Here is a 54,758-nt window from a genome sequence, read left to right as displayed (position 1 = left end):
CATTGCTAAGCTTTATTTAGTGTAATTTGTCCATAAGTTCCGTTTACTTCTTGTTGCATAATATGTTGCAGAAATAATTACAAAACTGTGTTATTTTAATGTGAAGAGAATTTTACATGTTAACATAATCTGTTCGCGTCAACATTTCAAGTTTAGAGTGGAAGCTATTTTGAGGTTCAATAAAAACGGATTTATATTGTGATTTTAATTTAGCACATCTACCTTCTAATTGTAGACAGAAAATTTACCATACCACCCCTATGAAATTAGTGTATGTACGATTGTGTTACTTCGTCTCTTAGGTAGTAGATAAATACAATAATTCAGTACTCAATTGCAGTATTATGGGAGAGTCGAGTAGTATCGGACATCGGGTAATATCGGACAGTGAGTTTCTTTCATCTACCACACGATGATAGTACCTGATTGACATGGTCGCATAGAGAAACGTAACCATGTCATTCAGGTACTACCATATGGTGGTAGATGAAAGAAACGCACTGTCCGATACTACCCGATGTCCGACACTACCCGTCTCTCCCCTAAAATACAGACAAATAGAATGTCACGGGTGTCATACTTGACATTATGTTTAATTATAATGTATAATTGCGAATATAGGAATATAAGTTAAATGTAGTAAACATAACCTATAATATCCATATGACATAACATACATATGTAGTGACAGGGCATTGGAGACCACTAAAATTAGACAGAAAGGGGCAACTGGTACAGTAAACATAACCTATAATTTCAACATATCTAAATATTCGTGCGGTGCAACTGAAAATTATTGAATCGTGCATAAATGAATGCACAAGAATTTCGCAATATTTAATCGAAATAAAGGCAGGTATTACACATACGAACAACGTAATTTTCACACAAAAAATAATATTACACCTTAACTAGCAAGGAATTATGTCTGAAGTGTTCCCTAATCATTGTTTTAAATTTTGTTAATGCAATTATACTACATTTTAGAGAAATATATATTACTCTTTAAGCATTCCAATTAATTTATATGGTTGAAACGCCGCCTTTCGTGATCTGGTTAAGTGAGTCACATGGCCTGCATTACGGCCTGTATTAGATCACGATGGCAATGACACAGTCTATTGTTCCTAGTACTCACAGCGCTCCAAGCGGCTAGCAACTATCTCGAGAAATGCTACTCGTTGGCAAAAAATCATAGTAGACTGTGGTTAGGGCCTACTTTCATTCTATATGTTATGATGTAATAGCACAGTCTAATATATACAGTCGCGCAACTTCAACACTTTTTTTGCCAACATTCACGACACTAGCGCTCAAGCGGCAGGCAAGGCACTGGTCATAGGGTTGATACAGCCAGCACGTGCTTTAAAGGGATGCGAGATGTTATAATAACGTTTTAATCATGCGTCGGAATAAAGGCAATGTGTGCAATGACGAAAATTGCAGTAACAACAAGTTTAAATCTCCGAATTTGTCGTTCTTCAGATTCCCTAAAGACCAAGAGAAAATCATAACTCAGTCATAACCTATAATCCACGCTGTAGGTAGCCTACGTATTGTGTTCTATGAAACATTTATTAGTTATCAGTTACCTATTTGTACGTCAGGAAGGAGAGTTTAAATAAAAACAAAGTAAATACCTGTTACAGTATATTATTGTTTTGCAGAGATCATATGTGTAAATGTGTAACAATTCCGATTTTGGACAATGTATCTACAGTTTTTAATGCAAGTAATTCCATAATTTTTGTATTCGTGTTTTTTTCTTTATATTTTTCAAAAGTTGAATTTTATATAGCATTCAAGTAGATATCATGGTGTTAATTTTGCAAGAATTCATGGAGTATAATAATCCTTTTGCAAAATATTCACTTCTTGAATAAATCCAGACTGTGTCGATAAATTTCTGATGTGTTGGTGTAGATTCATGTGGCAGACGTATTAAGTTCTCAAGAAATAAAAGAGCCTTTTTAAATTTAATATAAGAAAGCAATCTTTTCTGTAATAATTTGCATGACTGTTATTGGTGTTGATTTTACATGCCCAGTGATTATTTGAGCCGTTCAGTACAGAAGTGGTGTAAGTCAAAATCAGGTAATGAGGTTTAAAGTAAAAATTCTGTAAAATGCAGCGCAAAGTAGCAATTAATATATCCTTCGTGCTATTCACTGACTATTAATAGTTTAAATACATTCAATATTAACTGCCACTTTGCGGTGTATTTTACAGAATGTTTACTTTAACCCCTCATTACCCATTTTTGACTCACACCACTTCTGCTCTGAAAATAAAATTAGGCCTACATTTTCTGAGTTAATTGAAGTTACAATTTTTTCAACAAAATTGTGTGTTCATTTATTTCTCACCTACGTCATATTAATAGTAAGTGCATGTAAATTACGTATTATATAGGTAGGATAAGTTAAAATTAGGCATTATGTGTGAAAACTGGAAATGTAATGTAAAATGCGGTAAACTTTGCATAAAAATTTAAACCATAATATCAGCACTATTAGCGACTCAAAATAATAATAAAAAAAATTGAAAAATAATGAACTTCATAAATCAATGTCTGTCAAATTAAGGTTTAAATCTTCCCCTTTTTTATTTTTAAGTTTACCTCAGCGGCCAAGTTTACCCCAATTTGCGGTATGGAAGATAGTTAATTTCTCAGGAAATGGGGAGAGGAGTTCACCACGCGATGTACCCTACGAGATATACCCTACAATTTTGACTGTTCTCACAGGAAATATAGAGTTCCAATGGTTTATAAATATATTTAGGAATGAATTGAATTAACCGTCCACGTACAAACAATTATATTATTTCAAACCATGATACGTGATCAGGGCCTGATTCAGTTGTAAGGAGCAGAAAGAATCACGTTTATTCCCAGCTTCTGAAAGTTGTAGATTAACTGCGTGTGAAATTCTTCCAGGATTCTAAAGTAGAATTAGTAAGAACCATATAAACTTATTGTATAGCATAAAAATATAAAATAAATTACGCAAAACCCGTTTTCTGATGTGTTATCATATGTAGTGTGCACACTTTTAACTTGCCTGCCGCTAGAGGGCTACTGTCGCGCCAGCTGTCAAATGTTGGCATATTTTATACGTATGAGTTGCGTGACTGTATCTATTAGACTGTGGTAATAGATAGTTTTGCAACGTGTAGAGACTGGGAAATCAATTTAATAAAATCAAGCGAATCATACTCGTTCATTTTATAGGCAATCTTGAGGATCGCATTTAAAAGAACTTAGGAATATTAATATTTTCTGCAGTATATTTGCTAGGCTTCTTGTCATACGTACATGACAATTTTGCTTAGGTTATTCCTTCTAGGAATAGCTCAAGTGTTTTGAATTTAGCGTACATAAGGTCTTTATTTTAGATTAAGTTACTAGCACATATGTGACGAAATACTAGGTTTTTCCACTTCAGTTTAACTGATTTATGCAAACGAAATTTTGACAGCTGGCGATTGCAATTTAACTTATCGCCACGCCCACTTTGTTTTTGGCGCTTAAGTTAATGGCGGACGGTCGTTCAATTTTCTTCAAACATGGCGGCGCAATGGCCACTCTATATCTCTCTCTTTCTAACTCGTTGATCTATGCGAAATCCTAGATCATATATGAAATATGAAATGCGCACAAACTGTGCAGGAGTGTGTTAGTGGATTCCACTTTAGTTCTTGCTGTATTCGATTATTGGTTTGTCAAGCTTCTTGCACTGGGTGATGTGGTATCGATCGCAGGTTAGGTCGCACAGTTCACATATATACACTCTGGATTGGGATCATATATGTAACAGATATTTCGGGCTTATAGGCTTTGAGGTTAACAACTTTTGTCAGGTTTACTACGCTGCCATCTAGTTATTACATAAGGAGTCACGTCGTAATTCCCATTTGAATTGCATTAGCGACTGTGCTGCCATCTCGTGTTCGTTTACGGCGGGTGGCGATCCTGGCGGTTGTTCTCTTCAAAGTGCTGCCGATTTTAACGTAGCGAGGAGTTATCTGTTACATATATGATCTAGGGCGAAATTTATTGCACAATGCCACATGACCAAGGCAACGTAAGGGGATTTACTCATTTCACATTACCAGTATCAGCAGAAAAGCAGTAGCGCAGTGCAGTCTGCAAGCAGATAATAATCAGTTGCTGTTTTTCCTTCACTTCAAGCGTTAGTATTTTTGTGAATGCCGAAGTCGTTTATTACAATAATCTTAAATTAGGAACTAGCGTCTGTTGTAAAAGTGATATATAGTTTTTTAAATTATATTGCTTTCCTGACATTTTTTGTAGCATAATTATATTGTAGGTAGGCTAATTATTTCATTCTTTGTCCGGTAGTGGAATAATTTCAGAGAACTGTGTTTGTTGTAAAAGTGATATACAGTAACATTTTTAAATTGTAATAGTGAATAACTTTTTATACAATTATTTTGTTTCCTAATCATACTGAAAATGAAAATATTTATTATTTCCTTCTGTAATTACTGCAGATGGGAAAGTGGGAAAAGTATACTAAAACGTTTAATGGGCAATGGTTAAATGATAGTTCATTCTCAAACTGGCTTCAGGATGTGGAAGACGACAGCAATAAAGGAGATTGTAAAGTTTATAAAGTTCAAATTAGGGCTAATAAGGGAGACTTGAAAAGCATTCCGATCATATTATGATCTAGGGTTAAACATACATAATCCGCGAAATATAAATCTGCCATTTATATTTGGTTACTTTTTCTGAATGTTGGCTGCTTTTTCAGCGAACTTTCGCTACTTTTAGTTATACCAATCTGGCACCACTGAGATCAACCATCACCGTAGCCAAGAAGGCAGCCAGCACCATAGACTTACTAAATAACCGCTAGACCGCTCACTGGCGCTAGTGTTATGCTCCCAAACGAGCCCCTTCCACGCTGTAACGGAGAACTGAGAAATATGTTCCCAAATTGAAGCAGCAGAAAGCCGCCATTTGTTTGTTAGAAAACGCGCGGGATTTCGAAACCGCTATTTGAATACGTGTTATATTGCGTATCCGAAAGCTAAATGTTCTTGTTTAACCCTTTGTTGCCGGACATAAGAAAAAATTAAAATAAATCCGTTTTCTTTAGTGAATGTCGTTAGAATATGAATTCAAAACATACAGTAATTTTTTCAGAAATTTGTCATTTTTTTTAATTCTTTCATTTTAAAAAAGGTCGTATTTCTACGTACAGAACTGTCAGTATCCTTGATGGATTTTATTTATCAGGTTGCACGTAATTTCTGGCGGTTTATTATTCTTCCAGGTCTTCCAGTATGCAAAAGTGTTACAAACTCTTTGGGTGGGCGTTATAGGCTTTGACGTTAACAACTTTTGTCAGGTTTACTACGCTGCCATCTAGTTGTTACATAAGGAGTCACGTCATAATTCCCATTTGAATTGCATTAGCGACTGTACTGCCATCTCGTCTTCGTTTACGGCGGACGGGTGGCGATTCTGGCGGTTGTTCTCTTCAAAGTGCAAACGATTTTAACATATTGATGACCTATCTGTTGCATAATGATTTAGGACCGTACCCACCAAAGACGTCATATAGGTACCCACCACGGCACTCAGCTTGCTAGAAAGCTAGGAAACAGGCAAGAAAACAAGCACTGTTTGAACCGGGCTTTACACATAAGAAATTTAATAATTATTGTTTTTTTGAAAGATGGGACATGACAGTTAAGCGGCCGAGCTTGGAACTACAGTGCCATGTTGCCAATGTTGCCAATATGGACTACCACGCTGCCAGCTGATGGAAGCTAGCAATTGTTGTTAAGATAGCTGACGTTAAAACATTCATTGACAATTGACGCGAAGGTAAGAAAACATACAAAAATCGACAGAGAATCAAAGACGAAACGTTCCAATGTTAAACTGTGTGCAAAGTAAATATCGCCAAGAGAGTTATTTAAGCACTCGCCACGTGGGAACTGTAAGTTTGGCAACTCAACCGTTGTTACCAACAACAGGCCTACCACGCTATGTGACATTCAGATTGTTTTTCCGATCGCAATGCTCCTGTCATGTCCCATCTTTCAAAAAAAAAAAACAAGTATACTACTACTACTACTACCCTAGCTACTATTACTACTACTTTATAAATATCAACTCTGTAACATAAGTCGATACAAAATATTAACTTATCTTTCAACAATGGATTTCAAGTTCAAATTCAAATTTATTCATTCATAATTTACATTTGAAATATTACATTTAAATAGATACCCGAAATGAGCATATACTATGAACAAATGAGCATTTTTCTCCTGAGTTTTGAATATTTTTGAACATATTATCCTTTTTTTTCCCTTTTATACCATATTTGAACACAGTGTGCAATTAATGCGAACGCAAACACTTAAAAATCAAATTCTCAGGAAATCATCTTCCAGTGCAAGGACATGCTGCAAGGACGTAATAGGATTGTACTGTATTCTATTCTATTGCACGTCAGTATGCATGGTGTGTGAATATTTTTTATATTCAATTGAGTATGTATAATCATATTTGCTAATTTTTATGTTGCGTTTTTTCAAGTAGGAATTGCAAAATGTAGAGGCAAGACCGAAGACGGTCTTGATAGAGGGTTTCTCTGAATTTTAGTGTGATTTTTAATATGATATAGGGGGATTTCTTGTTCCATCGTTGGCGACGCTGCAAACAGTAAACACCCGTTTCAATAGGAGGGTATAGTATCAGCGAACAGCGATCCTATTATTTTGTATTCTTTTATGTAGACCTAAAGGTAATTTCTTAATTTAAAAGTAGACTCAAATGAACAGTAGCGTTTTGTGACTATAATAGAATGTGCCAATATCACTGACAAATCTATTTTTGTCTGGTCATAAAGCTAATGATCGAACCGACTCAGTCGATTCGTTACCATGACAGCTAAGCTATGTATTATGAGTATAATGTATATCTTTAATCGAGTAATACTCATGCTTCAGGTGAACCATGACTACAAAGACGCCAGTGTCGATGCTGCAGGAGATGTGCATTCGTAAGAGCACTCTACCCCATTACGAGCTGATTCACGATGGAGGAGGATCACACGAAGCTCTTTTCAAATACAAAGTGTGTGTTGGAGAAGTGATAGGTTAGATGGTCATAAAAGTTTATGATGTTCATAGTGATAAGCTAGATAAGACCTTACCAGTATGGTACTCCAGAAACAAGTGATTTTAGTTTGCAGCCACGAATACTTGAAAAATAAAAGTAATTTGATACTTATATATTCTAATGTACTGTTGGAGCTTCCCTTCCACAACTTGTTACAAATATAACCGTCGAGGGCCGGTCTTCGATATCTCCCCGCACCACACAGGAATTGACGTCTGATAAGCGTTTAGTTAATCGTTTATTAATGTCATGAACAACAGTTTGTTGCAATAGACATAAAATGTACCAAATTACAAGAGATGTAAAATAATATTCGACATAAAATATAAAAACAGATGAATCAGGGTTGGTAAAAAACAGTTTTATTTAAAAAAATAAAAAGAGAGTATTTTTTTTTTGTTTTAAACTTTTTATACTGTTTTAAACAGTGCCATGAAATAGTGCATTTTTTAAATGTGTTGCCGACTTTGTCGTTAACTAATGCTGAGTTTTTGGCAATTAAGCCATTAACTCTCTTGCTCTCCTACATTTCTCACACACAGTGGGTTTAGAGGAAAAGGCTGGACATCACTGAAGATGATTCTGATCCATTTCTTTCTGAAAACTGCACAGTGGACAAAGTGGTGAAGAAAAAATTCCAATTTTGTTCAAGTGTTTTGACAAATAGTCATAATTATCCTGTGAGTAATCAAAACGATGCAACTACACTTTACTTTGGAGGAATTATGATTATTTTGTACACTGAGACTCTCCCATCTTCTATGGTTTTATATTTTGAGTTGATTAATCTTTCAACTGTTGAAGATGATAAAGTTAACATTTTTTTAATATGAAACATGTTTTATCCATAGGGTTACCAGATGGATATTGTAAAAATTAGCGAAATTTCAGAAAAATTCGGGAAACCAATATTTTACATTTTAAATTTATCGCGTTGTTTATTAAATTAAATAAGGTTATTTATTCTTAAAATTAATATCCTACTAACTAAAAAAAAAAATACATTTTATGAAACTTAATGGTGAATTTCATAAAACATAATATTTTCAAATTTACCTCAGTTTGATTGCATATATTTCTCTAAAGATCTATCATCTATTAACAGTGAGAAATCATTTTTTTACAACATTATAAAAAGTTATAATTCTGATTTCTAAAACAGTGGGGCATCTGTTCCTACTGTTTGACCATTCGTTGTGAGCGTAAGAGATTATTCCATGTGGGCACAAGCCAATTGTGCACATCTTTGCACCTCTTTAAATAAACATTTTTTTTTAAATCATCATCAGAATTTCGCTTCTCTAAATAGGCTATTTAGACAGCATACTTAAAACACCTATTACTTTGGATTTACCATTTACTACTTAAGAGTCCACGTCTGTGGAGTAACGGTTAGCGCATCTGGCCGCGAAACCAGGTGGCCTGGGTTCGATTCCCGGTTGGGACAAGTTACCTGGTTGAGGTTTTTTCCTGGGTTTTCCCTCAACCCAATATGAGCAAATGCTGGGTAACTTTCGGTGCTGGACCCCAGATTCATTTCACCCACATTATCACCTTCATCTCATTCAGACTCTAAATAATCTAAGATGTTGATAAAGCATCGTAACATAACCTAATAAAATAAAATATTACTTAGGCTGCACAACAGAAACACGAAGAGACATTTCCAATCAAACTGAATATCCGGATTTCTACTTTCTTATGATGCCACTGTTGAGTATCGATTAGTGAGCAAGTGATCATGATTGAATGATTACTTGTACCACAAAGAAGGCTGTCAAACTTGCATGTCTTCACTGTGCACTCGACAATGAAATCATTTCATGAAGTAGAAGTGGTGTTTGGTGGTATAATAACTCTGTGGTACAACAGAAAAAATTGGTACCCTGTGGTGTACTTTCATCATTTTATTTCATAGCTCTGTTTCTCATTATTAAATTTTAAGCTAAGTTTGTAGAAAAATAAAAAATATTTTATAATTTAAACATCTTAAAATCATTTTTCAGTGAATTAAATTTTAAGCTAAGTTTGTAGAAAAATAAAAAATATTTTATAATTTAAACATCTTAAAATCATTTTTCAGTGAATTTCTTATAAATATAACAAAACCTGCTTCAGATGGTAGACCTACATGCAGATATCAGCATTCAGATTGTTTGCACTGTAGCCTATATCCTACAAAAATTCCTTAGTGATAATGGGATATTTAAGTGATGTGAGGCCGAGGAATATGAAAAGATTTCAATGACTTAAGTGTGTAATGTGGAGAGATATTGAAGTTTCACCATCATTTTCAACATATGCTTTGATAAAAGGTAAAATGAAGATAACTTACATAGCCTAATGTTTTCTTATTACCTCCTACTGGCACATTATTTGTATAGGACTGTAGGCCTAAATCACTGCCGATTTGTTTTCCTCCCATGCGAGAGAGCATTCGGATCTACGCGTGCTACGACTGCTTATAATGCCTGTATGTTATTTATTTTTTTAGTAGGTTATTTTACGACGCTTTATCAACATCTTAGGTTATTTAGCGTCTGAATGAGATGAAGGTGATGATGCCGGTGAAATGAGTCCGGAGTCCAGCACAAAAAGTTACCCAACATTTGCTCATATTGGGTTGAGGGAAAACCCCGGAAAAAACCTTAATCAGGTAACTTGCCTCGACTGGGAATCGAACCCGGGCCTCCTAGTTTCGCGGCCAGACACGCTAGCCATTACTCCACAGGTCTGGACTCGGTATGTTATATATATATTTTTTTTTTTATCCAATGCCACCAGGTTGTCTTTTCGACATTTCTGGTCTTCTCTCCTGGCTGTGGCTTAATTGTAACCCACTTCTGAGGTTGGGGCGCCTGGAAGGCAGAGTTACATTACCCCGATGATGTGATAGGATGATTATGATAATGTGGTGCCAGGAGAGGTCTGAAATCTAAACTTAACGTAAATTCCAGACCATGGACGAACACAGGAATAATCCCCTTTAAGGAAAAATTCCTGTGCTCTAACTGGGAATCGAACCCGGGACCTCATGAACTATAGCCAGAAGCTCTGACCACTAGACCATGAGGCTGGTCCGGTATGTTATATATGCCGTGTTCTGTGTTTAGTAATAAGCTGTAATATAATATAACCTGCCTACAGTATTACTTCATACATCAAGAAATGGCGGGTTTTCTGTAGCAGGCAACACTTAAGTTTTTTTTTTTTTTTTTAAGAAGAAAGTGGAAAAATGATAACATTTTCAGTAGGAAGGTTGTTTGGAATGTGAAGAATTCATATAGGACGTCACTTAACTTGAAAGCAAACTAGAAAATAGCTAAAAATTGGAAAGAATTGATCGGTATAGGTAATCTAAAAGTGATATTTAACACGTCAAATAAGAGGTATGACACCTCAAAATGAAAGCGATACGCACATTTCACTTCACTTAAGGTTTGTTCCAGCAAGCAATTCAGAACATGTTGCGAACTAATAGGCCTACTGAATTTCTTTCGACACATGCGCCAGTTTTGTATAGTGTTAGAACTAGTTCAGGATTTTATGTTGTTTGAACATTTCTTGAACTGTTCTTTCAAGGCCTTTGGAGTTTCTTCTCATATTAAAATTATATTCATCTTTCGAACTTAATTCGTCATAAAATATATCACTATTACATTCCAAATCACTCATGATCGACTTTTTTTTATTTTAACCTGCCTAGTCTCGAAGAATTTTAACCATAACCCTCTGCGCATATGTCAGCAGTTCAGAATTCCCAGTTCTGCTCTTAATTGAGAACCAATTTCACTCGTTTCAAACGAGTTCTGAAGCATGTTGGAACAGGGAACTGGGAGTTCATCATCTGTTCAGAATCAATTCTAATCTTGTTGGAACCAACGTTGGGCTACTGCGCATGAACAGGCAGTTCAGAATTGATTGCTGACTGTGTCAGAACGAACCTTTAGTATATGCAAGGCATATAAAAAGCGTAAACTAACCTAACCTGACATAGATTCATATATGCAAGGCATACCAAAATCCTAAACTAACCTAATCTAACCTGTCACAGAACTTAGAACAGTAGAACTTAGAAAAATACAGCTTGGAAGTTTCAATGTTGTATCCTATAGAAAACCGAAATGGCTTTAAAAAGTAAATTAAATGTCAACACTGAGCCAGGCTCGAAACTAAGCTAAGTGAAGCTAATCTAAAACAGTCCTTGGCTTTACTCCCGTCTGAAAAATCCATACTGAGGACTTTTATTGTTTTAAAAGTTCAGAGTCCTTGGCTGAGTTTGAACTTGTGAAAGAACACTCTAGTTGCGTAGCAGCTTATTATTTGTAACAATCAATAATGTGACTTGCAGCTGTTGGCAGTGGGCGCTCCAAAAAAGAAGCAAAGCATGATGCTGCCAAGATCATCCTGAAGAGACTGCAGGAGGAGGGTGGCTCCTCACCAGACATCTCTGCTGCTGAAGTGATGGATGTGTCTTCGCCTTACAAAGGGAAGCTGCAGGAGAATGCAGTAGGGGCACTACAGGAACTGTGTTTGACCAATGATATCCAAGTGCCCGAGTACAAAGTGGTGGGTGATGAGGGTCCACCACACGAGAAGCAGTTCACTCTCTTGTGTCAGGTCTCCAAGCTCGAGGAGACTGGTAAACATGCCTGTTGTACTGTATTGTATTTATTTACAGGCCATGGTATTCATACTTCGCTTCACAGCTACAACATGGAACGTATAAAAAAAGATCTTAATATGGTCTTAATTATAGTCACAGTCTAGTTGAAATATATACAGAAGAGTTTTACAATATAGACTTACTAGTACAACACAAAGGTTTAGTATTGATACTTACAAGACAGAAATATTCATGATACATTGTTGAATGTCATAAATACACTTAACAGAACTTAGTGAAATTAGATACTTATTTAATTTGTTCCTAAATAATCTTATGTTTTGAGTTTGATATTTTTATATCCATAAGGAGACTATTAACAATTTTTACTGCCATATAACGCACTCCTTTGTGATAGCACTATAGACTTGCTGATGGAATATGAAAGTTATTTTGGAGTGGGATATGTGAGAAGTAGTTTCTTAAGTATTGACTGCATTTAATTAGGATATTGTAGTAGGATATGGAAGAAGTAGTTTCCTAAGTGTTGACTGCATTTAATTAGGATATTGGAGTATGATATGTGAGAAGTAGTTTGTTAAGAGTTGACTGCATTTAATTAGGATATTGGAATAGGATATGTGAGAAGAAGTTTCTTAAGTATTGACTGCATTTAATTACGATATTGGAGTAGGATATGGGAGAAGTAGTTCCTTAAGTATTGACTGCATTTAATTAGGATATTGGAGTACGATATGTGAGAAGTAGTTTCTTAAGTATTGACTGCATTTAATTAGGATATTGGAGTAGGATACGTGAGAAGTAGTTTCTTAAGTATTGACTGCATTTAATTAGGATATTGGAGTAGGATATGTGAGAAGTAGTTTCTTAAGTATTGACTGCATTTAATTAGGATATTGGAGTAGGATATGTGAGAAGTAGTTTCTTAAGTATTGACTGCATTTAATTAGGATATTGGAGTAAGATACGTGAGAAATAGTTTCTTAAGTATTGACTGCATTTAATTAGGATAGTGGAGTAGGATATGTGAGAAGTAGTTTCTTAAGTATTGACTGCATTTAATTAGGATATTGGAGTAGGATATGTGAGAAGTAGTTTCTTGAGTATTGACTGCATTTAATTAGGACATTGGCTTAGGATATGTGAGAAGTAGTTTTTTAAGTGTTTACTGCATTTAATTAGGATATTGGAGTAGGATATGTGAGAAGTAGTTTTTTAAGTGTTGACTGCATTTAATATAGGATATTGGAGTAGGATGTGTGAGAAGTAGTTTTTTAAGTGTTGACTGCATTTAATATAGGATATTGGAGTAGGATGTGTGAGAAGTAGTTTCAAAAGTAGTGACTGCGTCTAATATGGAATATTGGAGCAGAATATGTGAAAAGTTGATAAGTAGTTCTGAAAATATTGACTTCATTGAAATATAATATTGCAGCATGATATCTTGAGAAGTTTGTAGTAATGCATATAACTTAGGGGTGTTTTTTCAAGCTGCAGACACATGTCAGTATCCTTGGTGTCTTATTTAACAGCAATTAAAATGAAAGTTCTTTTACTTGTTGCAGCTGTGGCCCGAACCAAAAAGCAAGCCAAGCAGTTGGCAGCCCACAAGATGTTGAATCGTCTTAAAACATCAATGGGGCATGTGCTCAACATGAGCACAGCTGAGAAGTCTGAGTCTTCAGACAAGGTGCGTTTCTAATACAATCAGCCTGAGAGTTTGTCCTTCTTGCTTTCTTTTAATTTTTTAAAACCTGACGACTAATTTTTTCATGAACAGGAAACTGTTTGTCACACAACCTGAAACTTTGAATGAGGTTTTTGTTCATTTTCATCTTTGTAAATTGTAATTATCAATTAGATAAGATTAATTTTATAGGGAAACAATAGCAATGGTATATTGTGTGTTTTTTTTGTTACCAGACACAAGTTATGTTTTCCTTCTGACACTATGTTAAGAGGAGAGGATGGTATTTTTTGGTGAAAAATGAGCAAATTAAAAAAAAAAAAAATTCTTTAAAATACTCTGTGATATGTGTGGAATGCATAGCATAACATTTTGTGCGTATTTGTGCTCTTATCGGATGTTGAGTCGCCATTTTTAAACGTGCGTTATGGATTTTTAAATCACTCTCCCACTTTTATTGTTGCTCCCAGTAAATTATATTTTCAAAAAAAATTTTTTTTCTTTAAAATACCCTTTGATATGTGTGGAATGCATTGCATAACATTTTGTGGGTATTTGTGCCATTATCGGATGTTGAGACGTCATTTTTAAACTTCCTGCGCTATGGATTTTTAAATCACACACTCGCTTTTATCGCTTTCCAGTAACTTAATTTCTTTGCTACTTTGCCAGACAAAAATGGATATAATTTCTGAACTATTAAAGATACATGCATGAAATTTAGAACACACATTCTTTAGACTATTAGGAAACGTTTCTCTGTAACAGAATTTTGTTAATTGATTTCATTTAAAAAATATGTCCGTTTGTTTGCAAAAAAGGAAATCAGAAAATTGTTATTAAATTTTAATTGTCTATTTTACAAACGTAGGGACTAATATCAAAATTCTGTTACAGACCGTTTGTAGAACATGCCTTTGCAAATACATTGCAAAAAGCTATTTGAATCTATCTTTAAAAACGGTTTAGATATATCAGTTTTAGTACAATCTTGCATTGGGTATATTTTTTCAAATTTGGGCCCTCAAATTTTTTTTTTTTTTTCAAAATATTTTTATTTGGTTGAGTAGGATAGCCACAGCAATGAGCTCTCTACATACAAAAAATTAATATTTTACACCAAATAGGAAAAAAGTTTTAAAAAATACCATCCTCTCCCCTTAAGAAAACTTCCAAACAATTTATACACCATTCGAAAGAACATCCTGAAAAATGATGAAATCTGTAATATTGCATCCTGCAATGTACATATGAACCAACTAGAGAGAGTTAGAGTGTCTCTGCTGTCTATGGGAGTCTATTACGTTTGACCTGGCGGACACAAGGATTGAACAAATTGGTTCTTCTGTGAATGATAATGATAGTTAACAAAACAATATTCGGAACACGAAAGTTTCTTGCAAAGAGGTTGTGACACTCACTTTCTTCCATATGAAATTACAAATGTACGAATTGCCCTTCTAATACAATAAATTTGTTGAAGGGGAATAAGCAGGAACTGTCAATATTATTGGTGAGTACGTGTTTGATTTTATGTTTGTTTAGAGAACTTCATACACATTAATTGTAATGTGTTTAAAATTCCTCCTCCCCCCTCCGATCACTCACCCGCATGCTCACAGTATGACAGCAGATGGCTATGTAAAATTGACAGTTTTAATATGTCCCAGAATATTTCCAAATTGATGTATAAATTGTTTAGACCTTTGCTTAACATAGAGTTGCTCGCTTCCTATGCCGCTTCATATGTATTCAATCCTCGTGCCCAACAGGTCAAACGTGATAGACTCCCATTGGATGGTGGAGAACCCCACCCCCGCCTCTTTAACTCTCTCTAGTTTGTTCATATATGCATCGCAAGATGCAATAATAGACATTTCACCATTTTCAGGATGCTCTTTCGAATGGTGTATAAATTGTTTGGAAGTTTTCTTAACATCGGGTGATGTTTCCTTGTTAGTTGAATGGCTTGTACAATGGTTGGCTACTTCGTTTGACTTCCAGCCCAGATCACATATAACCAGATTGATCAACCTTAGGGACTTTGAAGGCAACAACTTTTACCAATTTTACTATGCTGCCATCTAGTGACTGCAGAAGAAACATGTTATAACTCCCATTTGAATTGTGTGGAGCAACTGTACTTCCATCTAGCTGTCATTATCAATCAACAGTGGCGATCCTGGTGGTTATTCTTTTCCATATGTTTCTGTTTTCAGTCTGTTATATACGTGATCAGGGCTTCCAGCAAAAACCATACTCATATTGATCAGGATTTCTGATTCCATCGTATCTAATAATGAAATAGACTGACTTGACTTTGCTTTTACTTATCCTAACATTTCTCGATTATTTGAAGGTCATATTGAGGTTTGATTTCAGAGAAGTTGGAATTTATATTAACACAATATTTTGTTATTAATTTCTTAGTTAGGTAATTTCACTCATTATATTCAGGTTAGCTACTATTACTTATTTTATTTGTTATGCTTTATTACTTATACTTTTCTTACTTACTACACTGGTTCTACTCAGGAGAAATCCGGAAGAATGCTTAGAAAAACATGGAAGATGGGAGATCTCAATACAATTAGATGAAATAGAGGAAATTATTTTCTTCTTTCTTCCACCACATACTCAGGAGCTTTGGGATTCTCGGGTAATGTGTTGAGAGGTACGAATATCCAGCGAGTCCCTTGCTGTTACAGAAATATGACAGTGATCCAGATGCGGAGGTGGTAGTGAACAAGTTCAAGGAGTTGGGGACTCTTGGAAGCAGCACACGCAGAATTCCTTTTGGTCAGAAAATCTCGGAGTACCACCTCACGCTGAAGAGTCTCGATGGAGAATTACTCAAGAAACTCAAGGTATTGTGTAATACAAAACATGCATTAAAATACGCAGAACTTAAAAACTGTAGGTTACATCTGAGCTCCTTTATATTGTAACTTTTATACAACAATAATGTACTCTTGATTTCAACTAATGTTCACAAAGCACCATGTGCAGAACGAAACTGTCAGTTCTCAGTTCACAGTTCGTTCGCCTTGGCTAGTTCTTCTAGCTCACTCACTTAAGTTTACTGTACGTCGAACCCAAGCCTTCCAGATACAGTTAACTACACATCGAACCCAAGCCTCTGGATACGTCGCACTCGCCTGGATAATGCCACAGTTACAGTCTCACTCAAGTTCACTGCACATCGAACCCTGGTCTTCTGGCTACGGTCCACGGCATGTCGAACTCCGGCCTTCCCAGTCGTGGTCTTCCTCACATTGAACCCCGGTCTCGAAGGCTGGCATCCTTGCTCGCTCGAAGACTCACGTGTAGACTGACTGACTTCCGAAGACCAACTCGAACTCAGGTCCACTTCACTCGCTGCCCAAGACTGACTGAAGCCTGGTTCACTCTCTCGCTACTGAGTCACTGACTTCCGTCAGCAACTCATGGTGTTATTTATTTACCACAAACGTCTGGAATGTACTACGTCGCGAAGCCTCTGGAACCCACAACAATTGGTTTCCAGATGTTTTCCCTGCTCTCTTTGCCGCACTGTCTTGTAGCCTTGTTTCCCCTCTCTCTGTGGTGCACCCCAGCGCCCACCGAAGCTCGAGCCTCGCCTTCCGCGCCTTCCTTTCCGCTGGACGTGCGCGTGCACTCCCGAGGCAACCAGCCACGACTAGAATGTTCCAGACGGTGCCACAATATCAAACATGACCTTGACGACATAACTAGTTGATCCTATGGTATTTATTCATGCATTATTCTGGGAGATAATACCCGAAGCAACATGTATTATCACAACCAACTTCTTCATGTGTTATGCACTTTGTTGATTCTTGAGTTTGGTAATGACATTGGCTATCACTAATTGCAACAATTTTGTGATGGTCAGAGATAGAATACATGGAAATGCATATTTTTCGTTTGTCAGGGCAATGTTGACATTATTTAATTTTGAATGATGAATTACAGTGCTTAGAACCAAAAATATCACCATCACTTTTTATGTTATTGGTTTTTTTTTATCATACAGTCATTTCATTTAAATTACTAAACTTTAATGCAGATATTTCGTTAGCTATTTGATTAGAAACATGTGAAAACGCCATTTTTATTCTAATTTTTTTTAGTTTAATTTCTGCTACTCTTTTGGCTGTTACACCATTAAGAAAATAAAACTTTGTTCTGAAAAGACTCTTTTTTTTTTTTTCTGATTAATATTAATTCTATGTAGCAGTGATTTGCAACCTTTTTCAACCTGTGGCACACTAGACACACTCACATAATCTAAACCAGTGGTTTCCAACCAGGGGGAATTTTGGAGGTTTTAGGCAGGAATATGTTTATTAAATGTTGGCTTGTGCCGTGTTTGCTGCATATTGACTCTTGTGAACTCACTTTTTTTTTTACTACACCTTTTAATTTAATTTTTTCAATCGACAACCTTTACTATTTTCATTTTCTCGTGTCACACCAGCGGATCATTTGCGACACACCAGTTGAAAATGGCTGCTTTATAGGTTAGATTTGTGAGATCTTATGTGCTCTTAAATCTAATGAATACAACTTGTTAATATCAGTACTAGTATAGAAGATATTTATGGTGATAATTTGAAGTGCCTCACTGTGTGTATTGTATATATTATCACTTTTAAAATCTCTTTTTCGTGAATTAAAAAATACAGTATTGTAATATGTGAATAGCCATATTATGTGAATTAGTGCGAAATTGACATATATGTTTGAATCATATACTTTATAGATGAAGTGAGACATCTTACATCTAGTGTGCAATCCAAAAACGAAAGTATTTCTTCTTATTTGCATGGACAATGAATGATTTCATTTATGTATGCTTTTTAAATGATAGATAGTTCAAGAAAATAATCCTTAACCGAGAATAGAATTTTTTATATATGTGACAGAAAGACTAAATTATTATGAAAAATGTAGAACGTGTTACCTTCGTGACATCAAGTTTTAACAATATGTGTGAATTTTCTCGCATATTATGTAGGTCTACATATTCATGCAGACAAACTGATATGTGTGATTTTCACAAAAATTGTGATGCTACTCAGAGGGTGATCTGAAATTTGCTAGCAGAATGTAAACGTTGTTCTTTGAAATTATTTGCTTTCTTTTTTTTAGAAAATCCATCCTTTTCGTCAGGAGAATGAAGAGGTGTAGGGAATTGACACTCTTTGCTTTATCCTCGGGGAGTAGAGAGGTAGGACTAAAGAGTCGAAAACTATCCTAGTTCATTAGAATGCATTTATGAGGCATCCAGATAATATGGTAGTAATTAAACATGAAGTTGTGTTACAGTGCCGAAAGAAGTGATCTCAGTGACAGCGTTGAAGTGAATATTTGTCATTTCGTAACTGTTTGTGAGCACCAAATTTTTATGTTGTGGGAGTTACATCACACACACATACAACTCTCAATTTGAATGGAGGGCTGCACCTCCCTTTGGTTGGCGAGTCAGGCAAACCTAATCTGGAAGGCTGAATTGAGTCCATTGACCATTCCCACAATACTACTACTAATAATAGGTTGCTTTTATAGTCCATAGCCATCCACAGTATAAGTGTTGGCATTGCCTCCAATAACGATGGTTCAGTTATACCTCAGCAACACTGTTCACAGAACCTTGTTAGTAAAGTAGGTTGCATCACGGCAGATAGGAATTGGTTAGGAGAGGTTATGCAATACATATCACTGCCCCTTGCAACAAATTGCTTGCCTTTAGTAGAGCAATAATTAGAACAAGATTGAAAATTCACTTTCTTTGTATCTCTGATAAATTTGGTGTAAATAAATTGCTCACAAATGCAATAAAATTTACATTCTTGACTGTGCTCATGATCATGCTTTTAGGTAAACTAACATTTTTGTTGTCTGTGTGATGACCGGACAAGAATAGTCCCACCATGAGTTCATATGGTTTGTAAGAGGCGAACAAATGAACACCCAGTGTCACCTTGTCAATGGGGGTCATAAATACATTGACCTGGTCCTCCAGGTTGGGGGTTGGGCATGGGGCTGACAATACCATCCTGTAAAAAAATATTGTTGCGAAACTTCAACAAGAGGATCAAGCCTTAAGGATTTACTGGAGACGGACTGGCAGACATAAAAATGACATTCGAATTGGTACATGGAATATTCATAGTTTGTATAGACCAGGAAGTATTAGAAGAACAACTCAAAAAATGTAAAGTAGATATAGCAGTATTGCAAGAAATAAGGTGGTTAGGAGAAGGTATAATGGAAAAATAAGAGCATACCATATATTATAGCTGTCATAAGAAGAACCATGTTTTTTGGAACAGGCTTTATGGTTGGTAAAAGAGTTAAACACCTAGTTATAGATTTCCAGGCTATAAACTACAGAATTTGTACCTTGAGAATAAAAGGGAAATTCTGTAACTGTAGTATGATTTGTGCTCGTGCACCAATGGAGGTAGGTAAGGATGAAGAAAAAAATATATTCTATGAAGAATTAGAACAAGCTTATGTTAAGTGTCCTAAGTATGATATAAAAATCGTAATAGGAGATATGAATGCGCAAATCGAAAGGGAACCAAAGTTTAGACCTACCTTTGGTGCTTGTAGCTTGCATGAGTCAGCCAATAATAATGGTTCAAGATTAATCAACTTGACAAAAACCCTAAATATGACGATAGAATCAACTTAATTTCAGAAGAAGGATATATAAAAGTACATGGTTATCGCCAAATGGAAATACTTGCAACCAGATCGAGCATAGATACTAGGCATAAATCAGATCTAACTTAATTGATGTCAGAACTTATTGAGGCGCAAATGTAGATTCAGATCACTATCTTTTAATAGCATGTATCAACAATAATAATAAAAGAACACGAGGCCAGCGTATAGATAAAATTAGTGTACAATTATTGGAAACGGATATGAATCAGAAAACCTATAAAGCAGCAATGAGGACAAGATGCAAAGTCTATTGGAGATGGATAGCATAAAACAGTGCTGGTCCAGACAGCTGTTCAAGAAGTAGCAAATCAGGTACTAGGGAAAAATAAATTAGGCCAATGACAAAAAGGATGGTTCGACAACGAATGCGAAGTAACAGCCAAAAAGAATGAAGCATATAAATTAATGCTGCAAGGTCCGAGAACAAGAAGAAAGGTACAGGATTACAAAGACAGGAGAAACGATTAAATTCTTCTCCGAAAATTATAGAGTAATAAGCAGACATCGGATTCTAGGGCAAATGCCTATTTTGTTTCTTTAGGAGAAAAGTAAAAATAATTATTAATATTTGTGTTTCATGGAAATTGAAAGGTATTCAAAGAGTTTTATAGTGCCCTAAAATGCCCTAAAACGGTTATTAGAGCCTAATTTGTTAATATTCGCCTAAAAATGCCTAACTCACTGTAAAGTTTCGCATTTTACTCTTACTTTTTATAATTTATACATGCATTCACTGCGAAATTTAAGGCATTTAAAAAGTGGAAAGTTTGCTTCACACCAGCCATGAAACCGTTGATAAAGGAAACAAAATGTTTTGAATCTCACGACACTCGCAATTGATTTCACCGAATTTAACATGTTTGGAGGCATAAATGCCGACAAAGAACCAACCTTAGTTTTGAAGCAGGCAACAATCACAACATGTGCTGCTACCGATTCAGAGATATACTATACTATAAAAATGACTGTTTTCGGTCTGAAACCGATTAGCTGTACTGCCCTTCAGAGTGTCATAAAATCACAATTTTTGGAGAAAGAGTGTTTTTGAAATATTTATGAAAAGTCGTAAAACTGCGAATTAATAGGGTAAACCGTTACAAAATATTTAAAAGAATGGCCCTCCTAGTGTTAAGGCCCGATGCAGACTAGCGTCATAAAGACACGCGTCCATTGGTTGACGCTGCGTCCCTGTGTCCACCCGTCCACACGTAGCGTCATAATGACGCATATTGTTCCGACGTTTGGAATCTTTCAGAGATCCATGATGGAAGTGTACAGACGAAAACGTGCTGTTTTTGCGTATTTAATTTACAAAAACTACTTGAAGCGCACAGAGAGGCGGTTTTGGGAACATCCATTGGTTGCCAAATGATTCCTTCAAGGTACTTACTTTTACGACAATGTTCACAGAGTTGAGAGAAGGTGATACAACATTTTTCAATTATTTTCGAATGAATATTAAATCATTTGATGAACTGGCATGTAAGATAAGTGACGTGATCAAAAGTGAAGATACTGTGATGAGACTAGCAATCCCTCCCTTAGAAATGTAAATTTTAAGGCGAGTTCACTCATTCAAAGTATATTGATATTGAAAACGAAATATGTTTAGTTTGGTATTATTAGGTTATATTTTCTAAGTTTTAAAGTATAAGTTTTAAAAGTATACAAGTGAACTTTAGCGAAGACTTAAATAACTGACAAACAACTATACTGATTAGCTATCTAGCATTTGAATACATAATCTATCACTGAAACATTACAAAAATTAATACAATTTCACTGCACTTACATGAACAACAATTAGGTCTAAAGAAACTGAAACAAGTCTACAGACTCGGTGGAGTCTTCTAGTGAGTGTGCGGAAGTTGAAATGTTGCTCATCGCAGGAGAACATTGAACAGAGAGAGGATACTGCCAGGGTACACGTGGCTGGCTTTGGGAAGGAAAATGCTGCTCCTGAGGAACATTGTGCTGTGTATGGGTTGCGGTATGAATAACAGACAGTGTTATTTTCTTGGCAAAGTCCAAAACTCCACTCCTAAAATCCAATTTTTGTTCAACATTAAAAGTACTGACGATTGCAATCAGAGACTAAAAAAAAGACCTATCATCGTTAGGCTTAGGAGCAGGAACATTAGGGATTGGAGTCTTCATGAAAGATATCATAGTATCCTCCAAATTCCTTCGTCGCTTTGCTGGACGCTCAGAGAGGAAAGGTGGGTTAGCTGAGGCATTCCTCACTTGAAACATCTGGGAATTTTTTAATCGCTTCAATAAATAATTCTACGTCGATTTCGCTGTCCATACTATAGCCGATAGACGCACGTGTGAATTGAACAACAGTCAACAATGAAGTGCCAGAACGCAGCAGCTAGCGGTGACGCTGCGTTCTGGCAGAACCCGCAACTAGAAAATTAACGCTGCGTCACCGCCGTCTATCTTTACCTGATGCTGCGTCCCGGGGACCACGTGTGTATGGGTCACTTTACAACAATGTACTTCTAAACCGCGCATCAATGGGACGCTGCGTCACAGCGTCCTTTTAACGCTAGTCTGCATCGGGCCTACTACCAGGAAATGCAACAATAAGAGGAACTTTGTATTTTTGTCCAATTGAATCTCAATAACAACGGTTCATTTGAATGCTCGTTAACAGTTGCTCTTTCCTTCACCTTATTTGTGTTGAGAAGTTTTGAGCGGTAGGACGTTTTCCTGTGAAGTTTAACGCGATAATGCCGAAAAATATAAGTGCAAAATCTACATTGATCCGGCAATGGCTAACAGAATATTCAGAATTCACTTATGATGGAAAAATAATATTCTGCAAGATTTGTAGCAAACAGGTATGTAACAATAGTTGAAATATATAAATTCTATTAATTTTAATGAGTAGGCCTATAATATTTATACATTGACTGAGCTATCCTGAGGTATAATTCTTTTTAAGACCACTACACTTTAACCTTTTAAATTCCGATAGTTAAAGTATTTGCAGGTCATTAAAATTTTGATTGTTTGAACCCACTAACTTTGTGATAGAAATACGGCAATACAACAATTAGGATTTTATTTTAATTCAGTTTACTTTACATTTTTAGATTTCGCAAGAAAAGAAGTGCCACCTAAAGCAGTATGTGCAAGGAGCGGCTCATAAGGCTAAAGCTCAGCAGAAAAATCAACTGCAACAAACTTTACTAACACAGCCTACTTCATCCAATCTCAGCAGCAATTTCTATGCTGATTTAACCAGAGCGTTTGTTGCTGCTAACATTCCCTGGAATGCAATTGAAAATCCGGTTTTAAGACAGTTTTTACAAAAATACTGCAAACAAAATATCCCATCTGAGTCGACCCTAAGAAAAAATTACTTAGACAGAATATACAATGAAACTTTAGCTTCCATTCGGGAGGATATAGGTGATTCTTACATATGGGTCTCTGTGGATGAAACCTCAGATCATATGAATAGGTATATAGCAAATATGGTAGTAGGAAAACTTAGTCCTGATGGACCTTCGATTCCACACCTCGTATGTGTTAAGGAACTTTCGAAAGTGAATAGCCAAGCCATTGCTTATTTTGTAAATAAAGGCCTACAGTCTTTATACTCAGGTAATATAGACGATTCTAAAGTTCTGTTGTTTTGTACTGATGCTGCCTCATACATGGTTGCTGCAGCTTCACTTCTTAAAACATTTTATCCTAACCTCACGCATGTAACCTGTCTAGCACATGGCCTTTACAGGGTTTCTGAAACAATCCGGAATGAATTTCCTCTTGTCAATTCGTTTATTTCTAACACAAAAAAATGTTTTTGTAAAGCCCCATCCAGGATTTCAATATTCAGAGAGAACTTTCCAGATATCCCACTCTCACCTCAGCCGGTTGTTACACGATGGGGAACCTGGATTCAGTCAGTGGTGTATTATTCTAAGTATTTTAAAGACGTGGTCACAGTTATTGATGAATTACCTGAAACTTATAGTGCAGTGTGTGTGAAAGCAGTGAAAGATTGTCTGAATGACTCACGAGTGAAAAACGATATTGCTTACATAACATCAAACTTTTCTTTCATACCTGCAAGCATTGAACAATTAGAACGTGAAAAACAATCTCTTTGTAGCCAAATAGCAATAGTAAAGGTAGCTCAAGTGAACATACATTCTGCTTTGGGCGAAACTGGGAAAAAAGTTAAAAATAAGTGGGACAACGTATTAAATAAGAATGTAGGATTTTCATTGTTGGAAAAAGTATCAAGAGTGATATCGGGGGAAAGTGTAAATGTTCCAGTAAGTATTGATGTTTTTATTGTACCTAATTTAAAATTTGTGCCTCTCACATCAGTTTCGGTTGAAAGAAGTTTTTCTGCTTTCAAAATGATTCTCAGTGACAAAAGGCAAAGATTAACTGTGGAGAATTTAGAAAAAATTCTGGTGGTGTACTGTGCAGATAATTATAATAAAGTCTGAGTATGGAACTGAATTTCAATAACTTAAAATGAGTAATCTTGATATCAGTAATCATTATTTCATTAGTTTCAATGTATTAAATTTGTGCAGCTCTGTTTATAAATATAATATAGTATTCTTTTTTAATGTGTAAACATACTTTTTTGTGCGTATTTTAGTGTATAACTAAAAATTTCATTGAAAGAAATAAGTATGATACCTTGTTGTGCCTAAAATGCCTATTTTCATTAAAATAGAGCCTAATTTTACAAATTTTGAGCTTATTTTAGGTGCCTAAAACTGCAATTTTTAGTGCTTAAAAATCCGATGTCTAGTAATAAGCATACTTAACACATGCTACAAAATTTATTCTAAATCTGTATCATGGTTACTTGGTCGGGGTTTAGTTAAAGTTGACACTTTCTGTTGCATAGGAAGGTGATAATGAGCTGCAGAGGGAGATCCAAGATGATGTCATGGAAGTTCTGAAGAGATTATTAGAGGAGCTGAACTTAGATGCAGATTTTAATGGTATTGGGACTACCTCACCAGGTGAGACTTGCTATAGAAATTGTGTAATTCTGCTTTTCTTTACTGTAACTTTCATTGTCCCGTCAGTTTTCCTTTATTCACAGTGTATTTTGACCACATATTTACACATTAGTCATATTAAAGATTTTCCGAAAATTGCAGTAATCCTCGACTGCAGTCATTGCAGCTTTGTGGTATAAGCACTGAACTACAATGTGAAGTAAAATTAGTCAAGAAGTGCCTGCAGTCAGAGTAATTCTTCTTCTTCTTCTTCTTCTTCTTCTTCTTGCAACATACTGAATTTGCTGAATGTTGTATGATGTTTTAATGTACACTTTTTCGAAATGAAATTCGTCCTTTTCAATATTTGTGTGAACTTGGACATTGTTAAATGCCATATAATGATGAGTGCATTTTGTAGGAACAAACAGAAAGAAAATACAGTGAAATGCAGCTATTACGAACGCCGTAATTACGAATTTTTCAGGATAACGAAATTATTTTTTAATCACAGCCATTTTACTATTAATTTACATTTTAAAAATGTTCGGTTTAAAGAAGCATAAGTAAAGAACTTTCCAGTTTAACATACCTAATAATAATAATAATTATTCATCCTGCTACAAAAGTTATTTTAACGAAATAAGGCCTAACAAGCAGTTAAAAAATGACTTAAAATAAGTTCGAAAGAAAATAAAATAAATGAATTATCGCTAGGCATCGGTCACCCTTGATTTCAGTGAGTTTTCTGGATGCACTTCCATAGACGCGATTGTTGTGGTTTGAATTTATATTTAAATGAAACGGTTTAATAAAATCGAACTTTCGAAGGCAGTTTGTTCCTAAACGTTGAGGAAAGAAGTAAAGAAGCAGTTATGGCAGAAAAGACAAGAAAGCAGTTTTTGCTAGACAAGAAGAGAAAAATCATTGAAGAAGTAGACAGAGGAGAGAAGAAAAGTGAAGTCGCAAGAAAATATGGCATAAGTGCATCGACACTTTCAATGTTTCTCAAAGATAGAGTAAAAATTGAGAAAAGTATTGAATCTGACATCATTGGACCTCAAAGAAAGAAGTCAAACTGTTAAAATAATACATATTACTGTATTAATCTCAAAGGTAATATTTCGAGTGATCAATTCAGAACCCAATCTCGTAGATCGTAATATTTCGAGAAATCTATTTAACAAGATGGCTGTAAATGTAACAACACCTAACCTATATAGAGCCTACCCTGTTCAACATACTTTTTGCTCTGTAGAACTTAATTTTTGGTCCTAACAAGGCCATGTTGAATGAAAAATATTGTAAAATATGCAGAAATAATGGGAAAATTTTAGAACACGGACTGCACCTACCAAATTATGTCTTAGAATACTGTTCAGTTGTCGAATATGCATAATTATCATTATGGTACCGATTCTTATTGAAGTTGCAGTATAATATGGATATACCTACAGTATAACTTAATCCAGGTACAGTATCTGTTATTCCACAATTGGGACAGAATTTGTAGGCAAGTTTAATTCAATATTCGGTTTAAATTTCACTGTAATATGCAAATATTAAAATGTAAGTTTGCTATAAGATTTTGTTCTTATTCCATGCTTGTGGTTTTTTTTGGAAAAGTTACTTGAGTACAGAAGTTGTCAGTACAAGCAGAGATGACGTAGATGAAGTTACTACAAGATTCATCTGAGGGAAACCCTTTTCACATTCATTGGAAGATATTGCAATTGTGTCCAAAGTGTGCTTGTATGTTTGGGACTTCATTTTCTTGAAGATACTTATTCACAGAAACCATGAACTACTTCTCTTTCAACAATGTGTACATTTAACCAAGATAGTTAGATGAATTTACTCTTTCTAATATTTTATTGTCAAGGTATATCTTGCTTGGGACTGGATCTTTCCTCTGAAGGCTAGAACTTTAGATTTCTCAGTAGAAATTTCCATGTCGTAATTTTTTGCCACTTTATTAAGATTGTGTAGAGACGGTTGTAATCCATCCTCAGTTTTTGCCAGTAATACCTGATCATTGACATATAGAATTGTGTCTATATCTACACTAATAATAATAATAATAATAATAATAATAATAATAATAATAATAATAATAATAATAATAATGATAATAATAATAATAATAATAATAATAATAATAATAATAATAATAATAATAATAATAATAACAGTAACAATCATGTGTTCCCTGATCATAACACAGGTTAGGTTTCCAGTCATCATTCTTATAAGACAACTGCCTTAACCGAAGGCTACAAATAAATCTCCAGTTCAGTGATTCTCTAATGTTCTAAAAATACTTTTATTGGAGTAGAAAAGCCTTCTGCAATGAGTGATTTGCAGCAGCAAAATCCATGTTTTCTCAGAATCTCTTTCAAAGGGACAGGAATAGGTAAGACCTGTTATATATCCAAATCCATGTTAAAAAATGACAGCGTTATATGTGGAGTAAAGTGTAATCGTGGCAGTGATGCTGTGCTGCTAGTATATTGATGATAATGGTAGTAAAGTGACAGTGTTGACTACAGTATTTTCATGTACTTTTTTGTGTATGTACAGATAAGTGCATAGTTTTGCTGTCCATTTCGACATCCCCAGAATCTGTTGTATTTGGAGAAGGAGACAGCAATGAAAATGCTTGTAAGATGGCTGCAATAAAGGGATTGGAGTATTTGAAACTTATGACTGTCTGAATGGAGACGTGCACGTAGTGGTAGCAGGTATCTGATTAAGATTCTGTTCTATAAGTACTGTCTTTACTTCTCATATGATGAGCATTTCCCTAGAGTGACCAGGTATTCTGTTGTCCTACTGTCAATTGGAATAGAAATTGACTAATATACTAATGAGTGAGTCTAGAGGTAAGTTCTTGAGTACATAATTCTTTTCAAATATCTTTTAATTTGCGAATATAATTTTTCTATTGCTACAATTGAAGCTATAGATAAATTATAAATACTTTTTGTTTGTAATTGTGATATACAAGTCAGTGTAATATCTGCTGAAAGGGAGGGAGAAATTCTTGAACATTATAAGTTAGTTTAAAATAAGATATGTATACATTATTTTAATGGTAACATATTTAATACTTGAAATAGATGAAAGTTTCTGTAAATTCTTCCTCCTCCTCTCTTCCCAATGCCATCAGGTTGTCTTTAGACCTTTCTGGGTCTTCCCTCCTGGCAGTGGCTTAAGTGTAACCGATTTCTGATCAGTGAAAAAGTGTTCATTGGCCTCATTCAGAAGAACACTTTGATGACTAGTGGATTATGAATTTGTCGCTCAAAAGACGAAGAGACGTAAGCAACAAAAGTGGCTTTTTACAGGAGAACAGTTTAAAGAAAACTCTGTTTAATTAACAGCTGCAGATCAAATAAAGAAATTGATACCTCAAAGAGTCAAAGCTAATACACTGATCCAAAATGTTACCCTTGATAAGAACTATCTGTAGACATTAAAATTATAATACCATTTAGCCAGAAAGGCCTTAACTGGAGATCACTTATTTGAAAGAGTTCATTTACTATAGTGAGGTCATAGACATAATTATCTTATAATAATGATATATACAATAGAATAGCTAAGCGGAAAAACATTGCAAACAACATTTTATTTTCTGTTGCAGTGTTTTAAATAAACATGTTGCACGTGCTCTGTATGAATTTAATATTATGTTCATTAATAACTTTCAAATTACACAAAGAAAAACTGGTTTTCACTTTGTAATCGAATAAGAAATGTGTATTCAAATTAAAAAAAAACTAGTTTCAATTAATTAATAAATAATTAGGCATCTATTTGTTTACAAAAGCCTTAAATAATTATAGGAAATATTGATGGGTAGACACGTTGTAGAAATGTGGAAGTTCCTTGTAGAATATTTGATAAATAATATCTTTTATTACTGAAGTTGGCCCATTGCATAATTCCTGCAGATCTTTGTATTTCTTAGCCGAAAGTGTTGGAGCGGTGACATTGAAAGGAGGCAAAAAAGCTTAAAAACTTCGGAAGTACTCTTTGATTTAAGAGAGAGCTTCTCAGAACTTTGGATCAGATGACTGGCTTTTACAAAAACAGGGGCAGGTTCGTCTTTAGTCACTCTAACTTCTCTGACTGCAGTCCTCTCAACCTTGTGTCCAGGTTGAAATTCTCTTAGGGATCAGATCCGTATACTCTCTGAAATGCTTTTATAGTCTAAGAAGTCTACTCCCATGAAGTGTACTTCATAAGGAGCTGCATGCTGAGCAAGTCACACTATAGTTATCAGCTAAGAATAGAGATGTCTGCTGCACGACTTAAGGCAGTTGAGATAGTGCTGCGTTTGGCCATGGTTAGAGACATAGAAGCACAAGCTGGTAGACTGTAAAAAAGGCTTTGGCTTTACTATTTTTATAACACCAGCAAAAAAAAACCACCTTTCAAATGGACAGCAAGGTACCTTCTTTTCCCATGGTTTGGCAGTAGGGGTAATCTCTTAATCTCCTTTGGAATGTGTGTTTTTCCAGTTCTAGCTTTCAGCTTATAAGAAGACTAGATTTTATGTTCACAAGTGTTTAATCCATTGTCATTAATTAAGCCACACAGCTGTGAGACTAACGTATACTGTATGTTCATTGTTGTCAGTTACACTGATATTTTAGTTCAGAATTAACTTTCAAAGAATCAGATTTATATGCGTTCGAAGTTCTCGCGTGGTTTGTGTGACTACACCTGGTTACAGTAATCAGAGCTGGTTCATTACGGGTTAAACAGTGCATCAAATGTTAAAAAATAATGAAATTCAAATGTTTAATCAGTTTCGCCGAAATAAGTTATTTTGCTCTAAAACACATCTTTTCGCGATAAAAATATTGCCATTTTCGCTATTGTTACAGGTGTATACTTAAAGAAAAACAACTTTCTTTATAATCAATGACTTATCGCTTTTATCGCTAATGCAAAAATCTGTGGTCTCTAGAGATGGATGTACGCCAGTTCGTCAGAATGTAGGTAAGGTCTAAAGAAGTGTGCAGGTGAAGTATCTAGTTTTTTTTTATTTTGACGCTTACATCACTTCGTCAGATGAGCGACGAATTGTCTGCTGAATGCACGTAAAAGCAGTGATGATTAATCATACACCATTTTTAAAATTCGATTTGTAATCATGATTTGTGATTTCTATGGCTCCAAGACAAAATGTGATGTCATTTCTCGCAGTTTTTCAGGAGTGAGCTTTAAACGTTTAAGCAACTGTATAAAACCATAGTAATCATGTTTCATAACAATAGGTTAGAGAGAAAAATAATAGATATTCGTGTCATTTTTTCCCACAATAAAGATACCATCAGGATGCACGGCATATCGCAAAATCATATTTTCGCCCAAAATTGGCATATCTTTTGCTGTGGAACCACAGATTTGTTTATTTCTAGTTGATAGTGGAATTTTGAAAAATTGGACATGAATTTAAAACAATATAATGTAGGCCTAATTAGAAGCCAAAAAAATGTGACATTTTGAAATGGCAAGTAAAGTAATTAATTAGGAATGTTCATACCAACAGCTAACCTCAAAACTGGCGCCCATACTTTCAAAATATTCAAAAGTGCATTCAGAAAATCTCGTCAGAATTGCTAATTGTCACGTGACCAATGACCAATGACCTAGCAGATATTTTCTGCTGAATGTAGCCATTGTTTTCATGTTCTCTTAATCTGATTAACCATCAATTTTGAAGAGAAAAGAGCAGTAGTAATCAAATTTCAAAAGGAGTAGACTGCTGTCACCAGGATTAGTATGTCCTTGTCTCTGTGCAGATGGTCTCTGGGAGCTCCAGCACATTTGTCAAGATATGATTCAGCACTATACATTTTACATGTAACAGTACCATTTACTGTCATGAAAATGCATGAAGCCACCAAAGCTTTATATACGAGTATACCCTACAAAGAGATTTAGCACTAATAATATGACAATTTAGGTCTCGTTATCCCATCGTCTATAAGGCTGCTCTGTCAAATGGTTCAGTTTGTCATTATTTGACTATCTGTACTGCACCTTGGCTGTGAAACTGTGCTATATGCAGCTCGTGGGGCCTATTTCACGAAAATATAAGTGTACTAGAATGTTTTCTTTCTGAAACTGTGCTTTGGCCCAATTACTTTTCCAGTTCGCATTCATGGCTAAAATTTAAACAATACACGTTACCTCGTAAAAAAGAAAATTGCCTGTGATTTTTCATCTTTGAGTTATGGTTGGTAGTCATATGATGACATTCACCATCAGACCTGAGGTTCATGGGTTCAAATCTAGCAGTATTTTTGTGAAGGAGTAGAAATCCTAGACATGGGTTTGTTGGGAAGGGAAATAAAGGTTAGGTTCCATTCCATATGTTTACGGCATATAAGAGAACCTCTTTCTGAGTGAAAGAGTTTAGACAACATTAATTGGCAGTTTCTCCACAACATCAAACTTAAACTCTGTTAGTTGTGACTTCACCTGGTGTTCAGGTGTGCCATCTCAGAAATCAATTCATCTGGAGGCAGTGTAAAATCAAGCAACTGATTTCTCATCTTCACTTAAACATTTACAAGTGCACTTTAAGTGCCTGTCTTACTGCAGTTTTACAACTGATGAAATTGTTGTCTCTAAACTTTAAGTTGTATTTTCGTAAAATATGCCCCTTTTATCTATAGTATAGAGTTTCTTGAACATACAGTGAATAAAATAAGTCTCCATACACTGTGTTTACTTATTTACTTTTAAACAACTGCACCTGAGTGTTATACTAAAGGAAAGACATCAGCAGACAGTGTATGGATTTTTTTTACGCATTGTATATAGTTATTCGCAATGTGTGTCAATGTAGCTTTTCTTTGATTTTTTTGCATTCACATTGTGTTTGTTATACGTTAATTTGAGTATTTGATAAAATATGTAATTTTATTTATTTCTTTAAGACGAGAAAACTTACAGAAATTGACAAATTTAACATTTGTTGAAATTCTAGAGTATAATTTAATTTATGTAGGGAAACAACGATATATTTTGTTTGCCTGTAGAGCTCTTGGGTCTAGCTATGAATAAGTGATTCAAGAGATGTCAAAACTAATAGAGATAAATGACCCTTGTCCGCATAATAACAAGACAGGTTGAACTTAGTGAGGGTATTATTTCCTGAGTTCGAGTCTTGTAAAGATATAAGTAATTTGTATAGGTATGGAGGAGTTATTCAAAAAATGTCAAAATTTATATACACAATTACTCTTACTCTTTTAGTAACAAGCTATTGTTTGAACCTAGTAAGGGAATTATTTCCTGAGTTCGAGCCTTGTAAAGATATAAGTAATTTGTATAGGTATGGAGGAGTTATTCAAAAAATGTCAAAATTTATATACACAATTACTCTTACCCTTTTAGTAACAAGCTATTGTTTGAACCTAGTAAGGGAATTATTTCCTGAGTTCGAGTCTTGTAAAATTATAAGTACGTAATTAGGATTTGGTGCAGGGATCTTGAGCCTAGCTATGAAGGAATTAAGAATTTGTATTATTAACTAAAATTCTTTATAACAATAAAAGGAGATAAGAATTTTAATTCAAATATGTTACCAGTACTGCAGGTAAGAATATTGTAATTCAAACGTATTACAATGGGAAAGTGAAAGAAATTTCCAGGATTACTGTAACTATTTCAGTTAAGTATTTCCCTCCACGTACAGCACCCATAATGATTAAAGGATTTATTGCAGTCAGTAATGATAATTCTTAATTCCTTCATAGCTCTGCACCAAATCCTGATATTATAATTTTACAAAACTCGAACACGGGAAATAATGTCCTCAATGGGTTCAGATTACGGCTTGTTACTCTAGGGAGCGTGCACAGTTGCTACCAGCACCTTTAACAAAAGAAAGTGGCAAAATTTCAGTGACTGCATCCATGATCGAACATACCAGGCAGTGAAGTAGTCGGTATATATGTGCACTGGTAATACATTAAAATGTCTAAATTAGAGCGAAATTGTTGCTTAGTGAATTGCCACAATACAGCATGAAATACTGAATGAAGTGGAATTAAATTTAATTCATTTCCTAATTGTCCATGAGGAACAGATAGATGGAGGAATTTGATGTTAGCAGTGATAAGAATAAAGTATTTCCTTTATGCAATGTTTATTTAAATGTTTTATGCGGGATATTGAAATATGGGGGGGGGGATGCGATTGAGTGACTAATAATAATTAAATTATAATATAATTATATTAATTATAGCCCAAATAAAACATAATTACATTACGTTAGGTTAGGTTGTTTACTTTTGTCTGTGTAAAATATGACTCGACTACGCTACTTTATTCCCACAATAATGATGATGATGATGATGATGATGATAATGATACTGTTGATAATAATAATTTATTGCAGTGCACATGAAACTCCCTGGAAACCAATAAAATGTCGTCCTATTTGTAGTGAACATTTCGTTGGGGTAAGGCCAGATAATATTGAAAATCATCCACCATATGTCATTTATATTTTAAGAAAGCTTAGGAGAAAACCAAAAACAGAATCTGAAATTTTGCGATTTGAAAGATGGATAAAAAGAATTAAATATTCAAGTAAGGATACGCCTCCTAATGACAATGTTTATAATAGTGCTGTGCAAGCAGCATCTGAGGTTGAAGTAACGAATTTTTCACTATAGCCTAGAAGGTCAGTTACCATATGCCGACATTATTTATAATGCTTGTATTGCCACCTATAATAAAGATGTAAAACTGTACTTGTGGTGGCAAAGGTGATTAAGTGAGCCTGGTTACTGTTAATTTCATACTGCTGATATGTATTCAAGTGTAATTTTATTTTCAATACTTCTACTAGCCTACATCACTTTTAAAATGTAAATTATGTATTTTTAACACGTGGAAGAGTCCAAACTGTAAACATAAATAAAAACAAACATAAGTTACTTTACAACTGATACATAATAATTGAAAAATGCGTAGATATTTTAAATAGACTTAAAACTTTTAATTATATATCTTTATCTGACCTTTTCTCTTTCTATTTCTTACATTGTTAATTTAACAATGATAGTACTTATTTTAGATTTCAGTCTGTTGCTGCAAAGTGAGCAAAATGAAACTCCTCTAACAATAAAACGAATGTTTTAAGGAAGGGACCATCATACTATATAGGAACGAAAACAGGACCCAACAGTGAATATACAAACAAATTCAGCTCTTTAAGTTGTGTGTCATACAAAAAAATAAATAAATAAATAAATAAATAAATAACTGACGCTAGAATACGTGTGGCTATTTTTCAACCTCAAAGTACCGGTACTGTTTGAGTCCCTTAATATTAAGTTCAATAATAGGCCTTTGCACGAAATGAGACACTTTATTTCTAAAACCTTGGAACTGCGCTATTTTTAGAACCAATCCATCAAGAGTAGCACAAAGCCAAGTTTGTATCTTATGTATTATTATCCATGAGGAAAGACATTCCAATCCTGTTAATGAGGAATAGTTTTTCAGAGTCACTCTCATTTAATTTCTATGCTTTATCCACTATTGATTTGTGGCTATCCATGTAGTCAGTATACTCACACCTATATTTAATTGTAACTCCCATTATACAAACACAATAATATTCACAATACAGATGTGATATTTGAAAGAAGAAAGCTCTCCGCCCTGTCTAGCATGGCACTCACTATACGCACAGTCACTGGAGTTTTGCGTCAAAACCCTGCCAGAGCACTCTGTTTCGAGGTGCATGCATGTTCCCTACATGTATGAGCATGGGTAATAAATTTTGAGATACTTTGAACTCCATCATACCCATACTAATTACTTATAACTTTACAAGGCTCGAATCCAGAAATAATTTGGTTCGAACTATGCCATGTTACTGTATGGACAAGGGTCATTATGTATATAAATTTTGTTATCTCTTGAATCGCTCCTTCATAGCTAGATTCAAGAACATACATCAACCCGTATTTTGATAAGATTTTTATGATCTTGACATATTTCAGTGTGAAAAATAATTGTATAAGTTATCTCTCAAAACTGATTGTAACTAAAATGCCTTGCAAATAAAAATAAATTGCATTACTCTGACATACTTATTCCAGGTGTGTCTTCTCAACTTTCCTTATCAAGGTACTTGGAAATATTTGTGTAAGTTGCGTGATAATCAAATTTGAACATTTTCAAGTTTATTGCTCATGAAGTTTCATCACCACTATCCTTTCCAGTTTTAGGCCTCATGGTCTGTTACGGTCTCAATTAGACATTTGGTTGTCCCAAACTTCTCTTCAGTTATTGCAGATATCATTATTAGCAGATTGATATAGTATATTACATACTGAGTACTGTAAGTGATACTTATCTGGTCGAGAATGCAGTTTGGGCCTGAAGGACCGAGGTTTCCAAGCATTCGAGATCAGATAAGTCACTTACATTTTGCCGTTAGTGAATAACTTTTTGCAATACTTGAAAAAATGTAAAAAGCAATAATAAATCAAAATTGCATGTCTAAATTTTGCAATAGATTAATTAAAGTAAGACATGACTTGGTTGCTATGTTACTGTCAAATTATTGCTGTAAATATTTCAGGCCTGTCAAACTAGTACTGTAAGTATTTCAGACCTGTCAAACTAGTACTGTAAGTATTTCAGACCTGTCAAACTAGTAATGTAAGTATTTCAGACCTGTTCAAGAATTGTTGCCATGGCAATTAAGAATGAATTATAAATTTTACTTTTACACAAAATATATGTTAAAAATAATTAACTTACATATCAAGTATTGCAAAAAAAATTTTTTTTTCCATTCCCACCGCCGTAAATATGCTGTTATTATAGTCCCTGCGCTCTAATTTCCGGCAGCCAATCGTGTTGCAGGTTGGCTACATTTAAACATGTGCATTTTGTGATTCGCTGATTCATTTCTTAAGGCTCGATAAATACTTAATATAATCGCCCGCCATTTTCGCTCTTTAGTTGGCGTTTGCAGAAAGCACACGAAGACGTTATTTGCCGCTCAATTATTTGCTGAATTACATTGCGTTTGATTTATTATCATAGGAGTTACGACATGATAATGTTTAACGGTGTTGCAAATAGATTCCTCATATGGTAGCTCGGCAATGTAAGAACAAAAATGGCGAATGATACTACCTACCTAGACTTTATAGAGCCTTCACTTTCTAAGACGTAAGCAAAGAGGCGGAGTCACGCCGGAAATAACAGCGTCGGGACTATAGCTTCTTTTTAGGGAAGTGAATGATTAAATGCATTTTTATTACTTAAAACTAGCTGTACCCGTGTGCTCTGCTGTACCTGTTAGAAATAAATATAAAGTAATTACATAATTAAAATAGGACGTTTGATCCAGGGAACATTCGTGTTTGATAGAAGGATAAAATCGTTTAATATGTTAATTTAAATTGTATTTAAATAATTAAAATGCGGTCATTTTGATCCAGAGAGCAATCATTTGGTGCAATGACAATCCTTTAACATGTTTCTTAATTGTTATTACATGCAACCATAGTTTAATGAAGATTGACATATCATTAATTTTAATGTGTATACTTCATATTACTTGCTATATGTTTCAGAAGTTACTGTAATAACATTGTAGAATTATGTCCATCTAGAGAAACTACACTTTCCAATGGTGAAATAATAATTAAACAATTAATTAGCTTCAGATATTACTCCATACAAACACAGAAATATTCTCTGTAGGCTATGTTTAATATCTTTCGATTGTTGTTGTCCAAGGTCCCTTACAGACGAAGTCGTTTGTTTTTATTCAGTACAGCGCCTTAGATGGCGTTATTGTAATTTTAAAATTCATTTATCTCATTAAATATCAATCCTATCAAACTTTTGTATAGAATGAAACTTATCGGAAATTGTTTTTAAAGAAACTTTTGTTATGTAACATTTTTCATGAAAATCAAAGTAAGAGAGATATTTCGATTTATTTAATTCAGGCCCCCTAATAACCCCCCTTTTAAATAAAGTATTTTGAATGCCATATAGCCTAAAATCTAAGTTACAACGAACTTAATTTATATTTCAATTTTCATATAAATCGGTTCAGCCATTATCGCGTGAAAAGGTAACAAACATCCAGACAGACAGATAGACAGACATACAAACAAAAATTTCAAAAAAGCGATTTTCGGTTTCAGGATGGTTAATTATACATGTTAACACCAATTATTTTTGGAAAATCGAAAATTACCAGAAAAATTTTGGCTACAGATTTATTATTAGTATAGATGTGGGAGTGGAAAAACATTATATGCATTTCTTAAGTTAAGTCTCGGACTACTTAATTGCAGTCCTTGCTATTGCTCGGACGCAAACTTGTCCTCAACTAGTCAAACAAAAAGCATGTTGTCTTTTTTTTGACATGCAGGGAGTTGTGCACAAGGAATTTGTTACTTCTAACGAGTCGGTTAATGCCGACTTCTACTGCGATGTTTTGAGGAGGCTGCTGCATGAGGAAGTTCGTCATAAAAGACCACAGCTTTGATATGACAGAAACTGGCTTCTGCACAACGACATTGCTCCGCCACTCACTCTGCCTACAAAACACGAGACCTCTCGGGGGGAGGGGGACATGACAGTGATCGTGCACCCTCCCTATTTGCCAGATTTAACCTCTTATGACTTATTTTTTTTTCTTTTCCTACGAAGGTGATGGTGGCCAGATTTATATGAGGTAAATGCCAACATTTATATAGGCCCAATCCAGATACATTTTGATGTTACATCATAGTTCATATACTTGCCTTTTAAGAATTGTTTCTTTTTATTGTACATTTATACTCTTTCCAAGTTGTTAAACATTGCTGATATTATGAGTCAACATTTGAGTTGTGAGTTAACCCTACAGTCAATAACGTTTCTTAGGATAATTAAAAAAAAAAACTGTTATTATCGGATATAAAACATTTTCAGACAGTATAAATTATACAGAAGTCAAGATACTTTCGAAATCAGTGAAACTGTTTTATAAAAATAACATCATTCCACTCACAGAAGAATAATTGTGTGTAATGTTACTTGTTTTGAGTTGTTTCATTTACTTCACCTCGGCATGTTTATTTCTTCAAAATGTTAGAGTAAAACTTTTCAAGCTATTTTTGTGTGAGTATTGCAGTTTCTCCGATAGTTGTTCTCTGAAGACACGAATTGGTCTTATTCAGTATCATGAATGCAATAAGGAATTTTAAAACTTTCAGTAGTTAGGTGTGTTTTTTTCACAATGCCATTATGGAAGCTAGTTGAGAAATTTGGAAAGGCCAGTTTCCTAAGCAGATAAAAAAAATTCTGGCAGAACAAAATACTACGATGGTTTCATAAGAAGTCCATGAAATTACTGAGAATTATGGAATATGCAATGCAGAAAAGTTGAGAGTTATTTCAGACGAGCTCCTTATTAGCAAGGACCTGAATTTCTATCATCAATTTTTCTCAAAATTAACGTATATTTTTCTGAAATTAGCATCTACTTTTTTCCAAAGGAGACTTTGTGCATTCTACCTTTCACTTCTCAAAAGATAACAGTTCAGCATTTTCCTTCTTCAAATTACGTTTGCCTGAAATAACAGCACCATACTATGATAAAACACGTTCACTGTCAATATTGTTTGTCAGTATCCATAGTACTTGCAAACAACATTCTGAAAATGCTTTATTCTCCAACGTGGCAACTGCAGAATTTACAAAAAACTAACTTAGCATCTGAAGTATAGTCCATGATTGGAGTACTGCTGGCTCTTTCGTGAGCAGTTATAGTTGTTTGTCCCATTTTACAAAGCAGCATGTATCTCACAAATTCAATCAACTCTGCCATTATAACTAGAATAACTATTCAATTCTGCTGCGGTCTCAAAAACAAATGGCCAAGTAAACCAACGCAGTGCAGTTTAGCAAAGCCCATATCGAATATAGAACTTCATAATCGATATTACGATATGTTTATTAAACATCTGATCTCGATTATCAATATATGAAATTTATCGAATCGAGCAGACAATAATTGATAAAGAGATAATCGTTCAACATATTTTGAGTATTTAAGAAGTGACTTTAATTTTTGTGTGTGTGTATATATATATATATATATATATATATATATATATATATATATATATATATATATATATATATATAATATGCTGTTTGCTTGAAAAATAGCATTTTTACTGATAAATCGCTATTAAATAACATTTTTTTCGTGATCTCGCAATTTGAAAGGAAATTCGAATTTTCATTCCTGCTAGAAAATCATGTTAAATCACCTTACATATGAAGAAAAATATTTTCTACCCCAACAATTTAAAAATTCGCGCATTTTGCAACTGCGAAATTTTCAGGTCCCTGCTCATTCGTATGGGACCTCTCAGAAGGTGGCTTATAAAATGAAGATGCATTTTGAACACCATGATGCTGGTGAAGTGACTTTTGTTGATGTTGGTTTACTAACACTAACAGAACATTCTGCATGATTTTTTTCTGAATGTTGTGGAGAGCACGAAGGAATGACTATTGATGAGTAAAGAACAAATTAGAAATTTGAATTTTATATTAATAACCCTTTTACATAAACTGCATTCTTTTGTGAATGAAATGCTTTCATTGTAAACTTTATTTTTATCGAAGTTGTGTGTATCCAATGCTCAACCACTTCACTTGCGTGATTCGGGTTCCGCATGCTGCAGATAGGTGGCAGAACTGTGACCCATTTTTCTAGTTGTACACCACTTCGGCAGGTCACATTGTACATGATGTGTGTATCTGTAGAGAGTTATGTCGTGTATTAAGGTGAGTGTATGTGTAAGTGTCCGTGTAGTGTCTGGAATGAGTGATGATGATGAGGGAGAAGGGGAAACCCAGTGCCGGCACATAGCCTACTCCTGTCAAATAGCACCAAGGGGGCCGCCAGGCTTAACGTCCCTATCGGACGAAGTTGCAATATTTAAAGTATCGTAACATAAAAACTACACTTAAATATCTGCAGTGTTCGGGAAAAGTGACATAAGTCAGTTTTCACAAACCTTTTTTGATAATTTTTTGATAACTTACACTGGTTTATGTCGATCTGATTTTTTTCTGTATGAATTATTGTAATGGGAGAAATACTTATGTATTTTTTTCTAAGCAAGCAGATGTTCCGTAAGTTGTCAATAAATTATTAAAAAAGGTTTGTGGAAACTGACTTATGTCACTTTTCCCAAGCACTGCAGATATAAGGCCATGATAAATTGGAGAGTCTAAAGATCTGCCTAAAAACAAATATGTTTATTCATTAAAAAATCTTTATAAATCTTGGTGGTTACTGAAATTTAAACTCCAAACACATAGGAGAAACGAAATAATACATTTTCAGTACATTTTACGCATGATGCATAATAAATTCAGATATATTTCTTTCTATGGAAATGTATATAACATTTACAGTTTATTTGTATGTAAGCTTCTTGGTTAAAGAATATCACTTATTCAGACTCACATGGAAAATGAGTTATGTGAAACAGAGAAATTAGTGAAGTAATTAAAATAAAATCTACACAGCATCTGTCTGTAATAACTCGCTTATGGCAAGTGATTCCTGGTAAAAAGAATTATGACTAAAAAGAAGGCAGGTCTTGTCATATATGATAAATGGCGAAGTTATGCGTTTGTTGTATGGATTAGCTCACTGTCTCTCGGAATCACTTACTGTAGATTTTCCTAAACATTCACTTTTCAGATTTGTAACATAAAGACATAGTCTATCTATATTTGCTCATTTTCGTTTGAATACTGTGTGATACTTTCAAAGGTCCACGAAGGCCATATGTGAACACTGAAGACGTCTTTATTCCACAACACAATTATTCTGCATGCACAAGATATAAAACACAGCAACATTATCTCGAAGGGTGTAATAGTCACGGACACTTGCGCTCCACTTGGCCTTTGCCCCCCTCTTCATACTCTTGACTTGAGATCCACATCTGCTGGAACGTGCCAATGGACGCCAGGATGGAACCACCTATCCATGCACCAAACCGACGCTCAGCACAGCCATTAGCACTGATCAACTTGAGGCGCATGCTGGAGGGGATGCGGACTGACAAATCTCGGTTCAGGCGCTCTGGGAACCCCTGTAAAGGAGAGAGAGAAAAGATTATTTTGTCCTATTTAATTTCAGGATATTTCACCACTGATTCTGAATAGTATGTGTAATTTAAAATAGCCATTTAAAAAATAGATCTAGAGCAGTATACATCAACTCTGAGCATTACAGTCCAAATGAGCCCATTGTATCGCTCTTTTTTTACGTTAAATGGACAGAATTAACCAGCCTTGAAACTTTAATCAGTTTCAGAAATTAACTCACATTTCTTGGCAATGTCCTCAGTGCAAAGTTCGGCATCAAACAATATCTTTTAAGATTTCATATATTACATTATACAGATTATAATTGAGAACCGTTTTTGCAAAACATGCTAACTGAAAAAACTAAATTTTACAGGAGACACAAAAAACTGAATGGAGACAAGTTAGGTTATAGGTGCAACCATCACACTTTGACACACTACAATGAAGAGAAATAATTGAATTTTACTAAGATAACTTTAACATCGTGTAGAGGCCTGCTTTATGTTCACGAATCCATCAAAATCTCAATTTTGCAAAAACGGTCCTCAATGCCATGTGGATTAAGTCTATCACAATCTTAAAAGTTGATCCTTTGTGATGATATCGCTGGGGCTGGACGCACAAAGGAGAAAACTGAGTTCTCCCTCCATAATGTTTAACAATTGGCACAGGTTTTTATCGAAAAATCAATAGAGGAGCGTTGCTTTCACTGTCTCCAATTTTTCACCACATGAACAGCACAACTGGTTGTGATGCATGCAATGGCTAAAGTGCATCTTAAGTACTACAGTACTGTGTGGATGCTGCAATTGTGTTTAAATTCTGCTCAAGGCATGAATAATAATAATAATAATAATAATAATAATAATAATAATTTATTTAACCTGGCAGAGTTAAAGCCATACGGCCTTCTCTAACACTCAACCAGGAGTAAAACTGCATTACAAAAAACACTACAAATTTACAAAGTACACTACAATTTTACACACAAAACTGAATAAGATGATAATAATAATAATAAAATGTAAACAACAAGTAAGTAGAAATCAGACATAATATATAACATACAAAAAGAAAGAAAAAAGCATAATAAAATGTGAACAGCAGGTCAAAATAAATGAGACATACAAAGTATAAAAAAATAAGACAATTATTGATGATGATGATAATAATAATAATAATAATAATAATAATAATAATAATAATAGTAGTAATAAAATAGTGCAGTACAAAGCATACAATGAATACAATATTTTTAAGTACACGCAGTAAGGAAAATTATGACTATATATAGCTCAACTTATCACATTATAGATATACCATTATCGGAAAATATGAAAACAAAAATATAAAATAAGTTAAATATCACTAGAAGATAAAAAAAAAAAGAGAGTACGTGGAAACATGCAATACAACACTTGTCATAAGAGTAAGTTAGTTTGCTTGTTCATGATATAATTGACGTCCATTTTTTTTTTTTTTCAAATGGGGAATTGTTTTCATGGTCACCCCACATTATGTGAGTTCCACCAAGTGTCTGTCTAGTGCAAGTAGAAATAGTGAGAGAAAAGGGGAATTTTGAGAATTCTTTGTCTCTCACACATCAGCCTCTCACCTAGTGCAGAGTTGAGAAAAGATCAAACATGGGCTTAAATAAACCAGAAGGTATATTTGTGCAGGTAGACGAATATAGTTTATGCATGACTGGGGCAAAATATTTTTTATGTTGCAATCTAATTGATATGGAACACAGCAACCAAAAGTTGTCAAAGTATGTGACTTCTTTCTTTCAATTACACCATTTCTCAGGTGATCCAAAACAAGACAGCCACATGCATTAAGAGAAGTTACAACCTCTCTTGCAACTTTTCTGTACAAAGCTCGGTTCCACAAGTAGAACTTATGCATTCCTGAGATATTGCAAAATTGTTGGCAAACAAGTGCATGTTGTATTTGACACTTCGAGTTTTGAAGTAGTTGTACATTTTATACAATATTTTTCGTGCCATTTGTGTTTATTACGATTTCCAATGTGAACAATGCTCTGGAATAACCTGTACGAAAAACTTCACTATCACAACAACGGAACAGAAACAGATTGACGCTCACTTTCTCCTTGCTGTGGCATCTGACTGCACAGATATACCTTCCATACTTTTAGGAGTTACTGACCTGAAGAAAGGAATTTCCGCCAGTGACCACAACACTGCCGTAGAGTGCGGGCCGTACATCCACATCACACATGCCTACACTGGTCGTGACAATATGCCCAACGCCCAACATTGTGTTGCCTACCATACCGCCTCGCATCTGCACCACACTTGGGTCAAAAAGTGCCTCTGGAATGCGGAAGCGTTCACTGCCAAAGTCCTGTTAAAAACATGCATCAAATACTGTGGTTAAAGTGACTACCATGGGACTAAAAGTGATCAGAGCTAAGTTTTAGAAAATTAAAAAAATTTCACTGGAATAATTTGTTATACGTTTTTTTTAGCCTTGTACAATAATGTTTCTCTTGATCAAGTGGTTGTCATACACTTCATTATACCCTAGGTCACAGCTTCAATCCTGACTTAAGGGTGAGGGAGTGTTACAGAATAAAAATCCTCGAAAGAGAAGTAAAGCTGGTTCCACCGTTATATTAAAAAATAATGGAGAACAGAATGTACACTTGCACAAGTATGGGAGCAGTATGTAGCATTCATTTGTGAAATATTTCTCATCCTTATTTGGGTTAGAAGCGAATAGTTAATAATACTAATGAGAGGCATGATAGCCCATGAAAGACCATGACCGACCAGCCAGCTGCTGGCTTCATGTCCACATGCCGAAACAGAGGTGGACGATCAACCAACTTTTGGAGGCATATCTCCCCCCCCCCCCCCCCCCAGCCATTATAGCTGGCTTCGTAACTGGATTTCACTACCTATCGTAGCTTCCCAAGTGCATCACGATGCTGGGTGGGCACAGTCCCATACAATGGCCGAAATTTCATGAGAACATTTCTTCCCCCATGAGGACTCGAACCAGTGCGTATTCTGTAATGAGAGTCCTAGGCAGAATGTCTTAGACCACGGTGCAGGACAAAAATGAATAGTTATTAAGGATTATTTAAAATATATTTGCGTTAATAATTGTTTCTTGTAGGGTTTTAAATGTTTCGAAGTGGTGAATATTTTCATTTTGGAATTTTCAGGAGAGTACATAATTATCATCCTCCTAGATTGTTCTCACCAGTCTACATAAAAGAATCTGTGCTTGAAAGAGAGATTCGAGACTTGATTTACCAGCTATTTATCATCCACGTCACGTTTTCAACTATTATTTGGGATGATTTCCGCATTGTTGGTGCTTCCACCTTATATATGGTACCTGATACTTCGAGATTTGCACTATCCAGAAAAGTCACAAATATTGGTCATATTTAAAGAAACTCAAGACTTACCAATCAGTCAATAATTAAGGAAAAAAGCTTCCTAAACATACGTACCTGATGGTATCCATTGGGGAACTCGTAGTGCACTGTGGGAATGGAGGACACGGTCTTCTCATCGTAAGGAGTCTCTGACACCTGCAGAACACTCGCCTGGAAGTCCTGAATCACCTTTTTGGTCATGTAGTTGTGCCAGGATGTTGTGACCTCAGGCACGTTACGCTTCTTGACCCAGCGTGCCCTCTCACGCTCCTTCACCACCTCCTTGCTACCCACCAGGTATGAGGGTACAATCTCAATCTCGTTTTCCTGCAATGTGAAGTTCAAATTAGGCTTAAATTAAGTGGTGGAGGTGAAATATTGTTATTTGTGGATATAACAAAAACTTTTATTTTCATTTTCATGTCACTTATTGTATTGCATATATTTTACATCAGTATTGTAGCTTTGAGATGTGGAATAAGTATAACTTATACAAAAACATATAATAGGCCTATATAGTAAACAGATTAATTCAACTTAAAGGTATAAACATTTCGTCAATTTAGTAGAAGTTATGATATGGAGAAATTTATTTTCAAATCTGTTGTAGGCTAAAACTTTTTTACTTAGCCCACAAAACTATTTTCAATAGCCTAATTTAAATTTATAAAATGGTTTCTGAAAGGACTCTGATATGATAACCAATCTATGATATAGCATAATGTCTTCAGATTCTAATCTATAGTGTTATACAGATAAATGTTAAACAGGCCTATATTGTAACATTCCATAGCCATTTTTGAAAGTATGAGGGAACAGCTTTCCTTTCTTCCGTTACTTTTGCATGACATTTTCGCAGAAAGAGGACTGTGAAACTGAAATATAATTTATCAGAATGTCAGCGTTTACATACAATATGTAGATTAAATATATAACTTACGTAAAAGTCGTCACAAGTAATAATCTCTAATCCAATTCAACCTAGGGGAATTAATATGCTTACAGCAAGAATAATTTTAATTATACCACTTAATATTATGACTAATGCTGTCATATCTATTCATTTGTGTACATAACTTTAGGTGGTGCGGAGTAGCCTATATTGTTCATTTGTTATAGCAGCAGGGTCACACAGAGGAAATAAAATCTAAACAGGCAAGAGTTACAGGTTTCAATTTAAGTGTAAAATAAACAGTTTTGTTCATCAACTAAACTATCATAAAACTGCTAAAAACTAAAATTTCAGTCTGTGCGAAATAGATTAATGACATGCATGAAAACAAATATAGAACAAAACCATATTTGCTAAAGACAGAAAGACGAGCAAGTTATCGCTTTAAAATACTCTCAATGTCTTATAGTTATTATATCATGTAGCTGAATGCTTCCGACTTACTTGCAGGTGATTTTTGCACTGCATGCTTATGTAATCTCCGCCCAGAGGCGACTTGACAATGGCTTGCGTCAACACGAATCCATCCTGAACCGGCACTGCCGATGTGTGTGTAGCACCACTGTCCACCACAATACCCGTTGCACGTCCGTTCGCGAAAGCAGCAAGGACGGCATTTTTGACGAGGAAAAACGCAGGGACATTGTACTTCTCGAACATGAGTTCTGTTAGCTTTTCGCGTTTGTTTCGTACATTCCATGGGGCTTCTGACATCAGGACAGGATGAAATTCTGATTCCGACTGAATGCATTTTGCATAAGTGTAATCTAGCACTTTTTCAAACAGATCCCAATCTTCAATCATACCGTCTTTCATATAATTAGAAACTTCCATTCCTTTTCTGGCGACATGAAGGAAGTTTGTGTCTATGTGATACTTTGTGTCAGATGTAGATGAAGATACATTTGAGGGATCGGGTTTCTTTTCATCGACTTCCATTCCGTCAGTCTTTAATGATGTTGTCTGATTTGCATCTTCAACAACACCCACGACAGCAGGGATTTCTGCTTTTGGCGTGTCTTCTTGAGCATAACCTACTCTCAGCGAGTAATGCCCGATATCGAAGACAAGCGCGCCGATCTCGTCCCCTCCGTAGAGCATGCCAGCACTCATGACGAACACTTAATTTATTACTTACCGGTTACAGAAATGAACTGATAATCATTTAATACACAATAGTCTTTCTAAAACGCTACTGAACCTCATTAAATGGGTTATTTCTTGGTAGGAACCGGCTTATCTTTCTTTACGTTCAATTGTTTACTGTAACTCGTTTTGTTCAAATTTTCACTGTACTGCCAACATAACAGAATTATAACCACGATTATAAAGCCGGCGGTGGTTATATGCAAGAAAAGCGATTTCTTATTCTAAACCATAAGCTTTTCAAAACTGTAGTGCTTAAAGTCTACTATATGTAATGTACCTAATTGTACAATTAGATGTAAGTGTAAGTAATGAAAATGCAATTGTTTTCCATTGCACTATTTGCTAAATAAATCGTGGATGCACATGTATTGGTTTTCTCTGAGATGTCCGACCAAAGAGTACTGTTTCTGTACCACTGCCTGCTGGATAAGATATGTGTTCTGTACTCTTTGTGTACGAATGAAATTCCCTAAAAACAACAAATAAACTTCCCTTCAAGTGATTTTCGTATGACAGTCGACAACAAATAAAATTAAATGAAGGGTCCAGGGGCATGACGATCAAAGTCCATTAAAAGAAAGAGCTAATGGTGTCATTTGTTAGAGGCGGTCAAGTACTATCTTTTAAATGTCATTTTATGACTGCAAATTGGGTATACACTGGGTGGCAGTGATATAAATATACAATAACATTAGAATAATTACAGCAACAAATAACATAGATAAAATAAACGTAAAATTAATTATGATTATAAATAAATAAATACAATAAACAAATGACTATAAATAAAGACTATGCTATAAATAACGCTTAATAGAGAGGTAGGAATTTGAATCCAAATTGAAGAATGATCAAAGTCCTTGAATTGAGATTGAGTACCGGTTCTTTCCCCGATGTAAAATGCGATCAAAGCATGGTGCTTATTCTAGTGTCTATGTCAAGGAAGGATTGGACTCTATCTCCATGCCCCCAAGCGCTTTCATGGCACACATTGGGGATACTTTTACATGAGTTTTTAATCTCTCAGAGTGAATGTGATTTGAAATAGAATTTTTAGCATTCCACCGTGAAATATCCAAGAAGTCTGTTTCTGGAGATACGATACTTTTACATTTACATTTAATGGGATTTATAAAGGCGAATATTATTGATTAAAACTGCAATAAAATCATAATTTTCCAGGAAAACTACACTGAAGGAGGTACAATTTCATTTTTTGCTTTACTGGCTTCTGTGAGATGTACAGGTGTCTCAAAAGTCTCCATACATAGGGAATGTCAATTAAAAATATAAATGTCAAATAAAGTGCTCGTTATAACGGCCTTCCAGAGTCAGGCACAGATTAGTAAATGTGTTCCAACTTGTTTCGATGCAAAAGCTGCAACATTATTATTATTATTATTATTATTATTATTATTATTATTATTATTATTACTACTACTACTACTATGGGAAGATAATATTAAAATGGATTTGAGGGAGGTGGGATATGATGGTAGAGATGGATTAATCTTGCTCAGGATAGGGACCAATGGCGGGCTTATGTGAGGGCGGCAATGAACCTCTGGGTTCCTTGAAAGCCAGTAAGTAAGTAAGTACTACTACTGCTACTGATAATGCTATCAGTATTGTTATTAGTATTACCATTATTATTATTATTATTATTATTATTATTATTATTATTATTATTATTATTATTATTAAATCAATAATTAGCAAACAACTGATAATAGTCATCAAAAGATTAAAAAAAATAATAAAATGGAGATGTAACGTAGTCTAGTAATTATTTTATCCTTCAAGGGAAGATGTAGGCCTATATATTCAGGCACGTATATAAGAATTATGGTAACACTTGCTGATTAATAATAATAATAATAATAATAATAATAATAATAATAATAATAATAATAATAATAATACCTGTTATGCCTTTGTATTCAGCGTAATGCCCTGTAATGTCTCTTCTATATAATACTGGTAACCAGGGGCGGCTTTCGAAGGGGAGCTGCGGAGCTGCAGCACCCCCAGACATTTGTGGCTCTTGTCTCGTTTTATGTTGTGAAATACATTTATTACACAGTCTCATTTAGCGGCTCGAATTTTTTAAAAATTTCGGTCTCATTGACATGCACGCAATCATTAGTGAAGTCACTTCCTCCCCTGGTGCTGCCAGAGCGAAACGAGAGACAAGGACGGATTGGTGAAGCCACTTCCTCCCCTGGAGCTGCCAGTCTCGTCTCGGATGCTTTGTGCGTAGTTTTATCCCTCCCTCTGCTAGCCCCTCGTCGTTAATCCAGAGTTTCCAGGCGCTGCAAAATTTGCAGCAGTTTGTCAGTAGCACGCAGTTTTAAATACATTTTCTTCAATGTTGTGAGTATAACAAGTGCAACACTGTTTAATTCTGTACAATATTTACAGTCTATTCAGTTCAGTACCTTAACAATTCAGGAGAAATGTGAAATTAAGTTTCCATCAGTTGAATCTCATAATGGAAAGAGCCACTAAACAAAATAGCCTACAAAGCCCGCATATTTTTTTGCTAATTTATCCAGTATCCCTGCTTTCTTCTCTCGATCTCCACACAGTCTGTATTAGATTAATGTGTTTCAAAGACAATTCCATCAGCTGGGGCAGCAAGATGGAGTTTTAAAATAAGAACAGTAAATGTTGTTCATGAGAAGAAGGAGCCATTGCTAGAATGTTTTCAAACCATAATGGAATCTGAAACATCAAACAACACAATAAATGAGGCAAGCGCCCTGGTTCGTACTCTTGAAGATCCTGAATTCAATTTCTGGCTCAGTTTTTTTAATTTATTGATGTATCATGTAGATATATTATACAGCCAACTACAACATCGCCAGTTAGATATTTCTAAGGTTCAAATCTGCGTATAAAAAAATTAAATTATGATTTATTTCACGACACTCGCAACTGCAAGGGTTATATCAACGTCGCCGGTGTGTCGGAATTTTGTCCCGCATAATTCTTTTAAATGCCAGTAAATCTACTGACATGAGCCTGTCTCATTTAAACACATTTAAATACCATCGACCTGGGCCGGGATCGAACCCGCAACCGACTATGTACCGAGGCCGATTCTGCATATAAATCTTTGTTAATGCCATATAGACAAGACGGAACAGTGCACAGATGAGCACCGAGATCTGTGAAAATGAAAACCCTAAAAAGCGTCGTAAGATCGAAGGGATTCAGACAAGGGTTGCGGCAGCCAAGGAAGTGTGTGACCTCATTATCACACAAGCTAACATCCGATTCCAGTTCATAGATCATCTGATATTATCTTCTCTTCTGTGTCAAGAAAAATTTGAATGCTACAAAAGCTGATTTCCTGAAAATGACCTAAATGTATGTGTGAAGCTTTTTCCAATGTTCGATAAAGAGAAACTAAAAACGGAACTCACTGTGTTGTATCAGAGACAAGAATTCAGAAATATCAGTGACGCAGTCAAGCTCTTGCAGTTTCTTCTATCTGAGAACTAGCAAGCCTCATTTTCAGAAGTTGTGGAACTACTACGCATGGCTATCACCATACCAATGACAACTTCCGAACCAGAACGTTGCTTTTCGTGTTTGAAGAGAGTAAAATCCCATCTCACAAATACGATGAGAGAAGAGAGACTGACCGCATTAGCTATGTTTTCCATTGTAAAAACTATGTTAAACGACATAATAAGAAGATGATTCTAAAGTTTGCAACCTACAAGACAAGGCGCATGGAACTAATCTTTAAATAATGTAAGTTGCATGGTTTATTTTTGTATGCAGTCCCCCTGAATTCAATACCCACGAGCCGCCACTGCTAGTAACTGAACCGTTGAGCAAAGCAACATATTACATTTTCTCCGACAGAACAGCGAATAAATTCCTCTTCCCATTCTGTACGAAACATTCTGTTTTCCTGCTAGAGACGAGGGTTTGTAGAGCGACATAGTACCGACACTGCTTAACTTCAGTACGTGAGCGAGACAGAGAGTAATGTACAGGAAACTCTCCTTACCAGTATGAATGTCTTTGATTACACGATGTAATCACGATACCTAGTTTGGTCACCTCTGGTATAAGTAAACAGAAGAAAAACAAACTACTAATGACAAAGGCTAAAAAAATTGCATATAAATCTTAAACACCATATTTAACAAATCCTGAAAAAATGAAGTCTTATATTAAAAATTCGCAGAGCTTTAAAAACATACATAAAATGTAATTCTTCCGAAATGAATTTCGGTTGGGCTCTGCTGTAATTATTCTGAGCACCTCAGTTTTGAAACCATCATTAGTAAAAAAAAAATGTGTGTTCGCCTGTATAAAATAATGTCTAGACCGGCCCTATGCTGTGAGATCGAAACATGAATTCTCCGGAAGGCAGACAGCTTGCGAGATGAGAGTCATGCATCGAACAACTCGCTACGTAAAATAGGGCAAGAAGAAAAATGTAGATGTACGTACAGTACTACAAGAACTTAATACATCACCAGTCTTAGACTACATCTCCAGATATCTGCAGAACTGGAAAGAGCAACTCGTGTGAATGGATTCGGCAAGGTCCCGTAAGGAGGAAGTATCGTCCACATGAAGACGCTCACTGGGCCATCCGTGAAAAGAAGGCATGAAAACCCCTTTCTCAGGCCGTAACGGTTCTTCTAAGAGTAACACGTGACAGGATTATTATTATTATTATTATTATTATTATTATTATTATTATTATCATTATTGCTACTACTACTACTACTACTACTGCTACTACTACTACTACTACTACTACTACTACTACTACTACTACTACTACTACTACTATATTTTGTATTTATTTATTGTTTCCTGTTGCCCACTAAGTTTATATTCTTCGTCACGAGTTCCCAATTTATACAATATTCTTCGTATTATTGAATTTTTTATTGGTATTTAAGGCAAGAGAAGCTAACATATGAATACTTCAACCCTGACATTTTATTTCTCAGGTTCTCCTCGTTATTTCGTCTGCTTTTCCATATATGAAGTGATTATACTATATATATATATATATATATATATATATATAATTTTCTATACGTATTAATCTATCAAGCTCAGGAAATTTAGTGAAGGACACAGAGAAGTACGCAATGAATTGAGTTTCACAACTAAATATTTGGAGCTTTCCCTAAGCCTAAAAGGCTTGTTTCATGTCTACGGAGAGTCAAATTGGGTGGAATATTGTGTCTTTGAGAAATAGCAGTTCATGTTGACATACCGAATAATAATAATAATAATAATAATAATAATAATAATAATAATAATAATAATAATAATAATCATCATCATTATTTATCTCTGATTGAGATTCTGACTAATATGTAGACTATATCTATCATCTGGCAATAGGTCTACATCTCTCTTGACGATATGTGTCAGGGGAAGAACAATCAGACATCCGAAATCTGATTGGTATAATATGTTATTAGTCAGCGATGTATGCAATGAAGGGAGAAAGGAACTGGCCAGCTACCCTATTATCTCCTAGCTTAGTTATCTCATGAGTGATGCCTTATTAGTCTCACTTATGAGGTTCCAACCTATCTTGGTACAGTAGACTAAACAATAGCAACATCGCTATCATCATGTTACCTGTAATACCCTTATTACAGACTACACCGAGTACAATTGGTTGCTATAAATTCGATAAATGGCATTGCTCTGAGCCGTCGTAATAACCTAATAACTCAGTTTGCTGACCCTAGGATCAGCTGGAACGTGAAAATCAAACACACGATACAAACCATAACATATTTTAAAATTAGAAATCCACGAAATAGTTAGGACTGATTGGTTACGAATTTATTCCTACGAAATTAGATCACTATTAATTTTTCGTCTTGTTCCCCCCCCCCCCTTTTTAATAGGCCCTAGAGAGAGAGTTTTTATTTCGAACGAACTCTGGTCCTTAATATTCTACTCTCGCACTCCCACTAATACATCTTGTACCTGTTCTAATTGTAAGACTAGGTCTACTCCTGGTAATTTATAATTTATAGTGGAGTAAATGGTCATATAATATTTTCACGATACATTATGCATTCGTTCTCATCTTGAATATGGAACAAATTTTTGTGTAGGCTTAATGTGAAAGGTTTTCTTATAGATTACAAAAAAAAAAAAAAATACTGAAATGTACTTATAATAAATTATGTATGACAGAAAGGAAAGGAGTTCTCCTGGGATCTGTGGGTAAGACAAGCGTTTTCGCTTACAAACATTCCGTGGTTTGATGCATGACGCATAGAACGGAAGAGATTCATTTTCCGTCCACGCAACTGACTGTCCCTTCTCATATGCTGTCCCGTGCTGTTCAAGTTGTAGCACTACCCGTGTTAACCACGGGGCCAGGGAGGCTCGAATATGAGTTTGTCTTCAATATCGGTCCAAAATTGTACGCCATTCACCATACAGCAATTTATATCGGAAAACAGGACGTAGTTAGAAATTAAGGAAAAATAAGCGAAGGGAATATTCGTGAAACAGAATTATTAAACATCATTGCTACTCTCATAATTTACCTTACACTGGATTTGATTTTCTTTAGTTATATACAGTACAAGATATACAAAATAATTTTGTGCGAGATCGTGCGTATTTGCTTGGTTTCCGCACAAAACCAATCCACGGAAAGTCTAAAATTCCACATTCAGTATTCCTAACCTAACACACATAACAATTTCCCTCTTCTTACCGCTTAAGTGACATATTGATTTTACTGCTTTAGGCTTTTAACATATTATTTTTAGAGACGTTCAATATAGTAATAATTATAAATTGGAAACTTACCACTGCAATTTCACCTAAATTGCACTGTTAATTCTTGTTTTTAAATATTTGCAAAAATTAAGTAAACTCTACAACTCCACTAAAGTTACTGCATTCGTGATGCAAGTAACATTAAGGAATCCGTGAAAAAATCAACAAGATTCCAGACTCATCATAGACTGGGGGAAAAAAAGAAAGACGTATATCACGGCCTGCTGGAGTATAGTAAACACAGAAAATATTTTAAAGCAACAATGTTGAAGATAGATATTTTTGTTTTGCAAATTTGCCGTCATTGAACAGAAACCAAGAAGGAGATTTCATTGCAAACTAATTAGAAATTCCTCTTTCATGTATGTAATAAACGATCTCAGCACAAAATAATGTACTATACACGAGCGGTATGTTTTCTTTCAATTCTCGGAAATTAAAAAAGCTCAACTACGCTTCGCTTTTTCAAACTTTTCCTCGAACATGAAAACTTCAACATACCGCTCTTGTAACGCATATTACTAGTAGCGAAATGTGACGAATACACAACTGTAACATGAGGTCATTGCAATGGAAACGCAGGGTACTCATTCATTAATTTATTTTATTCCATAGATCTTACATGAGCAATGAAGCTTTAAGATGTGGAACATGTCAACATTTTACAATATTACAATTGCAATTTTTACAAATTTTTATAGTTTTACAATTTAGTAATTTTCTACAATTTTTACAATTTTGTACAATTTTTTTACATTTTGGCGAGATGTAGTGAGATGAGATGAGGTCCGAGGATTCGCCAAAATATTACCCGGCATTTGCCTTTTCGGTGGGAGAAACCTCGGAAAAACCCAACCAGGTAATCAAATCAAAGGGGTTGATGCCAAGGGCTCGCCATAGACCATCCGGCTTCAGTCCCACGGCTGTGGAAAACCTCCGAAGAAACCAAAGTCCAAAGGGGGATCTAACCCAAGCCCGAACGCAGCTCCGGATCAGCAGCCCAGCGAGTCTGCCGACTGAGCTACATCGATGGCTCTACTAAAAGTATACAATACATAGCCAA

The 54,758-nt window shown here is 35.0% G+C and overlaps 2 protein-coding genes across 3 annotated transcripts; one reads left to right on the top strand and one right to left on the bottom strand.

Moving 5' to 3' along the window:
- The first annotated feature begins 4,131 nt into the window (after nt 1–4,131).
- Nucleotides 4,132–35,335, top strand: LOC138715026 (interferon-inducible double-stranded RNA-dependent protein kinase activator A homolog). Of its 2 annotated transcripts, none has more exons than XM_069847428.1 (7): nt 4,132–4,193; nt 6,994–7,142; nt 11,517–11,807; nt 13,358–13,482; nt 16,188–16,346; nt 25,103–25,220; nt 27,780–35,335. In XM_069847428.1, the coding sequence occupies exons 2-7, from the start codon at nt 7,001–7,003 to the stop codon at nt 27,911–27,913; spliced, it is 969 nt and encodes a 322-aa protein (XP_069703529.1). In that variant the 5' UTR covers nt 4,132–4,193; nt 6,994–7,000; the 3' UTR covers nt 27,914–35,335. The 2 variants fall into 2 exon arrangements, with proteins under 2 accessions (XP_069703529.1, XP_069703528.1); XM_069847427.1 differs by lacking the exon at nt 4,132–4,193 and adding an exon at nt 6,693–6,788.
- Nucleotides 35,336–40,514: 5,179 nt separating this feature from the next.
- Nucleotides 40,515–47,077, bottom strand: Bap55 (Brahma associated protein 55kD). The gene is made up of 4 exons (XM_069847426.1): nt 46,193–47,077; nt 44,872–45,123; nt 43,554–43,751; nt 40,515–41,383 (listed from the first exon to the last, which is right to left on the bottom strand). The coding sequence occupies exons 1-4, from the start codon at nt 46,859–46,861 to the stop codon at nt 41,168–41,170; spliced, it is 1,335 nt and encodes a 444-aa protein (XP_069703527.1). The 5' UTR covers nt 46,862–47,077; the 3' UTR covers nt 40,515–41,167.
- Between the last annotated feature and the right edge of the window lie 7,681 nt (nt 47,078–54,758).

Source organism: Periplaneta americana, chromosome 15, assembly GCF_040183065.1.
Source record: "Periplaneta americana isolate PAMFEO1 chromosome 15, P.americana_PAMFEO1_priV1, whole genome shotgun sequence".
Classification (NCBI taxonomy): Eukaryota; Metazoa; Arthropoda; class Insecta; order Blattodea; family Blattidae; genus Periplaneta; species Periplaneta americana.
This window is presented reverse-complemented; position numbering and strand designations above follow the sequence as displayed.

Coding starts and splice junctions, on each gene's coding strand:
- LOC138715026 (XM_069847428.1), top strand. CDS start 7,001: ATGACTACAAAGACGCCAGTGTCGATGCTGCAGGAGATGTGCATTCGT. Junction 7,143..11,516: donor GTGTGTTGGAGAAGTGATAG/GTTAGATGGTCA, acceptor TGTGACTTGCAG/CTGTTGGCAGTGGGCGCTCC. Junction 13,483..16,187: donor AGTCTGAGTCTTCAGACAAG/GTGCGTTTCTAA, acceptor TTGCTGTTACAG/AAATATGACAGTGATCCAGA.
- Bap55 (XM_069847426.1), bottom strand. CDS start 46,861: ATGAGTGCTGGCATGCTCTACGGAGGGGACGAGATCGGCGCGCTTGTC. Junction 45,124..46,192: donor AGTGCAAAAATCACCTGCAA/GTAAGTCGGAAG, acceptor TTCACATTGCAG/GAAAACGAGATTGAGATTGT. Junction 43,752..44,871: donor TCCCCAATGGATACCATCAG/GTACGTATGTTT, acceptor TGTTTTTAACAG/GACTTTGGCAGTGAACGCTT.